Genomic DNA, 70,694 nt, shown 5'->3' on the forward strand with positions numbered 1-70,694 from the left:
ACACGACCTGACACTTCCCCTTGATTCAGTTTCAGAGACTCACAAAGAGGAACTGCTCGGATGTTACCTTCAGACTGAAGCTTAAGTTAACTGGCCTAACCCTGACCTGTACTGACTTGTACTGACCTGTACTGACCTGTACTGACTTGTACTGACCTGTACTGAACTGCACTGACCTGTACTGACTTGTACTGACCTGTACTGACCTGTACTGACCTGTACTGACCTGCACTGACTTGTACTGACCTGTACTGACCTGTACTGACTTGTACTGACCTGTACTGACCTGCACTGACCTGTACTGACCTGCACTGACCTGCACTGATCTATACTGACCTGTACTGACCTGTATTGATCTGTACTGACCTGTACTGACCTGCACTGATCTATACTGACCTGTACTGACCTGCACTGACCTGTACTGACCTGCACTGACCTGCACTGATCTGTACTGACTTGTACTGACCTATACTGACCTGTACTGACCTGCACTGACTTGTACTGACCTGTACTGACCTGTACTGACTTGTACTGACCTATACTGACCTGTACTGACCTGCACTGACCTATACTGACCTGCACTGACCTGTATTGACCTGTACTGACCTGTATTGATCTGCACTGACCTGCACTGACCTGTACTGACCTGCACTGACCTGTACTGACCTGCACTGACCTGTACTGACCTGCACTGACCTATACTGACCTGTACTGACCTGCACTGACCTGTATTGACCTGTACTGACCTGTACTGACCTGTATTGATCTGCACTGACCTGTACTGACCTGCACTGATCTATACTGACCTGTATTGACCTGCACCGATCTGTACTGACTTGTATTGACCTGTACTGATCTGTACTGACCTGTATTGATCTGTACCGATCTGTACTGACCTGTACTACACTATTATTTACTAAACTATCGTCAGAACCATCAGGACCATCAGGACCATTGTCAAGGCATGTTGGAAACATGGTGGGAACATGTTAGTGTACCTGCGTCTGCGTGACAGATTATTTGCTGCTATCACATCGTCAGATTACGAACATCAGCTCTGATGGAGACGGCCGATCTGTTTCTATCTGCATGATGCCATTAACCTGGGGGGGGGGGGGGGGTCGTAAGAATCAGTACCGTGCCAAAAGTGAGAGAGTTAATCCGCGTTAATCTGAGTTAATCTGATAAAAGGGTCAGATTAGTGGAATGAAAATATTTAGACCTGACAACTGTACATGTTCTGACCGACAGGATTAAGACCTCATTGTTCGAGGGGGTGTCTACAGTAGATACAGTGTTAAAGGAAACACCATATGCATCAATCAGAAACATACAGTGTGAACAACAAACAACAATAACTGCCATAAAGTATGAACAATAAATACATGACAGTCAAAGAACACTTCATTTGAATCTGCATAAGTAAAATTTGGCAGTATGGCTCTGTTCTGGGACTCTCCCTGCCAATAGGAAGCCAGTTATACTAATGGACATTAGTTTGCTGACTGAATTTACAGGTTTCATGGTAGAAAGTTGGTATGAAAGGCAAAGAAATACATTTATTCAGTTAAAGCTGCAAGCAGAGATGGTCACAGCCTCAGTCCACACGCGTCGGGTTGTGCTGCGACTGCAGTGTAGTTGCCGGAGGTTGGTTGATATGGCTTGATATACAGTTATGCATTTACACGTTGTGTGACGGAGCTAAATGTTGCCTCCTGTTGAGTTGTACTTTCAAGAATGTGGTATGATTATGTTGAATTTTGGCAAATAAATATGGTCACACCAGCTCATAAAACATGTTACATCCTGTGCAGGTTGGGACATGTATAGTCATATTAGTGGAACTTCCTGTTTCATGGCGATATGGCAACGAGCTGTTGGAGTGAATTTACGATTAGCACGCATTCATGTTGAGGTTGTTTAAGTTGAAGTTGAGTTGATTCATTCTATAGAAGTGGTTTCCTAGAGCTGCTTCAATCAAATTTGTAGGGGGAGCTATCGAGCCATGTGTCCACGCCACGGACACGCCCTCTGACAAAACCCACAAAGAGCACAGCTTTTCATCACCAAGGAGACCAGATTGCGCCAAATCTGAAGTCCATCCGAACAATCTTCAACCGTCCGATGACACATTTCAGTGAAACACACCACAGAGGCTGCACTTTAGCAAAAACATTTGAAACGTAAATTTCTCATACATCTGAATTGTGCAAAGTTTCAGCCAAAATTGTGCATGTTTGCCCCTAAACCTAGACAAATATGTAGTTCACTACTATACTCACAATAATTCCTTGAATTTCTATATGGTCCTTGCAGTGGTTGCTGCTCGAGCCCCAATAAGCCAGCTGATCACGGGGCACTTGTAGCTTTGAGTGTGAGGATGGCTTGATCCTCAGACAAGTAACGTTCATAGGCAGATGATGACCAGAGAACATATACAGTATGTTTGCTATGTTGTGAAATATCTATGTGTATCAACAAGCCTCAGTCCTCAGTGACTCAGAGTCACATCAGAGCTGAGCGCATCATTATCTATCTCAGCTCGTCACTGGCCGCTCACCACTTGTCATCTGATGAGACTTTCTCGGGGACCACTGGCGGTCAACAGAAACCGTCATCTGAAAACATCTGGATGCAAACATTTGTATTACAATGCAAATGTTATAAGACACTGTGACAATAAATCAAGAGGTTCATTTTTGTCTAGTAGCTGGTTCCGCTTCCAGCCCGGACTCTAAATGTTTCGGCAGCAACGATGCCGTTGTTGCCTCGGCTGCAGATTAGGACGCCTCTGGTTAAGGGGCGGGACTTTTCTGACACACTGAGGAACCAGACGAAAGCACCATAGAGCCGCTTAGTCTCTGATTGGATGAAGCAGTTCAGTGGTAATGACTCAGATTCACATCAGCTGAGAATAAAAGAGGCTTCGTCTGATGGACGGAGGTCAAGAGGTCATCGATAACTCTCCGTGTCCAGACGCTCCACAGTCTGAGATAAAAGGAAGTCAACGATGTTCCTGAGACAAAGGTTCGACCTTGAACACTCAGTTCTTGTCATCAGGTTTAGACGTTCATCCGAGCGTTTACTTCCTGACACAACATCCTTGTTTAAAATCAGAGAAAAGAAGAGAGAAGAGAAACATGGAAACATCTGTTTTCTGTTTGTATCATCTGTGATTTCATGTCTGTAAAGTATTTACTCTTCAATTTATTCATTCACTCTTTAACTCTTTCATTCATCCATTATTCATTTAGTGCCAACCTGCATCATGCCCTTTGAAGGTTCTGTGATCAAGTTTTGGTGCCAAATCAAAACAAGATCAGATCGAAGTCCTCTCTTCGCTCAGCCAGGCAGAGGGTCTGTCCCCACCCAGCTGTTCTCACCCCCTGTGAGTCATGTCTCAACGAGTCCTCACGACTCTACAAGCTAAATACCTGGACTCCCAGCATCAGTTAGAACTTTAGAAGCCTCTTGGATGAGAAGTCCAACTCAACCAAGTCCAGTCCACCTGTTAGTAGCACTTGGATACACCAGGACCTGATGACTGAGAATCTCCATATACAGATAAAGATTATTATTATTATCTTTATTCATTCACTCGTTAATATGTTCACTCACTCATTCACTCTTTAACTCTGTCATTCATCCATTCACTCTCCTTCATTCACTCATCTGCTGACTTCTTTCTCAAAAACGTTGAGGTTTCTTTGTTTCTCAGAGATGTAAACCTTTTTCCTGCGGCTCAAGTTTCCTGGACGTTTAGCAGGCGTCTGATCAACCGTCCTGACACCGTCTTTATTCTATAACAAACATTAAACCAACAGAGAGGAAACATTGGTGTAAATCTAAAAAAGGCGAGTTTGTCATGTGGAAACAAAGAGGTGGACGTGTAAAGAGTTTGTTTGTGTCGTCTCAGCTTGAGTCTTCATCTCCGCTTTCAGCCACGGAGCCAGTCGTCCTCTGAGGATAAAGACCTGGCGTGATGTCCACTCGCTGCCAACTCCGCTTAGAGACACCAGGTCCGTTTTCTTCCTCCTGAATCTCAACACAAAGCTGTGATTGAGGCGCGACCCTGTCGGAGCAGGTCCACACGAGGAGGACAGTGTCCTCAGCTGAAAGCTGACTAAAGGTCCCCCTCGGTGTCTGGACACAGGAGCAGGAAGTGTTTGAAGAACCCTCGGTGCGTTTGGTTTCAAGTTGGCTGCAGAGCCGGTTGGCCGGCAGGGAGAAGACGCTTCCAGAGCTGAACCACCGTAACTTGGCAACAAACCTTCAGCTGGATGAAAGCTCAGGAAGTCTCCAGGATGGACGCCAACAGACGGGGCTGACCCCGTCCAGGAAGATAAATAGCATTTATTATCAATGAAGAGAAGTAAATTATTAAATATTAATGACGATCTGAAGCTGCTCCTTCACTGCTCAATAAATAACTCTCACTGATGACATCATCTCTGTTTAAAGACCTCGGGCCAATCACAACCATTCACCTGAAATGGGAGGGGTTTGTCACGGTGACTGACAGAGGAGTGTCCGATGAGAGCTGGCATCTGTTTACGTGTTCTGTTGCTAACCCTACAAGAAGTTTTTAACTGATTGTGAAATGTTATTATTTTAATATTGCTGCCTCTTTGTGACCTCAACTATTCTGAGTGTTTGTGGTCTGGACGGATTACCCACAAAATCAGAACAATGATTTAAGAAGTCAGGCTGAGAAAGTCTTTGTTAAGGTGGAGGTAGAGGAAACAAGCTGGGCTACATGTTAGGCTAAAGGCTAGGCTAATGGCGAACGTGTACGAACCAGCGCTCCTACAAAATCAATGTATTTTACAAACAATATGGATGAGATCAGAATAACGATACATTACCTTCACTATGCATCCGTCAACTTTAAGCCCCTAAATATTGAGTGACTTGGTAGGGTCTCAGGTGGGATGTTCCATTTGTAGGCAAGCGAAGGGGCAAGTATGGATTTCTCGTACCAGTAGAAATGTATCAATGTTAATGTATCAGTTCTAATATAAGATTCTCTTTACTGACGGATGGGTTCATATTGTATCTTTATTTTCATATGAATATGTTGAGTATTTGGATCTTTGAACCCCCCCTTGTCGTGGTTTGGTACGACAGGAATCTCTGTTTGTATTTGGAGGAGAGGAAGTAAACTGATGCGGTTTCATGTTATATCTTTACAGTGAAAACTAAAGAGAGCCGAGGTGTCTCAGTTTTCTTGGTGCTTGTTCTGAACTCATTACTACATGAGTGTTATTTTCACTTCTTCCAAAACAAATGCATATGTCTGACATGAGGATTTTACGACACACGGCAGTGGAGACATCGCTTTTCTCAACAGGGACGCCAAAATCAACCAAAATGTATGTTCCTTGTAGCTGTTTTCTCTCTTGACTATCGCTCTCGCTTTAAAGTGTCGTTTTATTTGTAAAATATTTCAAATATAAACTTTTTGATAAATTCAAACCATTTTTCGTGCTGAACTTGCCGATTTTAGATCTTCATCCTCTCAAAAAGGTCAGAGTTATGGATGGAACAGACTTTTCTCAGTTTCTCATTGTAGATGATTCATTTTATAGAGGGTTCTTGTTGTAGATGGTTCTTATTGTAAAAGGTTCTCGTTGTAGAGGTTTCCTGTTCTAGAAGGTTTTTATTATAAATGGTTCTTTTTATAAAAGGTTCTTGTCATGGAGAACATGGTTTTGTCTGAACCAGAATCTGAAGATAGATTTTTATTAAACTTCTTGATAGTATCTGTTGCTTCTTTTTAATGAATTGAATGATGTGACGGAACTTTTATAGTTTAATTGGATTCCAATCATTTTATAATCCTTTTTTCTCATGTTTGTTTCTTCTGTTGATAAAAGGACAGCGGGAGTTAGTGTGGTGTCATGGCGCCCTCTGGTGGGGATATAACAGCAAATCATGTAAGCTTGATTCCTTAATGATGGAGGCTGACCGTTGAGCTTTTTTCCCACGCCAATTGAAAACTGCTCCAAAATACGTAAATTTACTTTCATATTTTGGTAAGAATTTGAGAATTTTAAAGCCATTTAATTTGCCTGAAAAATAGATAAATAATAATAATCCTTACAATTCAATAGGGCCTCACTGTCTCACTGTCTCCTTCTGTTCGGAGCTCGGGCCCTAATAATAATAATAATAATGTTATCTTTTGTCAAAATGGTGGCGCATGCGCACCTCTAAAATGGGGGCGGGGCTCTCTGGCTCTGCAGGTCGATGTGTCTCGTCCTGCGTCACGACGCCGCTTGTGATTGGTGGAGGGCTCCAGGTTCCACGCAGCCTATTGGCTGCTGCGTGTGTCGTTCACAGGATCCTGACAGATTGAAGACGATCATAATAATCTGGCGGCCATCTTTGCTGAGGTCGTAGAGGGAGAGAGGGAGTGAAGACGGAGAAGAACCGCATCACTAACCGCCCGTGTTTCTGTTGATTCAGGCCGGAATGATCCGTGCGGGTCCCGCTCGTCCTTCTTCCAGAAACCCGCTCCACTGGAGCTGTGAGCTGCGGAGCTAGCCGCGGCTAGCCGGACCAGCTAGCTGTTGGATGACCGAGCAGTGGTCGTCAGAGGCGGACTGAGAGCTCAGCTCTGCCCGCCCCCGGGGGTCACAGCAGCTGAGTGGTTTATGTTGATTTGACATTAAACACGTTATGAACCGTTCAGGTTCAACTCTTTTTAGATTCAGAGTCTGGATCGAGTTTCGCCCCGGTTAGCTGGAGCTTAATCCCGCTGTGGAAACCCCGTGAACTGACTCTACCTTCCACCGTGAAGGGGCCTGATCAGTGCGTTGGATCCCGAAGAGAGGAGCTGAGAGTCGGATGATAGCGGGTGGATTGTCTGGTCGCAGGTCCTCCTCGTCTACCTCAGACTCACGGCTTGTCTCTGCAGCGCTGGCCCGATCACACCTGGGTTCACCTGTTGTCCCGGTGTGACCGGTTCACACCGGGACTGTGTGAGGAGTCCTGCCCGGAACATGCTGCCGGTCCTCGCCGTCAAGCACCAGTCGAAGCAGCTGTAACGTGTCCGTCACGATGGGACCTGAGAGCAAACTGTTCCTCAGCGTTTTCCTCATCTCCTGCTCCTCAGGTGAGTAGCTGCCATCTCACCTGCACGTGTGAACCCGAACACACGTTCCACCGGCTGCTGATCACACGTCAGCAGACGTCACTCTAACCCACTATCAATAATCCATCTTCACTGTATTCTGTGTTTCATCGTTTGTTGTGTATGCTAACTTGTTTACAACGTCTCACAGCTGTGACACGTGTCCTTTCATAGATAATCAGAAGATTCAGTTTCCTGAGGAGAACTCTGATTTAATATGAGTATTGTTATTGTTATGACCATTCTTAATATTCTTATTTTTACTCAGTTACTGTATTTGAGTTGATTTCTCTTCCATCACACAAACCCTACACCTCAGATCGACAGAAGGTTCACACTCTACTTGTTTGCTGCTTTTTATAATGTTGTCCTCCGTTAGCTTAATAAATATGCTTCTGTTAACATTTAACAGTGTTCTTAAGAGCCGGGTTGTGACACAATAAACACCAATCAGAAGTTATTAGAACTTAAGCGGAGCTGACGTTTACTTTGTGTTTGTTTAATATGCTGGAGAGTTTATGAGACTCGTATTTAAACACATTGAAAATATCACAACACACACAAATAAAATCCTAGGTGAAACGCCGGAAAACTAACCTAATACAATCAAAACCTCATGTATATAATAATAACTATCCTGTTTACAGAGCTGGTAACATATATTATACACCAAATGTTTCATATTTATTCAAGATGCATTTCCGGCAACATAGCGAGAGTCCATTTTATTTATTGTTTTGGTTGTGTGTGGTTTGTTTTATTTATTTAGAATTTTTTGGGATATTATCCAGGGCTTCATTCTTACTTTTCCACTAGTAGCATTCGTGCTCCTTACTGATCATTGTCGGCGCACCACTATCTTAACTGTTTACTGATAAATGTTTTGCTCTGACTGAACCTCATCTGTTCAGCCTTCTTGACATCAAACTCCTCCAAGCTAGTTCCCTCCAGACGGATTCTAATCAGGTCCTTCACTGTGTCCACATGCAGGGACCCTCTGACATCACATCTAATCATTTTCTACTATCATATATTATTCTAACCAACTTCTGCACCTTTACTTTAGTTACTTTAATTAAATGCTGATTAGGGCTGGGTATCGATCTGGGCCACTGATTACCCAAATCGATTTGATTCCGATTCACAAGGTCTTGATTTATTTTGATTTCAGATTTGTTTCAATTCAATGTGGATTCAGTTAGGGATATTCTACAATATCAATTTTGCTTGGATATGAAATAAATTCTCAGAACTAAAGCTGTAAACTGAACAAGGAAATCTCTAAGTTGCTGCGATATTAAAAATATTAAGGTAGGCCTTTCATAACAAATTTTGTTGGATGATATATTGTCCCAGAAATTATTGTGATAAATAATATTAGTGTCCTCATTTTGAAACAATCTCATACCACCGAAATACCTATATTTAGATGCCTGATGACCAGGGGTCTCATTTATAAGTCTGGCCACTTCTCACGCAAACGTTGGGATTTATAAAAACAAACTTGACGGGAAAAGGTGCTTATTACTACGCAAACTCTGACTCATGCGTACAAATGTTTTGCAGACGGGAAAGTGGCGACGCAGAAGTGAGGTGTTGAACTGAAGCAGATTATTGATCCAATAAATTATTTACATTAAAACCAACATCCTAGTTTTGCTCGCACGACATATCTGTTCCACACGAGCCTTTTAATAAAAAAATATATAAAGCAACTTACGTTCAGATTCGATTTAACAGCGGAGTTACGGAGCCGAGTCATTAATAATAATAGTGACTAAGATGCATTAATAGGTTTTATTAATAATATCTTATAACACTCAGAATTATCTTTGGTGTACGCCATATCCGGCTTTTGTGCGTACGTACACTTTTAGTATGAATCCTACACACTCTTTTAGAAATGAGACCCCAGGGCAGTGTATCTCCACCTCCTCTCTAGTATCGACAACGACTCCTTTCTCATGGCATTCTAAAAGTTATCAGCTCATAGAGGGAAACCCTGGGAACTCATATCAGATCAGGGAACCAACTTTAGGGATGGATAACGGGAACTGAAAGAGGCCTTCGCTGCATTGCAGCCTGACCTCCAAGCTCAAATCGCCAAAGAACAGATTCAGTTCTGTTTGAATCCACCTAATGCTCGCCTATTGGGTCGGTGCTGGTAAAGAGAGATCCATTCCTGGAAACAAACACTCCAGCTGCCCAATCAAGGACTTAAGAAGTACTCAGGAGTCTGATTGAGATTGAGGGGATTCTCATACCAAAGCCTGCTAAAAGGTCCTCAGAAGGACTATTCTCAAAATGGTCCTCACAAAGATACAGGTACAAGCACAGACATCTTGGTTGTTAACAGTGATGCTCCTCTATCAAACCTGCTTCATTTCAGATAACCTCTAGTGATTGGCTGACAGCTCTGATACGTTCACATGAAGAAGCAGGTGAGTCCAGACTCTGATGGACTGTGTCTCCTCCTCAGGTGCCATTTTGGGTCGCTCAGAGACTCAGAAGTGTGTCCACTACAACTACAGCCCTAATTCTTCCTCCTCATCTTCCTCGGCGTTGGAGGGTCGGGGGAACATCAGCAGAGTGATAACCTGCTCTGGGGAAAAAGATAAGAGGTTGCACTGCTTCGCCACCTGGAAGAACGTCTCTGGAGCTGTGAAGGTGGTGAAGCAGGGCTGCTGGCTGGATGACGTCAACTGTTATAACAGGTAATGTCAGTAGGACAGTTGCACTCAGCCTGCAGACAACAGTCAGTCTAAATGAGCATAATCCTCATTATATGCCACTGAATTATGCTCCATAGGAACGCTGTTTCTGTGATTAGTATTAACCAGGCAACTGCTTGGCAGAACAATGTGATGATCACTTTGCATCAAGGAAAGTCAAGATTTAGCATTTATGCAATTTTGTGTTTTTTGTAATCTATAGGTAATCATTATTTTGTTTTAAAACGATTTTATTGTATCTATATACTATTTTAATTTTGTTCACTTAATTTCAGTATTTATTATTATGACTTTACATAGTTTTGATAGTAAATAATGTTTCTATAATATAAACATTATTCCAAATTCCCTAATAAAAGCAGTGCGCTTCATTTCCGCTGCTCAACTCAACTTTGTTATTCATTGTTCTAAGTTATAAACACAGGGATTTCCTAAGTATCTGTTTCATCTGCAAAGAAAAATCCAGCTCTGCGAGATTGGCTGTTCTCGTCTCACTGACGCTCTGAACACAAACCAACATTATTAATAATATTACATATTTTCCTGATATTAGAACTTTTAGTGATTCTTCACCCATGAGATGTGTATGTGAGGCAGTCTAGCAGGTTTGTTGAAGTCAGTGTTGTTTCTCTAATGCAGCATTGGGATGAAAACAGTCTCACATTTCATTGTTTTCTTCTTCTGCTGACAGGAGCGAGTGTGTGGAAAAGAAAGATGGTCCTGAAGTCTTCTTCTGCTGTTGTGACGGCATTTTGTGTAACGACAAGTTCTTCTATAGCCCCAACATCAGCTGGCCACCCAGTAAGACACACCTGATAAATGTCTATGTGTTTGTGTTTGTTCAGTTTAGTGATTCTTCATGAAGATCACAATGGAATAACAGTAACCTTTATGGAACATGTTTATAAAAGACTCAAAACTTTATTCTCATGCAGTCCACCTGTATTTCATTTTGACACAACTTGTTAGATTGATGCTGCAGTTTGTGATGTACTTTTAAAAATCCGATTTGTTGCGGTGTGTTTCTGTAGCGACGAACAAACCAGTGGAGTCTCCACCTCCATTGCTGTCCACGCTCATGTACTCATTGGTTCCCATCATGGCTGTCACCGCCATTGTCCTCTTTTCCTTTTGGATGTACCGGCACCACAAACTGGCCTACCCACCTGTACTAGTGCCCACACAGGTGAGACACACACAGACACACAGGTGATGTCCAGTCCCTGGTCTCTTTGAATACTGTCACCTCTCTCTGTCTCTCTCTCTCTGTCTGACTGTGTAAACTGTTTGTCTCTCAACCTCCCAGCACGCCTTTCACATAATGATAGAGGTAAGAGGATCAAACTTCGCTTCCTTCCAGCTCCATTCTGGCTTTTATTTTATCATGAGATTATTTTTGCATCATAAGCTTCCACCTGCAACCTGACATGACTTTTATTTAGAAAAAACACTCGCCTGTGATCATCTGCCACTGGTGGGTTTTTTTTCCAATGCTCTGTGTTAGGGTTGGGTGATGTCAACCTAACTGGCATATGTATGTATGCAGTGAAACATTGCGATGGACAATGCCATGGGGTGGAGCATTGTGAAAAAGGGTTAGTAAGAATTTGGAGGCTATTTGTTTGAGATAGGAATAGAAGAGATGAGGAGAGTTCACTGACTTCCTTCTGTAGGGAAGTTTAAATCGTCAGTTTTGCGAAACAAATGGACTAACCCCCTGAGAGGCAGGTGCAAACCATCAGGATTTAAAAACCCGGTGCAAGGAGCTGTTATAGGCTAATACATAGAATAAAGCGGTACTTCACTTTGGTTCTCTCGTGGCCTGGCTGCAGTTGCGCTGCGGAACGGCTGTTGGCTCATCATCATGCTGCCTGTCAGCCCAACCCTGCTCAGTGTTGATGTCGTCGTCATTGTTGTTTTTGTACAGATGGACAGATGTCCCTGTGTCCTCCTGATACCGTCAATCACTTTGTTGGTCTTCTTACAGGACCCCGGACCCTTTCCCCCCTCCCCCATCCTTGGTCAAAAGCCCCTGCAGTTACTTGAGATCAAATCCAGGGGGCGTTTCGGCTGCGTGTGGAAGGCTCAGCTGCTCAGTGAATATGTGGCTGTCAAAATCTTCCAAATACAGGTCAGTACTGTGCTACTGTCTCTTGACCCTGTGGTTTATTTTATCAGCTTGTATGCAGAAGACACTGAACTGTACGTGTCACTGTCACCAGACGACCCCACGGTCTAGATTTGACCTTCAGCTCGTCTCTGACATTGTCACATGATGACGTCCACTTCATCTAAACCCTAACTCTGTAACATCTTCATGACATCATCATCAGAGTCTCGTCATCAGGTCTCACCTCAGCTGAGGTGATTGGCAGAGTGCTAACGCTAGTGCGCTCGTGATCTTCTTTTCTAAGGTTGTTGTGGAAAAAGTGACCATAATACATAGGAATGATTTTAATCTAAGATATTACAATCGTTATCGTAATTTTTAAATCCTTTATTAATTGAGAAAATACAACATTTGTGGATCTCTCTGATTGAGGGGTGACAGAGTGTCTGCCCTTCAATCAGCCTGAAAGGTCACATGATCTCCACCTCCAGGATCAAACTCTGTTACTGATATTTGTCTGCAGAGCAACCTCTGGTTCTAAACTGGATCATAGAAGCTCATGCTCCTTCTCCACTCTGTTCCTCTGAGGAATGTCTGATGACCATTGATGAAGAGGGGGAAGCAGCTGTTAGCTCATGCTAACAACCTGTGTTCAGATGATTGACTGCGCGGTTTCAGGGAGTTGTTTTGACCTTTGACCTCTCTGTGTCCAGGACAAACAGTCATGGCAGAACGAGTTGGAGATCTTCAACATGAACGGGATGAGACATGAAAACCTGCTGCGCTTCATCGGTGCTGAGAGAAGAGGAAGTCACATGGTCACGGAGCTTTGGCTCATCACCGCCTTCCACGATAAGGTAACGCTGACCCCTTCGGGCCAGGAGGGGCAGCACACACTGACCCCTTCAATAGTATGTAATCACCTACATTGTAAGAACTGTTTTTTTCTTCATTTCTAATGAGCACTTTATAGTTAAATACCTAATGTTTACATCAGGAACATGACGTCTCTACAAAGGCCGTCTTTTTTTACACTTTTGCCCAAAATGGACAAACTTAATAATCTTTTCTAGGACTACTGAAGCTACCACAGGTTCTCTTTCATGTTTGGAAGGTGAAGGTTATTCAGCTGCAACATGCAACTTCACCACTAGATGTCACTTAATTCTACACATAATAAACCTTTAATTGTCATTCATCCACATACACTGTACATGGCTGACCCGAAATGGCATTTCTCACAGGCCAATGTGTAAAGTTGTGTGTGGGGGGGGGCACTATGTGGTGGATGCAACAGGGTGTTAATGAGTTGACAGCTTGGGGAAAGACGCTGTTGCAGAACTTTGCGGTTTTTGGTTCTGATACTGCTAAACCTTCTGCCTGATGGCAGTGGGACTAACAGTGGGTGGGAGGGGTCCTTCATGATGGAAGAGGATTTGCATCGTGTTTTGAAAATGTCCTGGATGGTGGGGAGATAGACTCCTATGATCTTCTCAGTTGACCTCGCTATGCGTTTTCACTACGCTTTTTGCCATTGACACACATTGACACACAGAGCGCCACAGGAGGTGATTCCTGCTCTTGGCCATGAAACTACAGAACTCCTCACTCTGAGTATCAGCTACTCTGAGTCAACGCCAGCAATATCGGACATATCCATGCTTATAATAAAAACTCAATGTACAGAACATGCATATTGTACATATTTTATTTTATATATTTTGTAAATCTTATAAGCTTACACTTCTAATTTCTAATCTTGCATGGAGCTATTGAAAAATAAACAATTTCCCCCTGAGATCAATAAAGTATTTCTGATTCTGATCTGATTCAGATCCAGATCAAGATCCAGAGCCTACTAAAAACAAGACAATTTAAAACTTTACCTTTCGAAAGGAATGGTTTTGAGCAATTTCCATGGCTGCTCTATGAAAAAGCGACCAACTCGTGCGGCTGTTTCAACATCAACATTGAGAATTAAAACCCTAAAAAAGCACAACTTGTCTAAAAGGCACACCTTGTGCTGCGCCAGGCAGAAGCAAATCAAACAAGTGAGGAATCAGAAAGGATGATCAAATTTAACACTCATTAAATGAGCTTACAATATAGCAAAAGAGGAGTTGACCTTAACTAAATTCAAATCACTGATAATCCTCATGAAAAAGAACGGGTTAATTGTCAACCCGACCTCCGCCAACAACACATTTTACCCACAGTTCATCAGTGTGACTGCTGACTCATTAATAAATAGACGTCTCAGGATCTCGGATTCCATGTACGTTTCATTTATGATTGATAGAGAAATAGACATTTCTATGAAAGAGTGTGAAATCATCTACTGCTCCTCCTCTTGTTTGAGTTATATTTGAGTTTTTCCACCACTTAAAAACCAGCTCTTTAAGTTTTTTATCATCACAATTTTTAGTTTAGTGCTCTGTTATTAAAATAAAAAAGTTTCTATGCCTTTACTCCTGTATTACAATAATATGCAATTAGATATGGCTTTACCCATGTCAATCTCTCTGAAGATGAAATATTTGTGGCACCTAAAATATGTTGTGGTGCACTTAAATGAAAAAGTTAGGCGCCCTAGTGCAAGGGTGATCATTCAGGTAGCTCTAGTTGGTGTTACCGGAACCCAGGTAGAGGAGGGTCGCACGGACATAACTCAGATGAGTGAGACAAACTTCACCAGTACACAAACAAGCACTGTTAGCCGGAGGGGCCGCTGTGTCCTTGGGCTCCTGATAAACAGGACGCACAAAACACGTGCTACAGAAGATAAATCTACTTTTAAGAATAAAGTTTTTTTTTTAAATTTGTGTTTTTTTATTTAAATTAATTTATAATGTGTATTTTACTGTAATTAATGCAACATTTCATAATTTGTAAATATCTTTCTGTAACTTTCTGTATGTGACGGTTTGTCTGTAACTGTGTGTCTTTAACTGTGTGTGTGTCTGTAACTCACTGTCTGTAGCTCTCTGTCTGTATCTCTCCGTCTAGTAATTTTACTTATTAAAGTAACATTTAATATTTTTCTCAATGAATGAAAATGTTCTGATGATGTGACGTTCACCAGTCGGTCACATGACATGTTCCACGTTCTGTTCTCAGGGTTCTCTAACCGACTACCTGAAGGCAAACGTTCTCTCCTGGTCTGAGCTGTGTGTCATCGCTCAGTCCATGTCCAGAGGTCTCGCCTACCTGCACCAAGACATACCTGGACACAAGGATGGACACAAGTCCGCCATCGCACACAGGTGCATACACTTACATACGACACTCTGGTACACACACTTAAATACGACACTCTGGTACACACACTTAAATACGACACACACAGTGTCACACACTTGCATACAGCACAAAGGTACTCTGGTACACACAAATACACTCGGTTGTAGAGAGAGTTGTGTCAGACGAGATGTTTCACGATGTGTGTGTTTTCAGGGACTTCAAGAGTAAGAACGTTCTGCTGAAGTCCGACCTGAGCGCCTGCATCGCGGACTTCGGCCTTGCTCTCAGGTTTGAGGCGGGGAAGTCTCCGGGAGACACCCACGGACAGGTGAGTTCACCTGAGAGAATGCCCCCCCACTAACCAGCTGCTGTTTATCATTTCATAAAAGAAGCCAATCAAACCCAGAGGGTCTCGTCTGACCAGGAGACAATGACTGTTATCAAACAGGAAGTCAACACATGTAAACTTATAGGACTGAACCAAAGATATCAATCAATCACTCAATCAAGTTTTATTTGTATCGCCTCATATTCATAAATTATAATCAGAGTAAAATGAGTAAAATGAAATAAACAGGAAAAAGTTAGAAGCTTCAGAAAGTCAGAGGTGACATCATCTTCTGTCTCAGGACGAGGCAAAATAACAAGATTTCCAAAATTGACAGTTGTCAGTGATGTTGTTTATCTACGTCATCTGGTTAAAATCATTATCCACCATGGTGACCTACGATTTGCCCTCAGCCTCGATCCTGCAGTGATGAAGCACAAGGTGAAGCAGGGAATTCATTTTATGTATTGACGAGACATTAATGTAATGAGCAGGAAGGGAAGTGTGTCATGTGTCCTCTGACATTCTAGACATACAGCAGCAGAAGAATTGTTTAGTTAAGTGCTATACAAACAAGTTATTCTATTATTATTATTCTTAAGAATAATAATAATAAACTTAAAAAATATAGCACCGTTCAAAACACAGTTACAATTAGCTTAAAAGTTATAAATAATGAATTGATGGCAAAAAAAAATGAATGAATGCAACTTGTAGATCGTATCGCATCTGAGCTCAACTACAAAAGTAAAAACAAGATCAGATAAAACATCAGCTGAAAGCTCAGTTCAAAATGTGTCTAGATGATTTTTCGACAGATTGGAGGCGCTGTGATCAAGAAGGTCCTCACGCTGTGGACTTGGACGTGAACTGATGAACTAACCCGCTCCTTAACTGCAGATCTTCTTTATCAGTCAGAAGGTTTGAATCACTTTTCATTTTGTATTTCAGGTTGGGACCAGGAGGTACATGGCCCCTGAGGTCCTGGAGGGGGCGATCAACTTCCAGAGAGATGCCTTCCTCAGGATCGACATGTACGCTGTGGGCCTGGTGCTGTGGGAGCTCGCTGCTCGCTGCAAGGCTGCTGACGGTAACACTCAACCCTCACATACAGGCTGCTGGACAGCCTTTCAGATCCAGGGGCCTGCACTATGGAGCAGGATGTGTTGCTATCGGGTAACTCCAGGGTTAATTCCCTTCTTATCGCAGTAAATCATCAGGGTAACTTCTGATGAAGAGCTAATCTGCTCCGGAGCAGGTTACATTGCTTATCATTACATTACGTTACATTTCATCTAGCTAACGCTTTTATCCAAAGTGACTTACAATAAGTTCATCAACCATGAAGGTACAAACCCAGAATAAGAAGAATCAAGAAAGTTAAATTTTCTTCCGAAAAGCCAAACTACCAAGTGCTATAAGAAGGTGCAACATATAAGTGCAACTTGACTTAGACCATCTTCTTAACCAAGGTGTGGTCTGAAGAGATGTGTCTTTACTCTTTAGTCTGCGGTGGAAGATTTGTAGACTTTCTGCCGTCCTGATGTCAATGGGGAGCTCGTTCCACCGTTTAGGAGCCAGGACAGGAAAGAGATTTAGTTGAGTGGCAGCTGTCCGTCGCAGTGAGGGAGCAGCTGATTGGCCAGGCTGGGGTGTAAGGTTTGACAATGTCCTGGATGTAGGCTCTGGAGCCACGTTAACCTTGCACGCACACACCGGAAAAAACAGGCCTCACCCAAGGGTGCGTGTCACGCCGGGTTTACACCGGACGCCGAAGCACCGCAAGGCGCATTTCTCAGCGCCGGTCAGCCCTTAATTCTGCTTTCTCTGTTTGCTGTTGTTTGTAGCCCGCTCAATATACTGGTTCGGGGGTCAATGATGATGGTCTTCATTGCCCCCCCCCCCCACCCCTCTCTTTATCTCTGTTTATCTGCTTGTGTGGCTGTAGTGGATTGGCAGAGGTGGACTTAAATTATGTGGAAAATTAAAACTCCAGAACAACAGAAGGGGAATACAAAGTATGGGATGCATATTTGATCATTTATATTATATAAAATATGTCATTAATATTGTTTCAAATAGGGTTAGGGTTAGATACCCTAAATTGTCCAGTGGGTTTCCTGGTGCAATACGCTTGCAGCGAGCGAAAAAAATTGACTCGAAGCCGAAACCATTGGTGCAGGGCGCGAGGCGCCCTTGGCGCGGCTTATTGCAGCCCATGTGAACCGCACAAAGGTTTAACAGGGGGGGGTATAGGAGGCGCCTGGTTCTACTTGGCGCTGCGCTTTGGGGTCCGGTGTAAACCCGGCGTCAGCATCGCTACTTCCTCTAGTATCGCCACTTCAGGTTGCAAACTTTTAAGCTTAAAACATATGGTAAATTACAAGTCAAGGGGGCTTCCCAGGACCGAGGGTTGGTGGTTCACCAGTACTACAAAAGGAGGTTAGGTCTAACCCCTAACCCTTGACTTGTTGAACTCCACAGGTTTGAGTCTGTGATGATCGGCACTAACACTCGTCCTTTAGGTCTCAGTGAGACACTGTGTTCCTGCAGAGTCACAACATGCTGAAGTGATTCATGATTCAAATCTAGAGTTGTGTTTGTGGGCAGATGGAAAAGAGAGAGAGGGAATCGAGGGGCGGGATCCACAGGAGGCATCTCCAGTGGATCCTGTTCTAAATGGAACAGATTCAAGTTTATTACGAAACATTCTCGTCTCAGTGAATTCTGTGTCTTTGACAACTTAAGCAACAAGTTGAAAAACTAGTTGGAGTCAGACTGTGGATATGAAGCTGTATAATATCAGATCTATCATAGATACACTTACTGTGAATGAGCCTAATAAACCTGATCAGGTTCATATTTGTATTACCAGAAACTTCATCAGCTACTTTAACACCTTTGTCTGGTCCATTTATAAAAAGCATCTTCTCCTCGGTATCAAAGAACAAGAAACTGAAAATTAAACTGAAGTTTGAGAAACAGAAGTTAAAGAGATGTCAGAATAAATCCAAACATTCTTCTTTGTCATGCTGATGTTTTCATTTCTTTTGTTCACGGCTTGAAAGTAATAACTAATAAACAGTTCAACTAAACGTTGACTGACAGATTGTGACAGAAACTTTCTTTTTTTTTACGTGTTTTTCAAATTATTTTATATTACTGATCAGAACGTAAAACAAAAACTTTGGATGAAACAACTCGTTTGTGACTTTCTTTGAGAAACAGCTAAACATCACTGGAGGAGAAGTTACCATGGTGACTCTCACTTCAATAAGACAGAATTATTAGAGCTAACCAGGATTTTTGTTTTCCTTGTGTTCTGAACTCTGACGGTCCCCCCTGTCTCTGGTCCAGGTCCGGTGAATGAGTACATGCTGCCGTTTGAGGAGGAGGTGGGTCAACATCCGACTCTGGAGGACATGCAGGATGTTGTCGTCCATAATAAGCTAAGACCGACACTCAGAGAGTGCTGGAAGAACCATGCTGTGAGTCTCTCTCTCTCTCTCCCTCCCTCTCCCTCTCTCTCTCTCTCTCTCTCTTTCTCTCTCTCTCTCTCTCTCTCTCTCTCTCTGATGATCAAACTGATGATTGATACTTTTCTTAATAAGTTAAATCTTTCTTCGGAGCTGCCTCCTTCACTGCACTGTTTGTGCACTGACACATTCACAAACCAAACAGTGTGATCAGACATGTGTGAACTCAGACAACAGAATCTGTAAACTAAGTCGATGGCCTGATTTATTCGCCGCACTGCGTAAATGATAGACACAGACGGGAAATTACTGACAGAGCTGCTAAATATAGAAAAAAACCTACTATTGTCCATCCAAACATGTTTGAAAAAGACCAATTGATGACCGTCAGTGGACTTTGTGAAGCTGTGCATGGCTTGGCACTGATTGAGTTCACGTGTCTCGGTAGTACCGACGTAATTTGGTCGGTACCTAACCCTACAAGGCATCATACCGCGGGTTAGACCGTACCCCTGAACTAACGCTAATAAACCTAACCCTTAACCCTAACCCCACTTCATAGTACGGGCCCATGGTGTTGTGTTGTTGTTGTGGTTTTGAAAGCTATTGTGCTGTTGAGAGATGTTGTTGTTGACAGATTTTGTTGTTCTTGTCCTGCAGGGCCTGGTGTTGTTGTGTGAGACCATCGAGGAATGCTGGGACCTTGAGGCTGAGGCCCGACTGTCGGCCGGCTGCGTGGAGGAGCGAATCGTTCAGATGCAACGACAGACGAATGTCACGATGCCCGAGGACATTGTCACGGTTGTCACCATGGTTACCAACGTGGACTACTTGCCAAAAGAGTCAAGCCTATGACGAGACACGGGCCTATCAGGATGAAGCAGGGACTCCTGCTAAGGTGACTGCCGGGTGCTCAGGGGACCTCCAGGTGCTCAGTTGATTTGTTGGACGCTCAGGTGACCTCTGGCGACCTCTGGCTGCAGGTGAGTGTCAGACTGATGAGCAGCTCTTGAACCTGGAGAACAACATGGTGGAGAGTCTCTGTCATCACTTCCTGTGACCTTTTTTGACGATCCAAACACTTTTATTTCAGAATAAAAGGGCGACTTAAGTTTGTCTAATGTGATGATGATGTCAACAACAAATGTCTTCTGAATGTCTGTTTCACTGATTTTTGTGTTTGTATGTATGTGAATATATATATATACTTCAATTTACAGATTAAGTTTATTTTGAGAATTATGATTATTATTATTATATACAGATATAGGGATGTCACAATACAAAATATTTATTAATCAATACACATACCATGATACGATTCTCTATGCCATATTTGATACCAGGGCAAAAAACAGAACATCTCACTTACTTCAACACGCACTCTTTAATCAATAACATTTGAACACACAAAAAACAACAGTGGCTATATGTAGTCTTCATGAATATATTATGATTGTATATTATGATATACAAACATATACAGATTGCTTTATACCTGTATACAGACTATTATGATATACAAATGATTATTATGATATACATGTATACATATATTGTTATTATATATGTATATACAGATAATTGTTTTTATTATACAGTAGAAATAACTCTCGTTAGATCATCAGCTGATTTAAATTCAAATAAAAAAAAAGTAAGTTTATTTCTACATACTGAAAATGACCTGATTTTATCCTTCATTTATGTTAGTGTTGTGTGACATCAAAGATCAGCTTGCTTATTTGTTTTCTTCTGGATGCTGATTGGATCAGAGCCTCGACTGCTACAAATCAAATGACATCAAAAACAAGTGAAGTGAAAACTGTCGTCACGTCAACATTGAAAACCAAACGTTTGCTAAACGTCTCAGGGAGGTGGTCAGCTGACCTGACTCAGGCTTCTCCTGCTTTCACACCTGTTTCCTCTGATGAACTGTGATATAAGCCCCGCCCTCTTGTTTTGTTTTTTCCTCTGACAGGACGTGCCACGGATTTTAGCATGAGTCTGTTTTTATTGACACTAATCAAAAACTCCTTTTATAATGTTAATATTGTTGTAAATATGTTGTTAACATGTTTATTTTATACAATGACAATCGTACAAATGAAAAACCGTCGGTGTATCGGTTTCAGTCATTTATGTTGAAAGTTCTAAACTCTTATTTCGTTTGTTTGTTTGTCATTGTTGGTGCTCACCACTCTCATGACATCATCACAACACACTCTGAAATGTGAGCTTCAGCTCTTTCTTTTTGATTTGAGCTCATCATTGGATGTGAAAGTTACGTGATTGGACAGAGGAGACTAATTCAGATTATTAGATCAGATGAATAATCCATTGAATAATTTACAGCTCCAGTTCTTCTGGTAAAATGAAATTAAATAACTGATTAGTGACTAATTAACTAAGAATTACTTGATCATCTAAAAACATTTTCTTTTTCCATTTTAATGATGTTGTATGAGGCTGTATTTTATATCACCGTGGTAACAGCTGTCAGAATGAGGCTGTATTTGATATCACCGTGGTAACAGCTGTCAGAATGAGGCTGTATTTGATATCACCATGGGAACAGCTTTGTAATTTTCTGTGGAGAATGTTTAATTAAAATTCATCTCACACACACACACACACACGTATATAAGTTTTAATACTTGTTTTAAAACTTTATTTGATTCTGTTGCTTGACAAAGTGCGCGCGCACCTTCACTTCTCGCGTGTTGTTGTTTTTTTTGTGTGCCGCGGTGGCTGACGGGATTGCTCCACCGCTGGTGTGGACATGTCCGCCATGTTTTCCGCGGCTCAGGGAGCGGAGCAGCTCAGAGAACCGGCCTCCATGTCCCGTTGACGCCGCCGGTGACCGGAGCCCCGGACATCGATGAGCTCTCCCGCAGCGGACTCACGGATTCACGCCGGTATCGTTGCGGGTTTGTGGCGGGAACTCACGGCTCCTTGGGATCGTCGCTGATTTGGCGCAAACAATGAGTAAACTCTCGTTCCGGGCGCGAGCGCTGGACGCCGTTAAACCGCTGCCGGTTTACCGCTACCGGGACTTACCGGACCTGAGCGACTGCGTGTCCATCAACCGGGCGGTGCCGCAGATGCCCACCGGCATGGAGAAGGAGGAAGAGCTGGTAGGACATCTTTATCCACCCGTTCCTGTTAGCATTAGCACATAGCCCCGTGCCATGGCGCCATTCACGACCTGTGTACGTACACTTCTGTCCGTACGCTGCGTACGTACAGTGGGCCACACACATTTATGTACGCTTCTTACGTATGCATTACGTACAATGTAAGATATTAGCGTAGCGCCAATCAGACCCGGCCGCCTTGTGCGGAGAGGAAGTCAATGTTTTTACGATAGTCCTATGGCAACGGGCGACGCAGCTACATTAGCGTTTGTCTGTTAACAGAAATACTAGAGACAATGTATCCAGTGTGTCAGTAGAGTGTCAGTAGTGTATGAGTAGAGTGTCAGTAGTGTATGAGTAGAGTGTCAGTAGCGTATGAGTAGAGTGTCAGTAGTGATGTATCAGAGTGTCAGTAGTGTATGAGTAGAGTGTCAGTAGTGTATGAGTAGAGTGTCAGTAGATTATCAGTATAGTTTCAGTAGAGTGTCAGTAGTGATGTGTCAGAAGAGTGTCCGACTGTCCGTTGAGTGTCAGTAGTGATGTGTCAGTAGAGTGTCAGTAGAGTGTCAGTAGATTATCAGTATAGTTTCAGTAGAGTGTCAGTAGTGATGTGTCAGAAGAGTCTCCGACTGGACGTAGAGTGTCAGTAGTGTTTCAGTAGTGTATCAGTATAGTTACAGTAGTGTGTCCGACTGGACGTAGAGTGTCAGTAGTGGTGTATCAGTAGAGTGTCAGTAGAATGTCAGTAGAATGTCAGTAGTGTTTCAGTAGAGTGTCAGAAGTGTTTCAGTAGTGTATCAGTAGAGTTACAGTAGTGTGTCAGTGGTGTATCAGTAGAGTTACAGCAGTGTGTCCGACCGGACGTAGAGTGTCAGTAGTGGTGTATCATAGAGTGTCAGTAGACTCTCAGCAGTGTTTCAGTAGAGTGTTAGTAGAGTTGCAGTAGATTGTCAGTAGATTGTCAGTAGATTGTCAGTAGTGTGTCAGTAGATTGTCAGTAGTGTTTCAGTAGAGTGTCAGTAGTGTTTCAGTAGAGTGTCAGAAGTGTTTCAGTAGAGTGTCAGAAGTGTTTCAGTAGAGTGTCAGAAGTGTTTCAGTAGAGTGTCAGAAGTGTTTCAGTAGAGTGTCAGAAGTGTTTCAGTAGAGTGTCAGAAGTGTTTCAGTAGAGTGTCAGAAGTGTTTCAGTAGATTGTCAGTAGATTGTCAGTAGTGTTTCAGTAGATTGTCAGTAGTGTTTCAGTAGAGTGTCAGTAGTGTTTCAGTAGAGTGTCAGTAGTGTTTCAGTAGAGTGTCAGAAGTGTTTCAGTAGAGTGTCAGAAGTGTTTCAGTAGAGTGTCAGAAGTGTTTCAGTAGAGTGTCAGAAGTGTTTCAGTAGAGTGTCAGAAGTGTTTCAGTAGATTGTCAGTAGATTGTCAGTAGTGTTTCAGTAGAGTGTCAGTAGTGTTTCAGTAGAATGTCAGTAGTGTTTCAGTAGAGTGTCAGTAGTGTTTCAGTAGAATGTCAGTAGTGTTTCAGTAGAATGTCAGTAGTGTTTCAGTAGAGTGTCAGTAGTGTTTCAGTAGAGTGTCAGAAGTGTTTCAGTAGAGTGTCAGTAGAGTGTTAGTAGTGTGTCAGTAGTGTTTCAGTAGAGTGTCAGTAGTGTTTCAGTAGAGTGTCAGAAGTGTTTCAGTAGAGTTTCAGTAGAGTTTCAGTAGAGTGTCAGTAGTGTGTCAGTAGTGTTTCAGTAGAGTGTCAGAAGTGTTTCAGTAGAGTGTCAGAAGTGTTTCAGTAGAGTGTCAGAAGTGTTTCAGTAGAGTGTCAGAAGTGTTTCAGTAGAGTGTCAGTAGATTGTCAGTAGTGTTTCAGTAGAGTGTCAGTAGTGTTTCAGTAGAGTGTCAGTAGTGTTTCAGTAGAATGTCAGAAGTGTTTCAGTAGAATGTCAGTAGTGTTTCAGTAGAGTGTCAGTAGTGTTTCAGTAGAGTGTCAGAAGTGTTTCAGTAGAGTGTTAGTAGTGTGTCAGTAGTGTTTCAGTAGAGTGTCAGTAGTGTTTCAGTAGAGTGTCAGTAGTGTTTCAGTAGAATGTCAGAAGTGTTTCAGTAGAGTTTCAGAAGTGTTTCAGTAGAGTGTCAGAAGTGTTTCAGTAGAGTGTCAGAAGTGTTTCAGTAGAGTGTCAGTAGAGTGTTAGTAGTGTGTCAGTAGTGTTTCAGTAGAGTGTTAGTAGTGTGTCAGTGGTGGCTGTCTTCAGTCTAAAGCTGAAGTGCTGGATCAGGTCTGTGACTGACGGGACAGCAGCTCGAATCACAGACCTCGCCGAAGCATCTTTGGGCCAGATGCTTACCCCCCCCCCCCCCCCCCCCCGGATTGCGTCAGATTTAATAAGAATCGTTTGCTTCTGTCTGCTTGGCCCAGCTGAACAATCCTACTTCGAGCTGATGTTAGGACCACCTACCTCATTAGCATACATTAAATACATAAACAGCCTTTTTCATCACCGATGTGTCAGTTCATTGATTTATTTATTGATTTATTTTTACTGGTGTCCTCTTTGGTCCCTCGTACTTTCTAACTCTTCTGCCTGAAGCAACAAACTCTGTGAACATTTGATGTTAAACAAAAACCTGAGTAGAACTGGTTCCACAGGAGCCAGCAGCAGAACCTCAGCGTAGTTTAAGATCCAGCAGTCACCAAGAGAAGAAGATCCGTGTGTTCACATGACATGTTGCCTGTGTTTCAGGAGCACCACCTCCAGAGGGCGATCTCTGCTCAGCAGGTGTTCAGGGAGAAGAAGGAGAACATGGTGATTCCTGTTCCTGAAGCTGAAAGTAACAACACGTACTATGATCGACTGTACAGAGGAGACGTCAAAGCTCCTAAACAGCTGATCCACATCCAGCGTAAGAACCATGTGTCAGTGTGTGTGTAGTAACAGTGTATGTGTATTCAGGATTTTTGGAGTAACACAGTGTGTATTGGGGCTGGGCGATATAACTTCAGATCAATATTAGGATTATTTCAAACTTTAGCTCCTCGTGGGATCATGAATCCGGATCGTCCAGGTCACCTTCACCCTGAAGTCCTGGCTGTCCAGCATCTGTGCAAAATGTTGGACTTTTTTCAGGTGTTTAAATATGTTTGTTCAAAGCAAACACAATTCCTGAAGCCCATGTGTCCTGATTAGTGTTGGTGTTTATTGTGAGCGCAGGTCAGTGGGGGGGGCGTAGCAGAAACCCACAGTGTGTGAATGCATGCTTTGGGGAAAGTATTAACAGAATGAACTGAAATGAGAAATGTTAAGTGAGTTAAAGGTTATAAATGCCCTAGTGTGAATATGTGTGTGTCGTAACGTTGTATTTGTGTAACGCTGTGTGTGTGTTACAGCTCTGTCTCTGGACCTGGAGGAACCTGACTATGACCTGGACTCTGAAGACGAGACGCTGATGAACCGACTGAACAGAAAGATGGAGATCAGACCTCTGCAGTTTGAAACTATGGTGGACCGACTGGAGAAGGCCAGTACTCACCAGGTAACACACAGACACACACAGACACTCACCAGGGCCCGTGACAGTAACTCAGGCTTAACAACCCTTGTTCAGTGACTCAATGTTAAATTTGTATTATTATTATATAGACTTATTGTAAGTCATAAGACTTATGTATGATTGACATGTAAGTTAATAAGTTAAAACAGTGAGGCTCATATCTCACTGAAGGTGAATTTAAAAATACTGCGTGTGTGAGGCTGTTGTGTTACTTTGTGTGTATGATGCTGTTGTGTTACTGTGTGTGTGATGCTGTTGTGATAGTCTGTGTGTGTGTGATGCTGTTGTGTTACTTTGTGTGTATGATGCTGTTGTGTTACTTTGTGTGTATGATGCAATTGTGTTACTCTGTGTGTGTGATGCTGTTGTCTTACTCTGTGTGTAGCTCTCTGTGTGTGTGTGATGCTGTTGTGTTACTCTGTGTGTGTGATGCTGTTGTGCTAGTCTGTGTGTGTGTGTGATGCTGTTGTGCTAGTCTGTGTGTGTGTGTGATGCTGTTGTGTTACTCTGTGTATGTGATGCTGTTGTGTTACTGTGTGTGTGATGCTGTTGTGCTAGTCTGTGTGTGTGTGTGATGCTGTTGTGTTACTCTGTGTATGTGATGCTGTTTTGTTACTCTGTGTGTGATGCTGTTGTGTTACTCTGTGTGTGTGTAATGCGGTTGTGTTACTCTGTGTGTGTGATGCTGTTGTGTTACTGTGTGTGTGATGCTGTTGTGTTACTCTGTGTGTATGATGCTGTTGTGTTACCCTGTGTGTATGATGATGTTGTGTTACCCTGTGTGTATGATGATGTTGTGTTACTCTGTGTGTATGATGATGTTGTGTTACTCTGTATGTGTGATGCTGTTGTGTTACTATGTGTGTGATGCTGTTGTGCTAGTCTGTGTGTGTGTGATGCTGTTGTGCTAGTCTGTGTGTGTATGATGCTGTTGTGTTACCCTGTGTGTATGATGATGTTGTGTTACCCTGTGTGTATGATGATGTTGTGTTACTCTGTATGTGACACACAATCCAAAGGCTTGTGCTGCAGGACACGCCCCCTTTAGGCTCAAGCTCTAAACCAGCTTCGTAGAACGTTTTTCATGAAGCTCAGGAAAAGTTCCAGGAATTGTCCAGAGCAACTGACATTTGTGTTATCGGCGGAGGGGGAGAGCGGTCGTCCTCCAACCGGAAGGTCGACGGCTTGATCCCAGTCTTCCCCAACCGCATGCCGATGTGTCTTTGGGCAAGATAATAAAGTGCTTCCCATAGATGCAGTGTATGAATGTGTGTGTGAGTGTGGAGGCGAGTTTGACTCTTGTTGAGTGAAGAACAGGATGTTGCACGTTGTTAACATCTATGAGACGAATAAAGTGTAACTGGTTGTCTTGAAGACGTCACAGTGTTGATTCTCTTGTTCTGATGTGATTCTGTTCCAGCTGGTGTCTCTGTCGGAGGCCAAGCTGCTGCTGAACGAGGATGACTACCTGCTGAAGTCTGTGTACGATTACTGGCTGAGGAAGAGGAGGAGCTGTCTGGGCCCGTCACTGACTCCTCACATCAAACAGGAGAAAAGAGACGGATCCACCAACAACGACGCCTACGTGGCGTTCAGACGCAGGACTGAGAAGATGCAGACCAGGAAGGTGAGTCCACACCTTTATCTTCAGATTTGATTTGAAAAGGTTTCTGACAACGTTTTTTGTTTCCTTAGAATCGTAAGAATGATGAGGCGTCGTACGAGAAGATGCTGAGACTGAGGAGAGAATTCAGTCGCACCGTGTCCATCCTGGAGATGATCAAGAGGAGAGAAAAGTCCAAGAGAGAGCTGCTGCACCTCACCCTGGAGGTGATGGAGAGGAGGTGAGAACGGGCTCACATAAGTGGCGACAAATGAAACACCACAGTCGAGGTCACTGATACCAGTTGAATGACGCCTGTCAGAACGCTGATTAGTGATGTCACGAGAACCAAAACAACAAACAACAACACTGATCAGAAATGATTAGGACACGCACAGGACGGAAGTTTACTTTGTGTTTGTTTGATTCTCTAGAGCCAGGACATCAGGGTTAAAGTGACTGATCCGACCTCATGATTAATAACTGAATACATGTGGTCGTCTGTTAGAGCGGGTTAGGTTTAGGTTTAGGTTTAGGGTTAGGGTTAGGTTTAGGTTTAGGGTTAGGGTTAGGTTTGGGTTAGGGTTAGGGTTAGGTTTAGGGTTAGGGTTAGGGTTAGCAACGGGAACACACACAGACGGACGTTCCTCTCACTGCAGTTTAACCAGGAGCATGAATATAACTCGTCAGGTTCCTGAGTCGGGCTGAGCCGCACAGCTCACTGCAGTCACTCTAATCGGTTCACATGGGTTAGGGCTAGCTTCATAAGTGAGTGAGGATTCCAAGTCAATGAGTGATCGTGTAAAATAATCGGGATCAGGGTATAAGACACATATTTAAACGCGAGGACACTTGTTGACCTGCGGCGGTCGTGGTATCGGTACCGACTGCTACATGTCGGGACAGAGGGTGATGAGGGTGTTTGCTGTGTTCAGGTATCAAATGGGAGACTTCAATGGAGACATCCTCCGAGAGATTTCACTCCCTCTGGTGGAGAAACCAGTGTACAGCACTCCAGTGACTCTGACTAATGGGAACAGACACAAAACTGAGGCCAAGATAAAGGTAGTGAGTCTACACACATGTGTGTCAGTCATTGTCATATTAACACATTTAAAAGCTGAAGAGATGAGTTCCTCTGTTGGTGTTTCAGGTGCAGAAGAAGCAGGAGTCTCTCAGAGAAGAGTTTCACATTGACCTGCTCAGACCAAAGAAGAAGAATGTCAGACGGGACAGATTCTGTCCTCCGCAGAGACGTCTCACTCGACCTCCCGGTCCCTACACTGTCAACCAGGCCGACATCAAACAGTACGACTTCCACAGCTCAGGAGAAGACGACGCTCCACCGCCTCCACTAGTCAGTGTCACGTCCGTCTACATGTTCCATCTCAGTCCTGTTGTGATGTCAAATCTGTTATATTAAATCTGATTGGTTCTCCTCAGTCGCCTCCGTCCTCGCCTGATGAAGAGAATAATCCTGATGGACATTTTGTCTTCAGGAGGAAAGCAGGATGTCAATATCTTCTTGTGAGATTCTTCTCTTGAGTTTCTTTCTCCTGATGTTTTTTAATGTTTGTAAATAATGTTTACAAATGGACCTTTGTCCCCTGATTCAATTGTTTCCCGTGTTTGTTTCTAAAGCCTCATACGGAGCAGATGGGCGGAGACGATCATCCAGAGCTCCTCCCTCTGTGCGTATGTCACTCCCTGACGGAACTGTCACTGCCTCCTCATTGGACGGGACTAGGCCGTCGCAGGATTGGACGAGGTGGCAGGTAAATACTGATCCACCAATAAACTGCAGACACGTCACCTCCACCTTTTTTGTATTTGTTGACCCCTGATATTCAGTTTGAGTTTCCGATATCTATATTTATTAATTTTAGTTGAAAGCTGTCGCATTAAGTCTGAAAATGTAGTTAAGTATGAACCAGGTGAAAACACCTGAAGACAAAATATCAACTTAAATTATTAGATTTATTCTAAAGGTCTAGATATGAATCATTTTCATTATATTTTTGATATTATTTTGGATTTATCGTCCTACAAAGATATATTTAAGATGTGATTATTGATAAATAACAGACCTGTTCTCTGGCGCCACCTACAGCTGGTTACACTGTTCAATCTTATCTTCATCCATTGTGATCAGGATCGTTCTGGACCGAGCCTCGTCACTTTTAACCCCGGTCCTGAAACAGCTGGAATCCAGAACGAGTCTCCACAGAGACCTAGTACCACCGGACAGGAAACCTCCCCTGAGCATAGAAACTGCCCCCCCCTCGCTGACTGAAGTCCTAAACAACATTCAGAACCTGCGGCGGTTCTGCTTCAGACCCAGACCCTGTCACGACCAGAGGGAAGGAGTCCCACTGGACGACAACAGACTCTCCTGTCGCCTGACATCTGCCCGTGGATCAGGTCTCAGTTCATCTACTAACACACAAGTTCACTGGAGCTTCATGTATTCATCATGTTTTCATCATTGATTACATGATCCACCAGAACATCGATCCCTAGAGTTCATCACTCCATCAGTCTCCTCGTGAAGCCACATCTAAATTGACAAGATCCAGATTTCCATTTGGATCAAATCATACACTTATAAATATGAGTCTGATTATTTTCATCATGAGTCATAGTTTAAAACTGACCTTAGAAACTTTGTCCATCTGGAATCAGTGTCATAATGGTTCTGTCTGCACTTTAAATTCTTTATTGAAATGTTAACATGTTGTTTCTCTGTGCGCCAGCAGGAGGCATCACAGAGGAGCAGTACCACAGTCATCAACAGCAGCTGGTCCAGATGCAGAAACAACAGCTGGAGCAAAACAACACTGCTTCATACAGACACACTGCACACAACACAACACAGGTGACTCAGCATTAGCATTAGCTTCATAACAAACCAGGGTTAGCTTCATCATTTAGCATTGTTAGCATTTAGCTTCATAATATGTTGTCATTAGCCTCATAATCAATGTTTTTGACCTTTTAATCTAATTTACAGCTGGTGTTTGATCTGTTTTTGTCTCTGGTTTCTAGGCGACTCGATCATGTGACTCCAGCTCAAAGACTCTGGATTCTGCCAGCGCTCATTTTGCAGCGTCAGCAGTGATCAGTGCTCCGCCCCCTCACATCAGCACTGAGATCAGACCCTACAGGACCGTTGTGAATGGAGTCCACCCTTTAGGTGAGCGCCCCCTCCTGTCAGAGCGGAGGCATCACTCAGATCCATCTGAAATAAATCATCATGAGACAACAATCAGGACCCGAACCCTTGATGAACAAGTGACTTTCAGATATAGTTATGAAAATGTATTTAAGTTTTGATACAGAAACATGTTGAAAAATATGTATTTATTGTTTCAGGTCCTTCCAGGCCTCCGTACTCGTCCTCCTCGTCTCTCAGCCGGTCGGGGCTTCCAGCTCGAGGGTCATTTTCTTCTTCCTCCTCCTCTTCCTCCTCTTCCTCCTCCTCCCATCAGTCCCTTCCCAACCCGAGGAGCCAGGTTGGGGCCGTCTCTCCTGCACCCCCACACACTGCTCGACCCTCTGCCTTAAAACTTGCCACAGTCGCCGCCAGCCTGGACAGAGTTCCCAAAGTGTCCACTGGCAGGTACGCGCACACTCACACACACACACACACACACACACACACACACACACACACACAAAGGGTGACGATAAACAACTTATAACTGTTATAAAAACTAATAATCCTCAGAGACTCAAACGAATCGGAGAGACGTCTGAACGGTTTGTCGGAGACGACGCTGCCCATGGAGGTCACATGACATCATATCCCATCAGCCCCAACTGCACCCTGTGTCTGACCAGTGAATGTGACCTGCAGTGACCTCTATAAGATGATGACATCATCATCTCTGAGTCCAATCAGAACATTTTACTGTTGATATTATAATTATTGTTATTGATGTAACTGTTGTACAGTTTGTAAATTGTCTCATGTAAAATAGTTTGTTTCAATTTACTTTCTCATGTGACTCCAGAATCATTTCTGATTGGTCCAAAAAAAGTCCTGTATCTTCCCTCTGATTGGTCCATGATGAGTCTGTATCTTCGCTCTGATTGGTTATTTATTTCTCACATTTCTTGTTTCTTTTTAAAAAGTTTTTTTTTAAGATGAGACATTGATTTGTTTTCACAGATTGAAGCAATGTTTGTTTATATTTTTTCATGTGGCTCCTTGGCCTTTAAATCACTGACACTCATTCAAATAAAAATATGCATCTCGTAAAATAAAAGCGAATCTTCTGCCTTAACAAAGTTCTTTACTGTGAAATGCTGGTGAGGTCACAGACGAGCCTGAACTGATATTTTACTTGTTTATTCTTCAGACGTCGTCTGACTAACACAAACAGACGGATGAAGTTTTTAACGATAATGAAGTAATAATGTTCACTCATCACTTCATCCTTTCATTCACTTGCGCACACACACAGGAAGGAAACCGTGATGCTGTCTTTGTGAGGCTTTGGGGAATCAAGCGTTCCTGAGTAACAACATTTTCTGTTGTACAATCCGTGCACGAATGAGCTCATTGTAGAAGGACAGTCTTCCACCAAACTTTGATCTGTTCTTAATGAGTTGAATATCAAGACTTATTATAATCATTGTTATTATTTTTCATTATTATCAGTTAAGAAAACATTGTTATTATAAATAATGACACAGGTTTTTTGCATCAAAGTACCCAAACTCATCCTGGCGTCAGAGAACAGGTCCGGCATGAATCAGCCTCAACTGCCACTTGAGGCTAAGGTTGTTCCCCTCACACAACCGAGGCTGATTCTGAGTCTGTACAAAGTGAGCAGCAGCTTTTCATGTTGAAATCAGGAAACAAACCGTTTCTCAAAATGGAAAAACGAGCCGTTAACCGATTTTCTTTGGTGGACTTATAAATGGAAATAAGGAATTGTGTGGAAACCTTATTTCTCATTATCGTGTAAAAAATGTTTGAGCGTTTGATCCGGAAGTAGTAAGCAGTTTGCTGCCCACCTGGAAATCAAGGACAGGAGCTCCAGTTGCTCAGCCAGGTGAGTCTTAACTCCGCCACATCATCCAATCACAGAGCTGCAGCATATGTGGAGGAGCCAATCGAAATCGGAGAGAGGGTATCGAGAGGCGGGATCCACAGGAGGCATCTCCAGTGGATCCTGTTCTAAATGAAACACATTTAATCAAGTTTATTACGAAACATTCTCGTCTCAGTGAATTCTGTGTCTTTGACAACTTAAGCAACAAGTTGAAAAACTAGTTGGAGTCAGACTGTGGATATGAAGCTGTATAATATCAGATCTATCATAGATACACTTACTGTGAATGAGCCTAATAAACCTGATCAGGTTCATATTTTTATTACCAGAAACTTCATCAGCTACTTTAACACCTTTGTCTGGTCCATTTATAAAAGGCATCTTCTCCTCGGTATCAAAGAACAAGAAACTGAAAATTAAACAGAAGTTTGAGAAACAGAAGTTAAAGAGATGTCAGAATAAATCCAAACATTCTTCTTTGTCATGCTGATGTTTTCATTTCCTTTGTTCACGGCTTGAAAGTAATAACTAATAAACAGTTCAACTAAACGTTGACTGACAGATTGTGACAGAAACTTTCATTTTTTTTATGTGTTATTCAAATTATTTTATATTACTGATCAGAACGTAAAACAAAAACTTTGGATGGAACAACTCGTTTGTGACTTTCTTTGAGAAACAGCTAAACATCACTGGAGGAGCTTATTAGAGCTAACCAGGATTTGAATTTAGCATATTTGATGAAATACTAACTGCATCAGTTATTGAAAACGATATCGCTTGTATCTACAGATAGATTTCATCTGGGTTTAATGTTTTTATTTCACGTGTGATGAAAACATGAGAATCACATGAGAGAAGATTGAAAACATCAAAAGCTTTGATTCACGTTCTAATAATAGGAAGGTGTCAGTCGTTGATAGTAAGTGTGATCAACAACTGAACATAATTATTGATCAAAGATGTCGTTACACATTTTCACAGATTGACTCCATGTCCCAGAGTTCCTCGCGGCTCGGTGCTCCAATGTGATGGGAGTGTTCAGCGGAGCCTCTGTGATGATCTGACCGAGCTCAGAGCGTCTCTGTCGGTCAATTTCGGGTGATTATCCCTGGTTTGTGTTGACTGGACCAAGACCAGACCCAGACCCAGGACCAGGACCAGACCCAGACCCAGGACCAGGACCAGGACCAGGATCAGGATCTTGATCAGGATCAGGATCAGCACCAGGACAAGGACCAGGGTGTGTTGACGGTGATGGCGGATGCGGGGCAGTGCGGGCTGTGCGGGGTGAAGGTGATGTGTCGCTTCAGGCCGCTGAACCAAGCGGAGCGAAGCCGCGGAGACAAATTCATCCCCAAATTCAACGGCGATGAGACGGTGGTTGTGTCGGTGAGTTTCCGTTATTTTCCGTTACTGACTATTACTGTCTGTTGTTGTCTGTTATTTTCCGCGATCGGCCTTTATTGTCCGTCACTGTCTGTTACTCTCAATTACCGTCTGTTACTGCCTGTAACTGTCTGTTACCGTTCGTTATGTCTGTTACCATCTGTTACTGTCTGTAACTGTCCGTTATTTTCCGTTACTGTTTGTTAATGTTCGTTATTGTCTGTTGGTTCTGTTACTGTCCGCTACTGTCTGTTGCTGTCTGTTGTTGTCTGTTATTGTCCGTTACTGTCTGTTACCGTTCGTTATGTCTGTTACTGTCTGTTACCATCTGTTACCATCTGCTACTGTCTGTTACCGTCTGTTGTTGTCTTTTATTGTACGTTACTGCCTATTACTGTCTGTTATTGTCTGTTACTGTCTGTTACTGGCTATTGCTGTCTGTTATTGTCTGTTACTGTCTGTTATTGTCCGTTACTGACTATTACTGTCTGTTGTTGTCTGTTACTGTCTTTTATAGTCCGTTTCTGACTATTACTGTCTGTTGTTGTCTGTTACTGTAAAATATAGACAGGTGAACGTCTTTGGACAGATGTTCCTCACCACATCTGTCCATGTGTTCTCATCTTATTCTGTGATCTGATTAGTTCATGTTTCCAGTTCAGTGGGGATGTGTTTGTTTTTCACACCCTCAGAGACGATGTGGGTGGTGACAGTCAAATATGCATCAGAGGCTTTTATTTGAACAGGTTGTTTTGTTTGTTGTTTCTGTGTTTCAGGGGAAACCGTACGTGTTTGACCGAGTCTTCGCTCCGAACACGGAACAAGTTCAGGTGTACGACACGTGTGCCAAGCAGATCGTCCGAGGTCAGGCACCTGTCTGTCTGTCTGTCTGTCTGTCTGTCTGTCTGACTGTCTGTCTGACTGTCTGACTGTCTGACTGTCTGTCTGTCTGTCTGTCTCTGATCAGTACAGTCACAGCTTGTTTTTATACAAATATTTTGTATCTGGATTAAACGTAATTGTGTTTTGTTATATGTATTGTGTGTTGTTATTATATATTGTTGTGTGGCAGATGTGTTGGGCGGATACAATGGGACGATCTTTGCGTACGGTCAGACGGCGTCAGGAAAGACTCACACTATGGAGGTGAGCTTTTCAATCACATGTTTTAGCAACTTGTGTCTGTTTAAGTTTAAACAACATATATGTTTTAATTGTGTTTGAATGATCTTTCAATATGTTTTTAATTATGTTAAAAATTACCATGTTTCAAGAATGTTTGAAATTATATTAGGGTTAGGAAATGTATCACTATGGTAATCATGTTTTATTCATGTTTTATTCATGTTTTAATCATGTTGTATTAATGTTTTATTAATGTTGTAACTGGGTTTCTAATGTTCTAATCACGTTGTCAGATTGTTTGATAAACTTCACTTTTTTTCAGGGGAACCTTCACGACCCTCCTCTGATGGGAATCATTCCTCGGATCTCTCGAGACATTTTTGATCACATCTACTCGATGGACGAAAACCTGGAGTTTCACATCAAGGTGATGATGTCACCGAAATGATTTGTCCACATTAAGTATCTGCGATCAAAATACTTGAAATGGTTTTATAGAAGGAAGACGTCAATATGATAATAATCATGTTCACATCTTTAAATATAAATATCTGCATCTCATAATAAAATGGTCCAGCCGTATAAAAGGATTCGAAATTTTTCAAAAAATCCATTTTTCAAAGATTGCAAAACATTAAATCAGTCATAAATCAAAAAATAATCAATTAATCCATAAATTAATTTCAATGAATATGTGATTGTAGTTTAGGTTTAATGTCTTAATAAAACTGTCTCTCTGCAGGTATCTTATTTTGAAATCTACCTGGATAAAATCCGAGACCTGTTGGATGGTAAGGATTCAGCAGCATTTAGCATAAGGATGATTAATTCTATTATTATTATTATTATTAATTCATTGATCAATGAATCAATAATCAATGAATGTTATTGATCAGATATGATTCAGTAAAATTAACCTGCTGAGTCATGATTTCATGTTTCAGTGTCAAAGACAAACTTGTCCGTTCACGAGGACAAGAACAGGGTTCCCTTCGTAAAGGTATCTGATCTAGAGTACTACAACATACTGTGTATTACTACAAGTTATTCTGAATGTTCTGCTGCATACTATTACACATACTAATACATACACTACCACATGTCCTACTTCATGTACAACAAAATTCACTTCAACATTTACTACAACATGTACTGCAAAATATGTTACATATACAACCACAAGTACAACTACACGTATAACTACATCTTCTGCCGATACATGTACTATAACATGTGCTGCAATATGTACTGTAACACATACTACTAGATGTACGACAACATGTTTGACAACGTCTTTACTGACTACATGAATACTGCAGTAATAGTGTTCTCTGTGTAGGGTTGTACAGAACGTTTTGTTTCTAGTCCTGATGAAGTGATGGACGTTATCGACGAGGGAAAAGCAAACAGACACGTCGCAGTGACCAGTGAGTCCACTACTATTACTACTACTGAATTTACTACTTCTACAACTACTACCACTATGTTGTGCAATAATGCATTAAACCTGATACCATTAAATGGTTTGCCTTTCAGCATTCAATCAATTTGGTTATCAAAATAAAATATTGAATATTCATATTGAAAATATGAATATTATATAATAACTTTAATTGATTAAAGTTGTCTGGGGCACCACCCTTCAAAGGAAGGGAAAAGATAGCCAATTTATTGATTAAGTCTCATGAAAGTACTAACTAGACATTTGGAACAATTCAATTAATAACTATAACCAAAATGACCATATAAATAGTTAGCAAAGTTGAATGATATAGAGTTCTTGACAGTGTAGAGGTTGGCAAAATTCACATTTATGCAACATTAATGTAAACGACACATAACAAAAAACATTTATTATGAAGATAATGAAGTGAATGAGGTGTACTTGCTATATACAGTTAGGTCCATAAATATTTGGACATTGACAACATTTTCATCATTTTGGCTCTGTACACCACCACATTGGATTTTAAATGAAACAATCAAGATGAGCTTTAAGTGCAGACTTTCAGCTTTAATTTGAGGGTATTTACATCCAAATCAGGTGAACGGTGTAGGAATTACAACACATTTATATGTGGCACCCCCTTTTTAAGGGACCAAAAGTAATTGGACAATTGGCTGCTCAGCTGTTCCATGGCCAGGTGTGTGTTATTCCCTCGGTATTTCATTGACAAGGAGCAGATAAAAGGTCTAGAGTTCATTTCAAGTGAAGTATTTGTGTTTGGAATCTGTTGCTGTCAACTCTAATTATGAAGTCCAAAGAGCTGTCACTATCAGTGAAGCAAGCCATCATTAGGCTGAAAAATCTAAACAAACCTATCAGAGAGATATCAGAAACTTTAGGTGTGGCCAAATCAACTGTTTGGTACATTCTTAAAAAGAAAGAACGCGCTGGTGAGCTCAGCAAAACCAAAAGACCCGGAAGACCACGGAAAAGATCTGTGGTGGATGACAGAAGAATTATTTCCCTGGTGAAGAAAAACCCCTTCACAACAGTTGGCCAGATCAAGAACTCTCTCCAGGAGGGGGGGGGGGGGTGTCTGTGTCAAAGTCAACTATCAGGAGAAGACTTCACCAGAGTAAATACAGAGGGTTCACCACAAGATGTAAACCAACGAAAAGCCTCAAAAACAGGAAGACCAGATTAGAGTTTACCAAAAAACATCTAAAAGAGCCTGTACAGTTCTGGAACAACATCCTATGGACAGATGAGACAAAAATCAACTTGTACCAGAATGATGGGAAGAGAAGAGTATGGAGAAGGGAAGGAACTGCTCATGATCCAAAGCATACCATCTCATCAGTGAAGCAGGGTGGAGGTAGTGTTATGGCGTGGGCATGTATGGCTGCCAATGGAACTGGTTCCCTTGTATTTATTGATGATGTGACTGCTGACAAAAGTAGTAAGATGAATTCTGAAGTGTTTCGGGAAATATTATCTGCTCATATTCAGCCAAATGCTTCAGAACTCATTGGACGTCGCTTCACAGTGCAGATGGACAATGACCCGAAGCATACTGCGAAAGCAACCAAAGAGTTTTTAAGGCAAAGAAGTGGAATGTTCTGCCATGCCCAAGTCAATCTCCTGACCTGAATCCAATTGAGCATGCATTTCACTTGCTGAAGACAAAACTGAAGGGAAAACGCCCCAAGAACAAGCAGGAACTGAAGACAGTTGCATTAGAGGCCTGGCAGGTCTGTGGCAGGTCTGGTGATGTCTATGGGTTCCAGACTTCAGGCTGTCATTGACTGCAAAGGATTTGCAACCAAATATTAAAAGTGACAATTACATTTATGATTATGTTAGTTTGTCCAATTACTTTTGGTCCCTTAAAAAGGGAGGGCCACATATAAAATGTGTTCCTACACCGTTCACCTGATTCGGATGTGTGTGGGAGAGCCCCGTGGCAAGCACCACTGCCACACTGGAGCCCGACTAGGGGCTCGACACAGCCAGAAACGCGGACCAGCAAGCGCAGTGGGAGCTGGTGCGTATGATGGAGGACGTGGTGGCCGCGTACCGGGAGGAGGGAGCGGCATACAGATGGGAGCTGGAGGTGCTCCTGAGGCAGGTGGAGAGGGGGGCGATGCTGGCGGAGCGTCAGCTGGCCCAGGCAGAACCTGCTCCTTCTCCAGCCTGACACATCGCACTAAAGGAGGAGTTGAGCGCGGCCCCAATTCCACGTGCCTGCACTGCTCCGGAGAGGCCATCGGCCGGCGTGCCGCCGATCCTGCGCCCCTGCGCAGCGCTGAGGCTGGTGGAGAACGCAGCTCCTCCGGTTCCTGTCTCCACCCCCCCTGTTCCGGCACCCAGGTGGGCAGTGAAGCCGACGGGCCATGCTTCTGCACCGACGCCTGCGCTGATTGATCCTCTGTGGTGCTGGTGAGAGGGCTCTCCCAGCCCCCTCACCTGCACACATAGATACACAGCTCAGTTAAGTTAGGGAACCTGAATGTTCACAGTGTAAAGTTAAACTCCAGAGATCAACGTGTCCTTCAGAAGAACCAGTGGTTGTGAACCAGTTTCTCTGATTTGGTGCAAATCAAAGTAACAACAGGTGAAATGGAGGCAGAAGCAGGACGAGCCCCAAACAGGGAATGTTCTTAACGTGGTGTCCACAGACAGCTGCTCTCTGCTCCTCCTCCCCCACTCCTTCTACTTCTGGGTTGTGCTCCTTGTCACTACTGTTGCTGCTCCTTTGTGTGAGGAGGAAAAGGTGGAGACACCAGGAGACCGTTACACCAGGAGAGCTGGACAGTAGAAGAGCATCAAATCAGCAGGACCAGTATCTGCTCCTTTGTGGAGGAACAGGAGGAGCACTGCTCTACAAAATGACCTCCATCCAGCTACTGGTGTGTTTTTGACCAAACTGTCAGAAACTGACTCCATGAGGAAGCATGATGGCCGACGTCCTCTAGTGGGACCTGAGCTCACTGCTCTGGTACAGCAGGTTCACCCACTGGAGCCTCGTTCTCTTCACAGATGTGAGCTAGTTCACACTGAGCACTCAGACAGGTGTGAACGAGTCTGGAGAAGCTGTGGTGAACGTGAGGCTGCTGTAACATCATCTATGACCAGTTTGGTGTAGGGTCAGTGATGGTCTTCAGACAGACCTACAGACCTTCATGTCACAGCCAACTGCTCCCTGACTCCTGTTAGGTACAAGGATGAAATCCTCTGAGTGATTGTCAGATCTTACTCTGGTGCAGTATACCCTGGGTTTCTCCTGGTGCAGTTGGCCCTGGGTTCCTTCTGTTGATTGATGCCATCGACTGAACCTCATGTTCCTCTGACCTAAATCCAGTTGAGCACCTATTGGACATCATGTATCGGGGCATCCGACGCCACAATGAGCTGAATCCTCCTGATGCTGCAGAAATTTATAGAATAAAGAAACTAAAGCTCTTTCTGAACTTGGAGCGTGTGAATCTTTTCAAATAAAGCACCAAATCAAAACGAAAACCCCCCAAAAACCAGCATACTGAGTCTCCTTCAATGTGTTTACGTGTTTTTCCTCTGAGGACAATGACTGATTTAACGTGGGTTTCCTCTTGCAGACATGAACGAGCACAGCTCTCGAAGTCACAGTATTTTTCAGATCAATATAAAGCAGGAGAATGTGGAGACGGAGACGAAACTGTCCGGAAAACTTTACCTGGTCGACCTGGCAGGCAGTGAGAAGGTGTCTGTTTCCTGTCTATCTCTATTTAAGTGTCTTCTCTCGTTTCTCTCTCACCTGTCTTGTTTTTGACCTGTCTGTCCTTCTGTTGTTCAGGTGAGTAAGACAGGGGCAGAGGGCGCCGTGTTGGACGAAGCAAAAAACATCAACAAGTCTCTGTCGGCTCTCGGGAACGTCATCGCTGCTTTGAGTGAAGGGACGGTTAGTGACATGTGACTTCCTGTCTCACTGATCCAGTGTCCTAGTGTTACACAACTTTACTTCCTGTGCTCAGTAATATACTTATTTGATGATCTTTTTGTATGAAGATATTTGTTTGTGTCTTTATGGTGTGTAGAAAACTCACGTCCCGTACAGAGACAGTAAGATGACTCGAATTCTTCAGGACTCTTTGGGAGGAAACTGTCGAACGACCATCATCATCTGCTGCTCGCCGTCCATTTACAACGAGACCGAGACCAAGTCCACGCTCATGTTTGGACAGAGGTACTGAACAGGAAGCCCTGAGATACAGTACTTGCCAAAGTAAAAGTCATAATCAAATGAATTCTATATCAAAGCTGCAGTTGTCCTAGGATCACTGATGACATTATCGCTGTCATTGATTATTTTTACTTTATTTTCTTGATCCTGAGAAACAAATAATTGTCTCGGCACAAACTCCGGAAATTTCGGACTTAAGAAGAACAAAGTGGATTCTCACCAGCATCTGTAGAGACATTCACATACTTTTTAATGTGTGTCCATTCATCAGTCCAGCCATTAGTCCGTCAATCAGTCTGTCGATGGTCCGTCCATCAGACTGTCCATCGGACCGCTAAACAGTCCATCCATCAGTCAAACCATCAGTCCATCTATTACACTGTCTATCAGTCCATCCATCAGTCCATCCATTATTTCGTCTAACAGTCCGTCCATCAGTCTGTTGATTTGTCCACCCATCAGTCTGTCCATTAGTCCGTCAATCAGTCTGTCGTACAATCCGTCCCATCAGTGCACATGTAGAAAAGACAGAGAGGTGGGCTCTCTCTGTCTCTGGTCCCAGAGCCATCCGGCCAAATGTTAGCTATGCAGATTCAAATAAAGATTTCTTTGACCAGATTGGTCCTGACTGAATCTAAATTATGGTCAAAGGTCACAGTGTCCTTACAAACATGCTTCTGCTGTAATGCAAGAATCATACAATACTTTCATGAAATAATTATAAAGCAACACACTTAATGACTTATTAAAGGACTTCAAACTTGTCATGACAAATGATGAGTCTGCACAGATATGGATGTATAATTAAATTTGATTGGTGGCTGTCATTGTTATAGAACTGCGAGGTTGAAAAATCTAATTCTAGGTCTTCAGATGAATAATGTGGAATAAAAGGTCAGAAGTCAGAGATACAGCACAAGTATTATTTATACTTCAGTACAGTAGTTTAGTTCTTCTGTACCAAAAGTACTTTACCTAGATTCCTGAAGTTCTAAACGAGATCAGTTCGCCTGTATGTTGCAAAGAAAATACATTAATCAACAGTTTTCCTTCGACACGAGCAGCGACTTGACTCGCACAGGATGTCCCAGGTAGAACCACATCCTGTATTTCTGTTTCAGAGCTAAAACCATAAAGAACACTGTGTCTGTGAACCTGGAGCTGACGGCAGAGGAGTGGAAGAAAAAGTACGAGAAGGAGAAAGAGAAGAACAGGAGTCTGAACGTTGTCATTCAGAAACTGGAGAATGAGCTGAAACGATGGAGAAAAGGTGAACAAAAAAATCCAGTGTTCAAATTTTAAAACCATCATTGTTTCAGGAAGGTGGGTCACTAAAAAGCCATAGAGGTCATAATGTCTGATCTACTGAACAGCATGACTTTCATAGTACTGGGGTAGGGTTAGGGTACCTACCCCAGTTAGGGGGTACCTACCCCACCAACCCCCATACAAGCCACTAGCCAGTCAGATTTACCTTTAGCCTCAGCCGACCCTTAAGTCCGTCCAAAACCACTTGATGACGATGAGGTGCACAACTCAAAATCAGTCCTCAACATCTGCTACTGGCTGCTAACAGCTGCTGACATCTCCTGGTAGATTGTAACTTCATTTGTTTTCACTTTCATTATTTATAAAAAGTTTGAATAAAATTAAGATCATAATAATTGTATACATATACACATGTATACATAGTATCTTACATAGATCTTAACTCAACAAGAGTCAAACAGAAACTTAGAGATCAACGATGAAGCTCAGTCCCATGTGAGGATCCTCTCCCAGGACACACACATGCTGATGGAACTAAACACAACAACACAACAACACAACAACACATCAACACAACAACACAACAACAGGATTCACTACATGAGAAGAACCAGTTTGTAACTTCATGGAAAAGTGGCAGTAATAGGTCAGTCAGAAAACTGACGTGTCAAACGTTTATTGCATCAAAACATACTTTTTGACGTTCCGACTTCGTCACTCCCCCAGATATAGGAGTGATGAGCAAATATTTATAACCCCCATCGGAGCATACAGCTGGATGCTGGGGTGGTGGAGGCAGCAATACTGATGCATTCGTGGGGAATGAGATGTAACTTGATGGGAGCAGTGAGGTGGAGAGTGAAACATATGACATGAATGGTGCAGCACAGCTAAATCTAAAGCTTGTGATTGGTTGATGAAAAAAGTTAAATGTCTGTCCAGGTGAGTGTGTCCCTGTGGACGAGCAGCTGAGCAACAGGAAGAGGAAGAGCAGCACCGACACCACACAGGTGATGGACAGCGCGGCCATGCCCAGCGACCCTCTATCTGAAGAGGAGAAGATTCAATATGAGGCGCTCATCACTGACCTTTACAAGCAGCTGGACGACAAAGTGAGTCTCACCTGAACCTGCTCAGGTTACTTTAGTTAGTTATGGTAATTATCTTTAATTTGAGTAATGGCTAGTCAGAGTACCAGTATGTTATTGATATGGTGACTCATGTTTCAGGATGATGAGATCAATCAACAGAGTCAGTTGTCAGAGAAACTTAAACAGCAGCTGATCGATCAGGATGAGGTATGTGTTACTGTCCCATATGTCCATGAATTAATAACTGATAACCATCATTTATAACCACCCATTGATAACCATTATTGATCCCTTCACTCGTGTAGCTGTTGGCGTTGAGCCGTCAGGACTATGAGCGTCTGCAGGGGGAGCTGTCGCGGCTGCAGAGAGACAATGATTCCGCCAAAGAGGAAGTGAAGGAGGTGCTTCAGGCTTTAGAGGAGCTCGCCGTCAACTACGACCACAAGAGTCAGGAGGTGGAGGACAAGAACCGCCTAAACAAACAGCTGAATGAGGAGCTTGCACACAAAACTGTGAGGTTAACCCCTTTTTGACTATCTGTTAGCATGTTATAACTGATACCACCACCAGATGCTGCTCAAGTAAAGCATTTGCAAATCTATCACTCTTGACAATTAATTCTATGAATTGAGTAAAAGTGGGATGTGTTCTGACTCTGAATAGGGTTCGTCGTCTTTATTCGTTTAAGCTGTTTTGTAGCAATCAGCGATTCTAATTCTCTGGTATTTGTAGGTGACTCTTGAGACGGTTCAGAAGGAGTTCTCATCTCTGCAGGATCTCAGCTCGCATCACAAGAAGAGATCTGCTGAGATCCTCAATCTGCTGCTCAGAGACCTGGGAGACATCGGCAGCATCCTTGGAACAAGCGACCTCAAAGCTGTAAGACTCATTTCAGTCATTGTCCTCTACCGCTAACACTAGATATGTCTGAAAACGAAACATCTTTGTCTCCTACAAAGGATTATTACCTAATTATTATAACTGTATATTCATTATTCTATCATTGACTCAATTGGTGTAGAGCATTTAAAAAATTTGAAAAGATTACAATGAAAGTAGTGTGTTAAAGTCAAACTCATTGTGTCGTTAATAAACTCGTCTCTCTTCAGATGACGGAGACAAGTGGAGCAATGGAGGACGAGTTCACCACTGCTCGTCTCTACATCAGTAAGATGAAGTCTGAGGTGAAGTCTCTAGTGACCCACAGCAAACAGCTGGAGCTCGACCTGAAGGAAAACACCTGCAGGAGGTTGGCGAGTGAAACGGAGCTCAGCCGCCTCCAGCTGCTCGTCTCACAGGTGAGAGGAGAGGACGTTTTTCTTCCTGTCTGACAGTCAGTAAGAGCTCAGCGCCACTATTGTTATAATACACTTTAGGGTCTGTATTTATCAACTTAAAATCACGACATTCTAAATAAGGTTATTATAATACCATCAATATCTTTATTAGATTTTCATTTTAGGTATGTCACGTTTCTGTGTTTCAGCTCCAGGCGAAGGCGTCGTCTCTGACTGACGACCTTCATAAGGTGGAGCAGAAGAAGCGGCAGCTGGAAGAAAGTCAGGATGCTCTGATGGAGGAGTTCGCCAAGCTCCAGGCTCAAGGTCAGAAGTCACCAGGTTACATGCTAGCACTGCTCTCTGATTGGCTAGCAGCTGTCTGGCAGCATCAAAGTCAGTTCAGAGAAGATGACAGACTGTTTTGTGTGTGTGTTGTGTTTGGGTGTGTGTGTGTACAGATAAAATGCACGAGGTAACAGTGATGGACAAAGAGAGCAGACTGAAGGACGCTGTTGAGATGAAGGTAAAATCATTAAAGCTGTATTTATTATTATCAATTCTAACATAACAAACATAATACAAACATAATGAAAGTTATAAAATATTTAATCCAAGAAACAAAATAAAATCAGTGGATGTTAAAGGAGAACTTTGGGAAATGAAGTGCACTGTGTTCTGCAGACAACTTTAGAAGAACAGATGGAGAACCACAGAGAAGTTCATCAGAAACAACAGAGTCGACTCCGAGACGAGATTGAACAGAAACACCGAGACGCTGAGCAAGTCAAAGAGTATGTTATTGATTATTAAACATTACAATTGATCTCTTTTTAGTCACCTGACCTTTTCTGATTAGTATTATTTTATCATCATATTATTGTTGTACAGTGTTAATTTTAACTTCTGCTTGTGTTTATCTTTAGTTTGTCTTTTCTCAGATGTTGCCATGTTTTAGTTTCCTGAGTTTTGTTCCTTTTATTTAATTAAAGTTGTAATGGTCGTGTTTCTCATTTGTGTCTCCAGGTTTAAGGTCAAACTCTTCATTCAGTTACATAATGTGAGTAAATGTTCAGTATAAAGTGAATGTGTGTTTTTCAGTGTGAATCAGGCTCTTCAGCTGGAGATGAGGAAGATTCAATCAGACTTTGACAAACTGAAAACCGAGGATGAGAAAAAAGACCAGAAACTTCAAAAACTTCTGTAAGTTTGTCCGTCTGTGTGCGTCGTAGTCTAAAATCAATGCGTGTAGGTGTGTGTGTGTTTGTGTTTAAAACACTTAACATTTCATATTTCCTTCTTTCATTGTCATTTTCTGAGCTCTTTTCATCACCATATTGTCATTGAAATTCATCTTGAGATTTGAAATTATGAAATTCTCAGACTGGAGTTGCTTTTGAGTTTTTAAAATAATAAGCTGTGCAGAGTTTATAAAACAAGCACGGGTGCTTAAAATGGAACAACTGGCTGCAAGTTCACAAAAGCCAGAACTTATACAAAAGAGGCGTTTCATAACACATAATATGAAAAAAAGTAGACATGAAAGACATGAGATCATCATCTGTGTCTTATCCGCTGTGTCCGTCCGTTTGCGGTACCAGTCGGAAGAAAAATATCACCAAATAAGGGTTCCATCTTGTTTATCAAGGTCATAGCAGTGAGACACCTAGTCAGGGGGATTTCCACAACCTTAGACACTGGTCAGAGGAATTTACCATAACCATATCAACAACAACAACTGGATAATCAGGTCCACCTTCTATTCAGCAGAAGAATACATATATATCTTCTATTATTTTGATCTTAGTTAAGCCAGATGACTCCTTTATTTCAGATTCTGTGGTCACAATTTCTCTTCAGGTTTTTAAACTTGGTCTCTGTGTGATTCAGGCTCTTGAATGAGAAAAGAGAACAAGTCAAAGACGATCTGAAGGGTCTGGAGGAAACAGTGGTACGTGGATTTAGTTTTAACGTTCATCTTCTGAATGTACAGTGACAGATCAGCTGAGTTATGTTTTATCCAACAGGCCAAAGAGCTGCAGACACTGAATCACCTTCGTAAACTGTTCATCCAGGATGTCGGTAGCCGAGTCGGGAATGTAAGAAAACCAGTGTTGTTCTGTTTGAATTTTGTTATCTCCGAATTCAGTTAATTTGATCAGATCTGGCTGTTTACAGACAAAAAGTCAGTAAAGATTAAACTTCACAGAATCTCTGAAATATTAAATAATTAGAACCAGTCTTCATATTTGAAACAAGTGGGTCTGTGTCAGTTGTAAACCTATGCAGAGAATTTACATTACATTATATTTAGCAGACGCTTTAATCCGAAGTGACTAACGATAAGTGCATCAACCATGAAGGAACAATAAGAATCATGTAAGAACATTTGCTTAAAAAAAGCGTGCTAAATGTAAGTGCAACTTGGGTTAGGGTTAGGGTTAGGCTAACACAGAGTTGTCAAAGTTAATAGTCAGGTTGTTGGTGGGAGGAGCCTTTCCTTGGAAGGAAAGGTAGTTTGGTCTTATCAAGGGTTAGGGTCCGACAGACAGAGATTCCTGCTGCTACCTGTGTTTCAGAAGAAGAGACAGGATTAGTTGGGTGTCATCAGCGTAGATGTGGTAGGAAAAGCCATGTGAGTGAATGACAGAGCCCAGAGAGTTGGTGCACAGAGAGAAGAGGAGGGGACCCAGGACGGAACCTTGAGGGACCCCAGTAGTGAGAGGACAAGGTTCAGACACAGATCCTTTCCAAGTTTCCCAGTAAGTCTGGTCGTTGAGGTTGGATGAGAGTAGGGAGAGAGCAGAGCCTGAGACACCCAGGTCCTGAAGGGAGGAAACTAGGATCTGGTGGTTCACTGTGTTCAATGCAGCAGAGAGGTCTTGAAGGATGAGGACAGAGGACAGAGGAGAGAGAGGCTGCTCTAGCAGTGTGAAGCTGCTCAGAGACAAGAAGGACAGTCTCAGTTGAATGCCCTTGAAACCAGACTGGTGAAGGTCAAGAAGGTGCTTTGGAGAGAATGTCTGACAACATTTAAGAGACTGCGCTTTATTAGTGTCTGGTGTCTGTTAAGAGTTCAGATACAAGACTTGTTTTAATCAAGACCAACAATGAGCAAAATATTTAATTCTTAATAATTTCAAGAAACTACTTGAACAAATGCCATTAACTGACTTGATACTCAAAGACTTGGAGCAGTACATGAAGCTGTGTGATATGTTGTATGATGAAGAACCCAAACTCTATAACTAAAATAATTTAACAAAAGAGGGATGAACGACACAACTGTAAGGGTAGGCCTGAGCTAACATTACCCTAAAAATATTTATCTACGACTATGATAAGCCTCAGGTATTACTGACACTTACTCTTTGTAGAATACAATAGAAGCATGGAGTTTTAATTAGCTGCAGATATTTTGGTATTATATTAGAGCTAAAACATTTGACATATTTTTGTGATTAACCTCGTCGGTTCGATGTGGGGAAATGTTTAAAGATGAAAGCATCACTTAGTTTCTCTGTGACTGAGACTTCAAGATGTTCAGTGATTAACGTGATCATCGGCGCTGATGTTTACTTATTATATTTTGAACAGAGTTTAGAGAACGATAGCGATGACGCTGGTGGCAGTTTGGCTCAGAGACAGAGGATCGTCTTCTTAGAAAATAACCTGGAGCAGCTCAGTAAAGTTCACAAACAGGTGAGTGACTCAACCTCTGGACAATGTTGTGTTATAGGGTTAGTTTTGGTTAACTAGGGTTAGTGACAGTTATGGTTATGTTTATTTATCTAACGAATTTTACAGAAAACTGAATAAATTTCTATATTTCTACAGTCCTTTTCCTTCAAACACAGAAATAACACAAACTCTGTTATTTCTTATGTTATGATATTTTTTTGTCTTGATGACCATTCGAAGGTCTTTACAGTTTTACGATTCACCCAATTCACACACTCATTCATACAGTGCATCTATGTGCAGCACTAAAGGACTGGGATCGAACTGACGGTTTTCTGGTTAGTGGACGACCCACTCTATCTCTTGAGTCGCAGCTGCCTCTGTCTGATCCTAACCCTTTGAGTCACAAAGCTTCAAAAAGTTGAACTTTTGCTCTGCAGCTGGTGCGGGACAACGCAGACCTTCGCTGTGAGCTGCCCAAGCAGGAAAAACGCCTGCGGGCCACAGCAGAGCGAGTGAAATCTTTAGAATCTTCCCTGAAGGAAACCAAGCAGTCAGCTGTGAGAGACCGGAAACGATACCAACAGGAAGTGGACCGCATCAAAGAAGCTGTCTGCTCTAAGAATGTCTCCAGAAGAGGGCACTCTGCTCAGATAGGTGAGGAAACAGCTCCTATGATCCAAAGTCAATAGACTGAGTCAGATCTTCTGACAGGTACGTCCTCAGGGGTGCGCTACAGGGCATCATTCAAATCTGAGGAGCAGAAATAGGATCGGGACAATCAGATTTTTATTTATTGATTTTTTATGTAGTTTTAGTAAACGATGAACAGTTGATTCACCAGTGACCTTTCTCCCTGTAGCTAAGCCAATCAGAGCCGGACATCAGCAGCCGTCGTCCTCTGCATCCACAAGACTGACCATCAGAGGAGGGGGGGCGCCATCGAATCGACGCCATCTCTCCCCCCGACAACAACACAACCACAGCTACAACACAACAAGTGCAACATCAACCCCATAAGAGCCACGGCAGGTTAGATACAGGTGAGTCACTGAGGTGATGGCAATCTGGAAATACAAGAGGCTGGAAACACCAAAGTTATCTACGTGTATTTTAATAGGGGCTTTCTGCAGAAAGGATCAACACAGAGAGTCACAAGGATCTGGGAACTATCTGTCCCCCAAATAAATATTTATTTCACAGGATGAAGGTACTTAAAGGATCAAATTATTAAAGTATCTGAGGTTCTCCCAGTACATCAGTATCAGCAAGTGAAGCAGACAGTCTGTGGTTCTGTGAGCGCTTTACGGGTCAGTTCGGTTCTGTTCGGCACCAGCAGGTTCATCCTCTGAGGAGAATGTAGATCTTTCAGAAACTCAGAGGAGCTCAGAGGATCTTGTGGGTCTCTGAAGACCCTGGTCCTCCTCAGATACTCAATCCACACCAGCTCCACAGATACTTTAAGAGCATGATGTCATGGTTCAAAGGAAGGGATTGGTCAGGGGGCGGAGCTTCATACTGTTTGATCTCTTATCTCCAACTGAACTTGGAGCAGGTCAGCTGCTCAGCGTAAGTTACCATGGTGATTTACCACGACAACAAGTACCAAGCTTCATAGGACTGAAGACTGAAATTAACCTGAAATATTTTTGTTTTTACTAGGCAGAGTTTTTTGCGCCCCCTTCTATATGTGGTACTGCCCAAAATATTGTATTTAATTACTTTAACAGTAATTTAAGATTATTCCTAATAATATACGTGATAGTCACATGGGTTTATGTTTCATTAGAGAGATCAGTAAATGACAGCAGCACTCAGGTGGAACGTTTGGCACGTGAGCAGTTTCACCCCGTCCTGTCTCTTTGGGGGTAACGTCCGCCCACATGCCAGATGCAGTCTGGATCATAGATATATATATATATAAATAAAGGCTTTATGGTCTGGATGAGGAACTGAATGCTCCGTGTCTTTATTGCTGCTGCATTCTTCCTGTATTCTACAGGTTAGTAGCGGGTGAGAGTCACCTACGTTAGCTCCTAAAGCTTCGCTTGATCACCACGGGTGTCATTGAGACGTGTTGATGTTGTTTTGATTGTCTTCTTAGACTGGTAAAACTTAGAAACTCCTCTGGGCAGTGAGGCGGGGGGACTCGCGCACTAGGTGGGCGGGGCTAAATTCGCCTGTATTGGTGTTTATTTTACCTGCGTGTCGTCTTGCAGGCGGGTCGCGATAGTATATTGTTTACTTTACAGTGTGTAGTTCAGCTCCGACACACACAGACTCTGTAATTCATATATTGTTATTGTGCCTTATAAAGACCAGTTATGAGCTAATGTTCAATATGTCTATATTGTTAATGTTTATATTTCTTTGAGTGATAATGTATATTAAGATGTTTGAAGTAAAGAGACACCATAATAATTGAATGTATGTTTTATGCACTTTAAAATGCAGTTACACTCAGAGAAATGCTTGTACTTGAAATTGTGTTTAATTTGAATAAGATGGATGAGGCTCCCTGTCGTTACTGCTGCTGCATTCATGCTGTATTCTACAGATATACTTTGTTGCTGTGGTATCAATTTTGGGACCCATAACATATATCTCCTACCAATATTTTGACATTAAAAAATTAATCTAACATTAGGGTAAAATGAGGCAAAAATGGAGGTACGTACCTCCTTGGTGTTGTGAGAACATGCTAGCACATTGAGGCTTTTGGTTAGAGTGTGTGTGTCCAAGCAACTTCGACGAAGAAAGAAATAATTTTATAATAAGTTTTTCTGGCGGGGAGGGGGCGCCAGGAGTGAAGCTTGCCTAGAGCGCCAAATGTGCTAGGGCCGGCCCTGACCACAACAACACAATACTGTAACAATACAACATCACAACCAAAGCAAAAACATCACAACCAAAGCAACATCACAACAATACAACATCACAACCACAGCTACAACACAATGAGAAAACTTTATCGACAACCCATCACAACCATAGTAAGAATATGCAACCTAACCCTAACTATCTATTGGTCTTTAAGTGTGTTGCTTCCCTATTTGGCATTAATAGGCATCTGGAACACTTTAATTATTATTAATCAAATTATTTAATTAATCACACATGCTGGTATGAGCCTTATTTATATATATATATTAGTGGTGCACCGATGTATCGGCCATACATCGGTAGCGGCCGATATTCGTCTCGTTTATTGCCATCGGCGCATCTTTAATAAAGTTGACTTTCACCGATGGCAATGGACACAGAACTTTTGCTCTTCTTCTTTAGTCAACACGAACATGTCCCACTCCTGGTTCCTTCTCCGACACTCCGCACATCAACAACCGTCTTCGACACTTCCTTCCTCATTCACCACTGACCCCCAACAAACCAGCAAATGGGAACCTGTCATCCCACACAACCCCACCCCATTGGTCTAGAACTGTCACATGCCCCACCCCAACCTGTTCACTGACCCTCAGGACATCTCAATACTCCTTTAACACGGTGTGTTAACTGAACATATGTCATAACAAAACATAAGCATAAACCCAGTCCTCAAAACAGGTCAATCTGAGGAGGGCTGTTTTAGACAGGGTAAAAAGGTGCTGTTTTAAATGATCCTTGTGGTATTTTGACCAAAATATGTTACAGACATTTCATTAAGACCCCAAGGAACCATATCAACTGTGGTAAAATGGGCACAATATGTCTCCGTTAAATAAAGTTTAGTTAAACTAAAGATTGTTTCATAAATCTGATTGAATTTTTGCTCATTAAAAGATAAGCGTGATAAAGGGCTGAAATATTTTAAAATAGTGCTATTTAAATAATAATCTAATTATTTTCCTGGCACAAAAGGGTGAATGAATAATAACAAAAACAAACTAAACAACACCTTCAAATCACCACAACCACAGCAACAACACGATAATGAGAAGAGTAATATGTATAATGTATAACTGATATTTTTGTTTACTGTCTTCGCAGGAAGTAGAAAACGACAGGATCACTTTTCTTCGGATTTTCTGTCTTATTCTGACCACTTTGCCTTTAGTGGAACCTGGTTACCACCTTAACAACCATTCCACCTTAACTGCCAACAAGTGCTTTTCTCATTTCTATTTATATGAATTAAATGATTATTAAATGTGTTAAATTATGATTATAATAAGTTAAGTTATTATATAATGAGTTAAATTATGATTTCACTCGTTTTTTTACTATTTAAATTAGTTGAAATACTTTAAATTAGTTAAGTGATGATATCACGAGTTACATGATGTTATTATTATTTTAATGAGGTAAAGGGAGTTAAATTGCTATTTTATTGATGAAAATGATTATTTAAATTGATTATTTTGATTAGTTGAAAAATTATTGTAATGATATAAATGATGATTCGAATGAGTTACGTGGCATCTACTGCAATTCTGTCCGTCCTGGGAGAGAGATCCTCACATTAGGCTCTCTGAGGTTTCTACGTTCTTTTACACTGTTAAAAGTTTTTATTTGTATTTCGCTCTTGTTGAGGCTTTAGAACTGAGGATGACACACCTTGTTAAAGCCCTATGAGTCAAGCTGTGATTTGTGAATATGGGCTTTACAAATAAAAGTGGATTGATTGATAAGTAATGATATTATTAATGTTCATTGAGTTTTTCTATTTGTGGTTAAGAAGACACATGTGTGAACGCAGATTGATGTTGGGTTCTCTTATGTTCATCTTTAATGTTGATGTGTTAAGATGAAAAAAAACAAACTTAAAAAATCAATGAAAAATTAAATGCAGGGAGATAGAATAATGAGACATTGAGTCAGAGTTTATTAATTTAGTTTCAAATGATTCATATTCAACTTTAAACTTAGTTTTGTCTCCTTGGACTTTTTTTGTTATCTTCTTTCGGAATGATGGAGACAGTAATGTCAGTCTGACGTGAACAATCCAAGATGTAACACAAATTAAAATTGTTAAGTAAAACAGTTTCAATTCGATTTTTTCAAGTGGTAGAAAAATTTAATTTCTGTTGTGACAAGTAAAAAGAATGAAACAGTTTTAATTTAATCTGTACATCCTGCTTTTTGGGGCAGTATTGATCAGCTCAGTGTTTTTGTGTAATATTTGTCCGGTGTAAAACATGGTGAACCTGCTGCTGTGTGTGTTGTTGGATGTTTCATGAGAATCAGTGTTTAGAGGTGTTGTGTATCTGTGTGTGTTATTAATATATAGTACAGTTGTATTTCATCCAATTTGTTGCCTGAATCCTAAAATGATGTTTGTGTATTTGAACATACTAGTGAGATGATGAAACACAGTTCACGTCAAATCAATCAAAAAACACTTATACTGACCGACTTAATGTATCATCAGTATTATTCAGCACAATTTAACTCTAATGGTTCCTCCAGGTTTTTTTAAGAATATTCATGGGGATGAAATATTGATGATGAACATTTTAATGTAATCATTGTGTAATAAACTTGTTTTGTCAAATCCTCATTATCACTTCTATTTTTTGTGTCAGTAAAATATTGACAGATTTTTAATTATAAACATCGTAAATGTGGTTAGATTAGGGGAAGTGAGCCGTCTTCTACAAAATTATATAATAATTAATTTATGAAATGAATATTTATAAAATAAATCAACAAGAACTAAATCAGAAATTGTGGTGTAGTGGCAGAGATGGTGCCCTTGATACCAGGAGCCCTGGTTCGAATCCCCCCGAGGCCGCTGGTGTTGACGTTGTGATCGGGGGGTCCAGGGATGCTCTGTAGGCGGATATCGTGGTGTGGTTGTGGAAGGCCGGCTGTGCGGTTTGAGTGTAGGTGAAGTTTTGTTTGATAATTGTGTGTAATCCGGTAATTCTGTGTGAAAAAGTGGAGATGAAGGGTACTATGATGGGCTTATGGTCGGGGGCCTTGGGTAGTTGGATATTGCTGGCCTCGGAGTGTTCCCTGTTGGAATTATGATAAGGGTTATGGTTGGGATTGGGAGAACTGGGGTTAGGTTTAGGTGTGGGGAAAATTTGGTTAGGGTTAGGGTTAGGGTTAGGCTTAGAAAGGCTGATGTTAGGGTTAGGGTTAGGGTTAGGGTTAGGGTTAGGATTAGGGATGAAAGCACATTGGAGAAGGAGATATTCTTGAATAACTTTTTTTCTGAAGGTCGTAGAGACTTGGAAAGTGGTTTCTATTGAACTAATGTGGGTCCTGCGGATCGATTGGTGCCATCCCCGAGCTCCTCCGACCTTCGGAAGGGGTCGAAGTAGCAAATGGCCGAAAACCCGAGGAGATATTCTTGAATAACTTTTTTTGTGAAGGTCGTAGAGAGTGGGAGAGGGCATTTGTTTCTGGCAAGTGGGGTATTGCGCATCGATTGGTACCATTTTCGAGCTTCTACAACCTTCGGAAGGGGTCGAACGCCCAAATCCCCAAAAGTGGGCGGGGCTAGTTCGGAATTTCTGATTTCTGGTGGAATTTCTGTGGATCTTACCTGCATTCTTACCTTTCAGGTTGAATGAAGAGGGGCCTGATGTGTGTCCAGACCACTGCCTCCTTGGCCCCCCATGATTGGGCCCCCAGAAGAGATGATTGGGCCCCCAGAAGAGCTCCTGTGCCCCATACACCGCACGGCCCAAGGAGATGCTTCACTGTCATTCTTCCAAGCGACTGATTTTGGATTTCTCCAAGATTTGTCTAATGAGCTGTTTGATCTGTGGGGCACTTGTCTTGTGTGTGAGTTCACCTTGGTCATGGTTTTTCCTGAATTTAGGGTTTTGAATTTGATGTGATCAAATGGTATTTCTGAGGAGAATTCTCTGTTGGGATGGTGAATATCCTGTAATTTTGAGTTTTGGTGTCTTCTATGCCGAGATATTTGAGAGAAACGGGATTGTAATTAGGCAGCCTCATTAGCATAGCCTGCTGAGGAGATATTCTTGAATAACTTTTGTTGTGAAGGTCGTAGAGACTTGGAAAGGGCGTCTGTCTCTACCAAACGGGGTACTGCGGACTGATTGGTACCATCCCCGAGCTTCTAGGACCTTGGGAAGGGGTCGAACGAGCGAATCTGAAAAGTGGGCGGGGTTAGGTTTAGGCAAGGGGTGGTGTGGTTAGGGTAAGGGTCTAAGGAACCTGACTAGGCATAGAAGGGTTAGGGTTAGGGTTAGGGTTAGGGTTAGGGATGAAAGCACATTGGAGAAGGGTTAGGGTTAGGGTTAGGGTTAGGGTTAGGGATGAAAGCACATTGGAGAAGGAGATATTCTTGAATAACTTTTTTTCTGAAGGTCGTAGAGACTTGGAAAGTGGTTTCTATTGAACTAATGTGGGTCCTGCGGATCGATTGGTGCCATCCCCGAGCTCCTCCGACCTTCGGAAGGGGTCGAAGTAGCAAATGGCCGAAAACCCGAGGAGATATTCTTGAATAACTTTTTTTGTGAAGGTCGTAGAGAGTGGGAGAGGGCATTTGTTTCTGGCAAGTGGGGTATTGCGCATCGATTGGTACCATTTTCGAGCTTCTACAACCTTCGGAAGGGGTCGAACGCCCAAATCCCCAAAAGTGGGCGGGGCTAGTTCGGAATTTCTGATTTCTGGTGGAATTTCTGTGGATCTTACCTGCATTCTTACCTTTCAGGTTGAATGAAGAGGGGCCTGATGTGTGTCCAGACCACTGCCTCCTTGGCCCCCCATGATTGGGCCCCCAGAAGAGATGATTGGGTTAGGTTTTTGAAGTTATCTCGATGACTCCCCCCGCTTCATCCAACGACTGGGCGGTTTGGAATAGGGAGCCAAAGGCAATGCACTGGCCGACGCACGTCATCAATACTCTCCTTTCTTCACATATCCCCTTTACCGAATTGGTTAGGGTTAGGGTTAGGGTTAGGGATGAAAGCACATTGGAGAAGGAGATATTCTTGAATAACTTTTTTTCTGAAGGTCGTAGAGACTTGGAAAGTGGTTTCTATTGAACTAATGTGGGTCCTGCGGATCGATTGGTGCCATCCCCGAGCTCCTCCGACCTTCGGAAGGGGTCGAAGTAGCAAATGGCCGAAAACCCGAGGAGATATTCTTGAATAACTTTTTTTGTGAAGGTCGTAGAGAGTGGGAGAGGGCATTTGTTTCTGGCAAGTGGGGTATTGCGCATCGATTGGTACCATTTTCGAGCTTCTACGACCTTCGGAAGGGGTCGAACGCCCAAATCCCCAAAAGTGGGCGGGGCTAGTTGGGAATTTCTGATTTCTGGTGGAATTTCTGTGGATCTTACCTGCATTCTTACCTTTCAGGCTGAATGAAGAGGGGCCTGATGTGTGTCCAGACCACTGGCTCCTTGGCCCCCCATGATTGGGCCCCCAGAAGAGATGATTGGGCCCCCAGAAGAGCTCCTGTGCCCCATACACCGCACGGCCCAAGGAGATGCTTCACTCTCATTCTTCCAAGCGACTGATTTTGGATTTCTCCAAGATTTGTCTAATGAGCTGTTTGATCTGTGGGGCACTTGTCTTGTGTGTGAGTTCACCTTGGTCATGGTTTTTCCTGAATTTAGGGTTTTGGATTTGATGTGATAAAATGACATTTCTGAGGAGAATTCTCTGTTGGGATGGTGAATATCCTGTAATTTTGAGTTTTGGTGTCTTCTATGCCGAGATATTTGAGAGAAACGGGATTGTAATTAGGCCGCCTCATTAGCATAGCCTGCTGAGGAGATATTCTTGAATAACTTTTGTTGTGAAGGTCGTAGAGACTTGGAAAGGGCGTCTGTCTCTACCAAACGGGGTACTGCGGATCGATTGGTACCATCCCCGAGCTTCTAGGACCTTGGGAAGGGGTCGAACGAGCGAATCTGAAAAGTGGGCGGGGTTAGGTTTAGGCAAGGGGTGGTGTGGTTAGGGTAAGGGTCTAAGGAACCTGACTAGGCATAGAATCGAAGTCCAGAACCTCTGAATAAGAAAGTCGCTAAAACAGCTAGGGTTAGGGTAAGGATTAGGGATGGGTTAGGGTTAGGGTTAGGGTTAGGGTTAGGGTTAGGGTTAGGGTTAGGGTTAGGGTTAGGGTTAGGGATGAAAGCACATTGGAGAAGGAGATATTCTTGAATAACTTTTTTTCTGAAGGTCGTAGAGACTTGGAAAGTGGTTTCTATTGAACTAATGTGGGTCCTGCGGATCGATTGGTGCCATCCCCGAGCTCCTCCGACCTTCGGAAGGGGTCGAAGTAGCAAATGGCCGAAAACCCGAGGAGATATTCTTGAATAACTTTTTTTGTGAAGGTCGTAGAGAGTGGGAGAGGGCATTTGTTTCTGGCAAGTGGGGTATTGCGCATCGATTGGTACCATTTTCGAGCTTCTACAACCTTCGGAAGGGGTCGAACGCCCAAATCCCCAAAAGTGGGCGGGGCTAGTTCGGAATTTCTGATTTCTGGTGGAATTTCTGTGGATCTTACCTGCATTCTTACCTTTCAGGTTGAATGAAGAGGGGCCTGATGTGTGTCCAGACCACTGCCTCCTTGGCCCCCCATGATTGGGCCCCCAGAAGAGATGATTGGGCCCCCAGAAGAGCTCCTGTGCCCCATACACCGCACGGCCCAAGGAGATGCTTCACTGTCATTCTTCCAAGCGACTGATTTTGGATTTCTCCAAGATTTGTCTAATGAGCTGTTTGATCTGTGGGGCACTTGTCTTGTGTGTGAGTTCACCTTGGTCATGGTTTTTCCTGAATTTAGGGTTTTGAATTTGATGTGATCAAATGGTATTTCTGAGGAGAATTCTCTGTTGGGATGGTGAATATCCTGTAATTTTGAGTTTTGGTGTCTTCTATGCCGAGATATTTGAGAGAAACGGGATTGTAATTAGGCAGCCTCATTAGCATAGCCTGCTGAGGAGATATTCTTGAATAACTTTTGTTGTGAAGGTCGTAGAGACTTGGAAAGGGCGTCTGTCTCTACCAAACGGGGTACTGCGGACTGATTGGTACCATCCCCGAGCTTCTAGGACCTTGGGAAGGGGTCGAACGAGCGAATCTGAAAAGTGGGCGGGGTTAGGTTTAGGCAAGGGGTGGTGTGGTTAGGGTAAGGGTCTAAGGAACCTGACTAGGCATAGAAGGGTTAGGGTTAGGGTTAGGGTTAGGGTTAGGGATGAAAGCACATTGGAGAAGGGTTAGGGTTAGGGTTAGGGTTAGGGTTAGGGATGAAAGCACATTGGAGAAGGAGATATTCTTGAATAACTTTTTTTCTGAAGGTCGTAGAGACTTGGAAAGTGGTTTCTATTGAACTAATGTGGGTCCTGCGGATCGATTGGTGCCATCCCCGAGCTCCTCCGACCTTCGGAAGGGGTCGAAGTAGCAAATGGCCGAAAACCCGAGGAGATATTCTTGAATAACTTTTTTTGTGAAGGTCGTAGAGAGTGGGAGAGGGCATTTGTTTCTGGCAAGTGGGGTATTGCGCATCGATTGGTACCATTTTCGAGCTTCTACAACCTTCGGAAGGGGTCGAACGCCCAAATCCCCAAAAGTGGGCGGGGCTAGTTCGGAATTTCTGATTTCTGGTGGAATTTCTGTGGATCTTACCTGCATTCTTACCTTTCAGGTTGAATGAAGAGGGGCCTGATGTGTGTCCAGACCACTGCCTCCTTGGCCCCCCATGATTGGGCCCCCAGAAGAGATGATTGGGTTAGGTTTTTGAAGTTATCTCGATGACTCCCCCCGCTTCATCCAACGACTGGGCGGTTTGGAATAGGGAGCCAAAGGCAATGCACTGGCCGACGCACGTCATCAATACTCTCCTTTCTTCACATATCCCCTTTACCGAATTGGTTAGGGTTAGGGTTAGGGTTAGGGATGAAAGCACATTGGAGAAGGAGATATTCTTGAATAACTTTTTTTCTGAAGGTCGTAGAGACTTGGAAAGTGGTTTCTATTGAACTAATGTGGGTCCTGCGGATCGATTGGTGCCATCCCCGAGCTCCTCCGACCTTCGGAAGGGGTCGAAGTAGCAAATGGCCGAAAACCCGAGGAGATATTCTTGAATAACTTTTTTTGTGAAGGTCGTAGAGAGTGGGAGAGGGCATTTGTTTCTGGCAAGTGGGGTATTGCGCATCGATTGGTACCATTTTCGAGCTTCTACGACCTTCGGAAGGGGTCGAACGCCCAAATCCCCAAAAGTGGGCGGGGCTAGTTGGGAATTTCTGATTTCTGGTGGAATTTCTGTGGATCTTACCTGCATTCTTACCTTTCAGGCTGAATGAAGAGGGGCCTGATGTGTGTCCAGACCACTGGCTCCTTGGCCCCCCATGATTGGGCCCCCAGAAGAGATGATTGGGCCCCCAGAAGAGCTCCTGTGCCCCATACACCGCACGGCCCAAGGAGATGCTTCACTCTCATTCTTCCAAGCGACTGATTTTGGATTTCTCCAAGATTTGTCTAATGAGCTGTTTGATCTGTGGGGCACTTGTCTTGTGTGTGAGTTCACCTTGGTCATGGTTTTTCCTGAATTTAGGGTTTTGGATTTGATGTGATAAAATGACATTTCTGAGGAGAATTCTCTGTTGGGATGGTGAATATCCTGTAATTTTGAGTTTTGGTGTCTTCTATGCCGAGATATTTGAGAGAAACGGGATTGTAATTAGGCCGCCTCATTAGCATAGCCTGCTGAGGAGATATTCTTGAATAACTTTTGTTGTGAAGGTCGTAGAGACTTGGAAAGGGCGTCTGTCTCTACCAAACGGGGTACTGCGGATCGATTGGTACCATCCCCGAGCTTCTAGGACCTTGGGAAGGGGTCGAACGAGCGAATCTGAAAAGTGGGCGGGGTTAGGTTTAGGCAAGGGGTGGTGTGGTTAGGGTAAGGGTCTAAGGAACCTGACTAGGCATAGAATCGAAGTCCAGAACCTCTGAATAAGAAAGTCGCTAAAACAGCTAGGGTTAGGGTAAGGATTAGGGATGGGTTAGGGTTAGGGTTAGGGTTAGGGTTAGGGTTAGGGTTAGGGTTAGGATTAGGGATGAAAGCACATTGGAGAAGGAGATATTCTTGAATAACTTTTTTTCTGAAGGTCGTAGAGACTTGGAAAGTGGTTTCTATTGAACTAATGTGGGTCCTGCGGATCGATTGGTGCCATCCCCGAGCTCCTCCGACCTTCGGAAGGGGTCGAAGTAGCAAATGGCCGAAAACCCGAGGAGATATTCTTGAATAACTTTTTTTGTGAAGGTCGTAGAGAGTGGGAGAGGGCATTTGTTTCTGGCAAGTGGGGTATTGCGCATCGATTGGTACCATTTTCGAGCTTCTACAACCTTCGGAAGGGGTCGAACGCCCAAATCCCCAAAAGTGGGCGGGGCTAGTTCGGAATTTCTGATTTCTGGTGGAATTTCTGTGGATCTTACCTGCATTCTTACCTTTCAGGTTGAATGAAGAGGGGCCTGATGTGTGTCCAGACCACTGCCTCCTTGGCCCCCCATGATTGGGCCCCCAGAAGAGATGATTGGGCCCCCAGAAGAGCTCCTGTGCCCCATACACCGCACGGCCCAAGGAGATGCTTCACTGTCATTCTTCCAAGCGACTGATTTTGGATTTCTCCAAGATTTGTCTAATGAGCTGTTTGATCTGTGGGGCACTTGTCTTGTGTGTGAGTTCACCTTGGTCATGGTTTTTCCTGAATTTAGGGTTTTGAATTTGATGTGATCAAATGGTATTTCTGAGGAGAATTCTCTGTTGGGATGGTGAATATCCTGTAATTTTGAGTTTTGGTGTCTTCTATGCCGAGATATTTGAGAGAAACGGGATTGTAATTAGGCAGCCTCATTAGCATAGCCTGCTGAGGAGATATTCTTGAATAACTTTTGTTGTGAAGGTCGTAGAGACTTGGAAAGGGCGTCTGTCTCTACCAAACGGGGTACTGCGGACTGATTGGTACCATCCCCGAGCTTCTAGGACCTTGGGAAGGGGTCGAACGAGCGAATCTGAAAAGTGGGCGGGGTTAGGTTTAGGCAAGGGGTGGTGTGGTTAGGGTAAGGGTCTAAGGAACCTGACTAGGCATAGAAGGGTTAGGGTTAGGGTTAGGGTTAGGGTTAGGGATGAAAGCACATTGGAGAAGGGTTAGGGTTAGGGTTAGGGTTAGGGTTAGGGATGAAAGCACATTGGAGAAGGAGATATTCTTGAATAACTTTTTTTCTGAAGGTCGTAGAGACTTGGAAAGTGGTTTCTATTGAACTAATGTGGGTCCTGCGGATCGATTGGTGCCATCCCCGAGCTCCTCCGACCTTCGGAAGGGGTCGAAGTAGCAAATGGCCGAAAACCCGAGGAGATATTCTTGAATAACTTTTTTTGTGAAGGTCGTAGAGAGTGGGAGAGGGCATTTGTTTCTGGCAAGTGGGGTATTGCGCATCGATTGGTACCATTTTCGAGCTTCTACAACCTTCGGAAGGGGTCGAACGCCCAAATCCCCAAAAGTGGGCGGGGCTAGTTCGGAATTTCTGATTTCTGGTGGAATTTCTGTGGATCTTACCTGCATTCTTACCTTTCAGGTTGAATGAAGAGGGGCCTGATGTGTGTCCAGACCACTGCCTCCTTGGCCCCCCATGATTGGGCCCCCAGAAGAGATGATTGGGTTAGGTTTTTGAAGTTATCTCGATGACTCCCCCCGCTTCATCCAACGACTGGGCGGTTTGGAATAGGGAGCCAAAGGCAATGCACTGGCCGACGCACGTCATCAATACTCTCCTTTCTTCACATATCCCCTTTACCGAATTGGTTAGGGTTAGGGTTAGGGTTAGGGATGAAAGCACATTGGAGAAGGAGATATTCTTGAATAACTTTTTTTCTGAAGGTCGTAGAGACTTGGAAAGTGGTTTCTATTGAACTAATGTGGGTCCTGCGGATCGATTGGTGCCATCCCCGAGCTCCTCCGACCTTCGGAAGGGGTCGAAGTAGCAAATGGCCGAAAACCCGAGGAGATATTCTTGAATAACTTTTTTTGTGAAGGTCGTAGAGAGTGGGAGAGGGCATTTGTTTCTGGCAAGTGGGGTATTGCGCATCGATTGGTACCATTTTCGAGCTTCTACGACCTTCGGAAGGGGTCGAACGCCCAAATCCCCAAAAGTGGGCGGGGCTAGTTGGGAATTTCTGATTTCTGGTGGAATTTCTGTGGATCTTACCTGCATTCTTACCTTTCAGGCTGAATGAAGAGGGGCCTGATGTGTGTCCAGACCACTGGCTCCTTGGCCCCCCATGATTGGGCCCCCAGAAGAGATGATTGGGCCCCCAGAAGAGCTCCTGTGCCCCATACACCGCACGGCCCAAGGAGATGCTTCACTCTCATTCTTCCAAGCGACTGATTTTGGATTTCTCCAAGATTTGTCTAATGAGCTGTTTGATCTGTGGGGCACTTGTCTTGTGTGTGAGTTCACCTTGGTCATGGTTTTTCCTGAATTTAGGGTTTTGGATTTGATGTGATAAAATGACATTTCTGAGGAGAATTCTCTGTTGGGATGGTGAATATCCTGTAATTTTGAGTTTTGGTGTCTTCTATGCCGAGATATTTGAGAGAAACGGGATTGTAATTAGGCCGCCTCATTAGCATAGCCTGCTGAGGAGATATTCTTGAATAACTTTTGTTGTGAAGGTCGTAGAGACTTGGAAAGGGCGTCTGTCTCTACCAAACGGGGTACTGCGGATCGATTGGTACCATCCCCGAGCTTCTAGGACCTTGGGAAGGGGTCGAACGAGCGAATCTGAAAAGTGGGCGGGGTTAGGTTTAGGCAAGGGGTGGTGTGGTTAGGGTAAGGGTCTAAGGAACCTGACTAGGCATAGAATCGAAGTCCAGAACCTCTGAATAAGAAAGTCGCTAAAACAGCTAGGGTTAGGGTAAGGATTAGGGATGGGTTAGGGTTAGGGTTAGGGTTAGGGTTAGGGTTAGGGTTAGGGTTAGGGTTAGGATTAGGGATGAAAGCACATTGGAGAAGGAGATATTCTTGAATAACTTTTTTTCTGAAGGTCGTAGAGACTTGGAAAGTGGTTTCTATTGAACTAATGTGGGTCCTGCGGATCGATTGGTGCCATCCCCGAGCTCCTCCGACCTTCGGAAGGGGTCGAAGTAGCAAATGGCCGAAAACCCGAGGAGATATTCTTGAATAACTTTTTTTGTGAAGGTCGTAGAGAGTGGGAGAGGGCATTTGTTTCTGGCAAGTGGGGTATTGCGCATCGATTGGTACCATTTTCGAGCTTCTACAACCTTCGGAAGGGGTCGAACGCCCAAATCCCCAAAAGTGGGCGGGGCTAGTTCGGAATTTCTGATTTCTGGTGGAATTTCTGTGGATCTTACCTGCATTCTTACCTTTCAGGTTGAATGAAGAGGGGCCTGATGTGTGTCCAGACCACTGCCTCCTTGGCCCCCCATGATTGGGCCCCCAGAAGAGATGATTGGGCCCCCAGAAGAGCTCCTGTGCCCCATACACCGCACGGCCCAAGGAGATGCTTCACTGTCATTCTTCCAAGCGACTGATTTTGGATTTCTCCAAGATTTGTCTAATGAGCTGTTTGATCTGTGGGGCACTTGTCTTGTGTGTGAGTTCACCTTGGTCATGGTTTTTCCTGAATTTAGGGTTTTGAATTTGATGTGATCAAATGGTATTTCTGAGGAGAATTCTCTGTTGGGATGGTGAATATCCTGTAATTTTGAGTTTTGGTGTCTTCTATGCCGAGATATTTGAGAGAAACGGGATTGTAATTAGGCAGCCTCATTAGCATAGCCTGCTGAGGAGATATTCTTGAATAACTTTTGTTGTGAAGGTCGTAGAGACTTGGAAAGGGCGTCTGTCTCTACCAAACGGGGTACTGCGGACTGATTGGTACCATCCCCGAGCTTCTAGGACCTTGGGAAGGGGTCGAACGAGCGAATCTGAAAAGTGGGCGGGGTTAGGTTTAGGCAAGGGGTGGTGTGGTTAGGGTAAGGGTCTAAGGAACCTGACTAGGCATAGAAGGGTTAGGGTTAGGGTTAGGGTTAGGGTTAGGGATGAAAGCACATTGGAGAAGGGTTAGGGTTAGGGTTAGGGTTAGGGTTAGGGATGAAAGCACATTGGAGAAGGAGATATTCTTGAATAACTTTTTTTCTGAAGGTCGTAGAGACTTGGAAAGTGGTTTCTATTGAACTAATGTGGGTCCTGCGGATCGATTGGTGCCATCCCCGAGCTCCTCCGACCTTCGGAAGGGGTCGAAGTAGCAAATGGCCGAAAACCCGAGGAGATATTCTTGAATAACTTTTTTTGTGAAGGTCGTAGAGAGTGGGAGAGGGCATTTGTTTCTGGCAAGTGGGGTATTGCGCATCGATTGGTACCATTTTCGAGCTTCTACAACCTTCGGAAGGGGTCGAACGCCCAAATCCCCAAAAGTGGGCGGGGCTAGTTCGGAATTTCTGATTTCTGGTGGAATTTCTGTGGATCTTACCTGCATTCTTACCTTTCAGGTTGAATGAAGAGGGGCCTGATGTGTGTCCAGACCACTGCCTCCTTGGCCCCCCATGATTGGGCCCCCAGAAGAGATGATTGGGTTAGGTTTTTGAAGTTATCTCGATGACTCCCCCCGCTTCATCCAACGACTGGGCGGTTTGGAATAGGGAGCCAAAGGCAATGCACTGGCCGACGCACGTCATCAATACTCTCCTTTCTTCACATATCCCCTTTACCGAATTGGTTAGGGTTAGGGTTAGGGTTAGGGATGAAAGCACATTGGAGAAGGAGATATTCTTGAATAACTTTTTTTCTGAAGGTCGTAGAGACTTGGAAAGTGGTTTCTATTGAACTAATGTGGGTCCTGCGGATCGATTGGTGCCATCCCCGAGCTCCTCCGACCTTCGGAAGGGGTCGAAGTAGCAAATGGCCGAAAACCCGAGGAGATATTCTTGAATAACTTTTTTTGTGAAGGTCGTAGAGAGTGGGAGAGGGCATTTGTTTCTGGCAAGTGGGGTATTGCGCATCGATTGGTACCATTTTCGAGCTTCTACGACCTTCGGAAGGGGTCGAACGCCCAAATCCCCAAAAGTGGGCGGGGCTAGTTGGGAATTTCTGATTTCTGGTGGAATTTCTGTGGATCTTACCTGCATTCTTACCTTTCAGGCTGAATGAAGAGGGGCCTGATGTGTGTCCAGACCACTGGCTCCTTGGCCCCCCATGATTGGGCCCCCAGAAGAGATGATTGGGCCCCCAGAAGAGCTCCTGTGCCCCATACACCGCACGGCCCAAGGAGATGCTTCACTCTCATTCTTCCAAGCGACTGATTTTGGATTTCTCCAAGATTTGTCTAATGAGCTGTTTGATCTGTGGGGCACTTGTCTTGTGTGTGAGTTCACCTTGGTCATGGTTTTTCCTGAATTTAGGGTTTTGGATTTGATGTGATAAAATGACATTTCTGAGGAGAATTCTCTGTTGGGATGGTGAATATCCTGTAATTTTGAGTTTTGGTGTCTTCTATGCCGAGATATTTGAGAGAAACGGGATTGTAATTAGGCCGCCTCATTAGCATAGCCTGCTGAGGAGATATTCTTGAATAACTTTTGTTGTGAAGGTCGTAGAGACTTGGAAAGGGCGTCTGTCTCTACCAAACGGGGTACTGCGGATCGATTGGTACCATCCCCGAGCTTCTAGGACCTTGGGAAGGGGTCGAACGAGCGAATCTGAAAAGTGGGCGGGGTTAGGTTTAGGCAAGGGGTGGTGTGGTTAGGGTAAGGGTCTAAGGAACCTGACTAGGCATAGAATCGAAGTCCAGAACCTCTGAATAAGAAAGTCGCTAAAACAGCTAGGGTTAGGGTAAGGATTAGGGATGGGTTAGGGTTAGGGTTAGGGTTAGGGTTAGGGTTAGGGTTAGGGTTAGGGTTAGGGATGAAAGCACATTGGAGAAGGAGATATTCTTGAATAACTTTTTTTCTGAAGGTCGTAGAGACTTGGAAAGTGGTTTCTATTGAACTAATGTGGGTCCTGCGGATCGATTGGTGCCATCCCCGAGCTCCTCCGACCTTCGGAAGGGGTCGAAGTAGCAAATGGCCGAAAACCCGAGGAGATATTCTTGAATAACTTTTTTTGTGAAGGTCGTAGAGAGTGGGAGAGGGCATTTGTTTCTGGCAAGTGGGGTATTGCGCATCGATTGGTACCATTTTCGAGCTTCTACAACCTTCGGAAGGGGTCGAACGCCCAAATCCCCAAAAGTGGGCGGGGCTAGTTCGGAATTTCTGATTTCTGGTGGAATTTCTGTGGATCTTACCTGCATTCTTACCTTTCAGGTTGAATGAAGAGGGGCCTGATGTGTGTCCAGACCACTGCCTCCTTGGCCCCCCATGATTGGGCCCCCAGAAGAGATGATTGGGCCCCCAGAAGAGCTCCTGTGCCCCATACACCGCACGGCCCAAGGAGATGCTTCACTGTCATTCTTCCAAGCGACTGATTTTGGATTTCTCCAAGATTTGTCTAATGAGCTGTTTGATCTGTGGGGCACTTGTCTTGTGTGTGAGTTCACCTTGGTCATGGTTTTTCCTGAATTTAGGGTTTTGAATTTGATGTGATCAAATGGTATTTCTGAGGAGAATTCTCTGTTGGGATGGTGAATATCCTGTAATTTTGAGTTTTGGTGTCTTCTATGCCGAGATATTTGAGAGAAACGGGATTGTAATTAGGCAGCCTCATTAGCATAGCCTGCTGAGGAGATATTCTTGAATAACTTTTGTTGTGAAGGTCGTAGAGACTTGGAAAGGGCGTCTGTCTCTACCAAACGGGGTACTGCGGACTGATTGGTACCATCCCCGAGCTTCTAGGACCTTGGGAAGGGGTCGAACGAGCGAATCTGAAAAGTGGGCGGGGTTAGGTTTAGGCAAGGGGTGGTGTGGTTAGGGTAAGGGTCTAAGGAACCTGACTAGGCATAGAAGGGTTAGGGTTAGGGTTAGGGTTAGGGTTAGGGATGAAAGCACATTGGAGAAGGGTTAGGGTTAGGGTTAGGGTTAGGGTTAGGGATGAAAGCACATTGGAGAAGGAGATATTCTTGAATAACTTTTTTTCTGAAGGTCGTAGAGACTTGGAAAGTGGTTTCTATTGAACTAATGTGGGTCCTGCGGATCGATTGGTGCCATCCCCGAGCTCCTCCGACCTTCGGAAGGGGTCGAAGTAGCAAATGGCCGAAAACCCGAGGAGATATTCTTGAATAACTTTTTTTGTGAAGGTCGTAGAGAGTGGGAGAGGGCATTTGTTTCTGGCAAGTGGGGTATTGCGCATCGATTGGTACCATTTTCGAGCTTCTACAACCTTCGGAAGGGGTCGAACGCCCAAATCCCCAAAAGTGGGCGGGGCTAGTTCGGAATTTCTGATTTCTGGTGGAATTTCTGTGGATCTTACCTGCATTCTTACCTTTCAGGTTGAATGAAGAGGGGCCTGATGTGTGTCCAGACCACTGCCTCCTTGGCCCCCCATGATTGGGCCCCCAGAAGAGATGATTGGGTTAGGTTTTTGAAGTTATCTCGATGACTCCCCCCGCTTCATCCAACGACTGGGCGGTTTGGAATAGGGAGCCAAAGGCAATGCACTGGCCGACGCACGTCATCAATACTCTCCTTTCTTCACATATCCCCTTTACCGAATTGGTTAGGGTTAGGGTTAGGGTTAGGGATGAAAGCACATTGGAGAAGGAGATATTCTTGAATAACTTTTTTTCTGAAGGTCGTAGAGACTTGGAAAGTGGTTTCTATTGAACTAATGTGGGTCCTGCGGATCGATTGGTGCCATCCCCGAGCTCCTCCGACCTTCGGAAGGGGTCGAAGTAGCAAATGGCCGAAAACCCGAGGAGATATTCTTGAATAACTTTTTTTGTGAAGGTCGTAGAGAGTGGGAGAGGGCATTTGTTTCTGGCAAGTGGGGTATTGCGCATCGATTGGTACCATTTTCGAGCTTCTACGACCTTCGGAAGGGGTCGAACGCCCAAATCCCCAAAAGTGGGCGGGGCTAGTTGGGAATTTCTGATTTCTGGTGGAATTTCTGTGGATCTTACCTGCATTCTTACCTTTCAGGCTGAATGAAGAGGGGCCTGATGTGTGTCCAGACCACTGGCTCCTTGGCCCCCCATGATTGGGCCCCCAGAAGAGATGATTGGGCCCCCAGAAGAGCTCCTGTGCCCCATACACCGCACGGCCCAAGGAGATGCTTCACTCTCATTCTTCCAAGCGACTGATTTTGGATTTCTCCAAGATTTGTCTAATGAGCTGTTTGATCTGTGGGGCACTTGTCTTGTGTGTGAGTTCACCTTGGTCATGGTTTTTCCTGAATTTAGGGTTTTGGATTTGATGTGATAAAATGACATTTCTGAGGAGAATTCTCTGTTGGGATGGTGAATATCCTGTAATTTTGAGTTTTGGTGTCTTCTATGCCGAGATATTTGAGAGAAACGGGATTGTAATTAGGCCGCCTCATTAGCATAGCCTGCTGAGGAGATATTCTTGAATAACTTTTGTTGTGAAGGTCGTAGAGACTTGGAAAGGGCGTCTGTCTCTACCAAACGGGGTACTGCGGATCGATTGGTACCATCCCCGAGCTTCTAGGACCTTGGGAAGGGGTCGAACGAGCGAATCTGAAAAGTGGGCGGGGTTAGGTTTAGGCAAGGGGTGGTGTGGTTAGGGTAAGGGTCTAAGGAACCTGACTAGGCATAGAATCGAAGTCCAGAACCTCTGAATAAGAAAGTCGCTAAAACAGCTAGGGTTAGGGTAAGGATTAGGGATGGGTTAGGGTTAGGGTTAGGGTTAGGGTTAGGGTTAGGGTTAGGGTTAGGGTTAGGGTTAGGGTTAGGGATGAAAGCACATTGGAGAAGGAGATATTCTTGAATAACTTTTTTTCTGAAGGTCGTAGAGACTTGGAAAGTGGTTTCTATTGAACTAATGTGGGTCCTGCGGATCGATTGGTGCCATCCCCGAGCTCCTCCGACCTTCGGAAGGGGTCGAAGTAGCAAATGGCCGAAAACCCGAGGAGATATTCTTGAATAACTTTTTTTGTGAAGGTCGTAGAGAGTGGGAGAGGGCATTTGTTTCTGGCAAGTGGGGTATTGCGCATCGATTGGTACCATTTTCGAGCTTCTACGACCTTCGGAAGGGGTCGAACGCCCAAATCCCCAAAAGTGGGCGGGGCTAGTTGGGAATTTCTGATTTCTGGTGGAATTTCTGTGGATCTTACCTGCATTCTTACCTTTCAGGCTGAATGAAGAGGGGCCTGATGTGTGTCCAGACCACTGGCTCCTTGGCCCCCCATGATTGGGCCCCCAGAAGAGATGATTGGGCCCCCAGAAGAGCTCCTGTGCCCCATACACCGCACGGCCCAAGGAGATGCTTCACTCTCATTCTTCCAAGCGACTGATTTTGGATTTCTCCAAGATTTGTCTAATGAGCTGTTTGATCTGTGGGGCACTTGTCTTGTGTGTGAGTTCACCTTGGTCATGGTTTTTCCTGAATTTAGGGTTTTGGATTTGATGTGATAAAATGACATTTCTGAGGAGAATTCTCTGTTGGGATGGTGAATATCCTGTAATTTTGAGTTTTGGTGTCTTCTATGCCGAGATATTTGAGAGAAACGGGATTGTAATTAGGCCGCCTCATTAGCATAGCCTGCTGAGGAGATATTCTTGAATAACTTTTGTTGTGAAGGTCGTAGAGACTTGGAAAGGGCGTCTGTCTCTACCAAACGGGGTACTGCGGATCGATTGGTACCATCCCCGAGCTTCTAGGACCTTGGGAAGGGGTCGAACGAGCGAATCTGAAAAGTGGGCGGGGTTAGGTTTAGGCAAGGGGTGGTGTGGTTAGGGTTAGGGTTAGGGTTAGGGTTAGGGTTAGGGTTAGGGTTAGGGTTAGGGTTAGGGTTAGGGTTAGGGTTAGGGTTAGGATTAGGGATGAAAGCACATTGGAGAAGGAGATATTCTTGAATAACTTTTTTTCTGAAGGTCGTAGAGACTTGGAAAGTGGTTTCTATTGAACTAATGTGGGTCCTGCGGATCGATTGGTGCCATCCCCGAGCTCCTCCGACCTTCGGAAGGGGTCGAAGTAGCAAATGGCCGAAAACCCGAGGAGATATTCTTGAATAACTTTTTTTGTGAAGGTCGTAGAGAGTGGGAGAGGGCATTTGTTTCTGGCAAGTGGGGTATTGCGCATCGATTGGTACCATTTTCGAGCTTCTACAACCTTCGGAAGGGGTCGAACGCCCAAATCCCCAAAAGTGGGCGGGGCTAGTTCGGAATTTCTGATTTCTGGTGGAATTTCTGTGGATCTTACCTGCATTCTTACCTTTCAGGTTGAATGAAGAGGGGCCTGATGTGTGTCCAGACCACTGCCTCCTTGGCCCCCCATGATTGGGCCCCCAGAAGAGATGATTGGGCCCCCAGAAGAGCTCCTGTGCCCCATACACCGCACGGCCCAAGGAGATGCTTCACTGTCATTCTTCCAAGCGACTGATTTTGGATTTCTCCAAGATTTGTCTAATGAGCTGTTTGATCTGTGGGGCACTTGTCTTGTGTGTGAGTTCACCTTGGTCATGGTTTTTCCTGAATTTAGGGTTTTGAATTTGATGTGATCAAATGGTATTTCTGAGGAGAATTCTCTGTTGGGATGGTGAATATCCTGTAATTTTGAGTTTTGGTGTCTTCTATGCCGAGATATTTGAGAGAAACGGGATTGTAATTAGGCAGCCTCATTAGCATAGCCTGCTGAGGAGATATTCTTGAATAACTTTTGTTGTGAAGGTCGTAGAGACTTGGAAAGGGCGTCTGTCTCTACCAAACGGGGTACTGCGGACTGATTGGTACCATCCCCGAGCTTCTAGGACCTTGGGAAGGGGTCGAACGAGCGAATCTGAAAAGTGGGCGGGGTTAGGT

The 70,694-nt window shown here is 43.5% G+C and overlaps 3 protein-coding genes across 6 annotated transcripts; all 3 read left to right on the top strand.

Annotated features, from left to right (window-relative positions):
- Nucleotides 1-6,352: 6,352 nt before the first annotated feature.
- On the top strand, nt 6,353-20,690 carry LOC128455749 (activin receptor type-2A). Of its 3 annotated transcripts, none has more exons than XM_053439582.1 (12): nt 6,353-7,117; nt 9,525-9,849; nt 10,559-10,668; nt 10,899-11,053; nt 11,174-11,197; nt 11,855-11,998; nt 12,691-12,834; nt 15,095-15,240; nt 15,431-15,545; nt 16,497-16,635; nt 18,903-19,033; nt 19,682-20,690. In XM_053439582.1, exons 2-12 carry the CDS (start codon nt 9,593-9,595, stop codon nt 19,874-19,876), a joined length of 1,560 nt encoding a protein of 519 aa, XP_053295557.1. In that variant the 5' UTR covers nt 6,353-7,117; nt 9,525-9,592; the 3' UTR covers nt 19,877-20,690. The 3 variants fall into 3 exon arrangements, with proteins under 3 accessions (XP_053295557.1, XP_053295554.1, XP_053295555.1); XM_053439579.1 differs by having other exon boundaries at nt 9,615-9,849; XM_053439580.1 differs by lacking the exon at nt 11,174-11,197 and having other exon boundaries at nt 9,615-9,849.
- A 1,101-nt stretch (nt 20,691-21,791) lies between these two features.
- On the top strand, nt 21,792-31,552 carry epc2 (enhancer of polycomb homolog 2 (Drosophila)). Of its 2 annotated transcripts, none has more exons than XM_053439577.1 (14): nt 21,792-22,155; nt 24,869-25,028; nt 25,513-25,658; nt 27,097-27,303; nt 27,372-27,520; nt 28,215-28,344; nt 28,433-28,636; nt 28,723-28,806; nt 28,921-29,054; nt 29,432-29,700; nt 30,033-30,154; nt 30,325-30,472; nt 30,652-30,898; nt 31,007-31,552. In XM_053439577.1, the coding sequence occupies exons 1-14, from the start codon at nt 22,003-22,005 to the stop codon at nt 31,074-31,076; spliced, it is 2,223 nt and encodes a 740-aa protein (XP_053295552.1). In that variant the 5' UTR covers nt 21,792-22,002; the 3' UTR covers nt 31,077-31,552. The 2 variants fall into 2 exon arrangements, with proteins under 2 accessions (XP_053295552.1, XP_053295553.1); XM_053439578.1 differs by having other exon boundaries at nt 21,793-22,155; nt 30,036-30,154.
- Nucleotides 31,553-33,379: 1,827 nt separating this feature from the next.
- LOC128456380 (kinesin heavy chain) lies at nt 33,380-53,304 on the top strand. The gene is made up of 26 exons (XM_053440529.1): nt 33,380-33,731; nt 34,505-34,592; nt 34,801-34,874; nt 35,176-35,280; nt 35,596-35,644; nt 35,798-35,853; nt 36,193-36,280; nt 39,915-40,039; nt 40,133-40,237; nt 40,374-40,522; nt 41,641-41,789; nt 42,731-42,900; nt 43,018-43,086; nt 43,185-43,391; nt 43,612-43,758; nt 43,989-44,177; nt 44,366-44,483; nt 44,618-44,682; nt 44,841-44,950; nt 45,258-45,359; nt 46,047-46,107; nt 46,184-46,255; nt 47,754-47,858; nt 48,278-48,494; nt 48,700-48,880; nt 51,825-53,304. Exons 1-25 carry the CDS (start codon nt 33,597-33,599, stop codon nt 48,855-48,857), a joined length of 2,913 nt encoding a protein of 970 aa, XP_053296504.1. The 5' UTR covers nt 33,380-33,596; the 3' UTR covers nt 48,858-48,880; nt 51,825-53,304.
- The last annotated feature ends 17,390 nt before the right edge of the window (nt 53,305-70,694 follow it).

Source organism: Pleuronectes platessa, chromosome 14 (assembly GCF_947347685.1).
Source record: "Pleuronectes platessa chromosome 14, fPlePla1.1, whole genome shotgun sequence".
NCBI classification, from domain to species: Eukaryota; Metazoa; Chordata; class Actinopteri; order Pleuronectiformes; family Pleuronectidae; genus Pleuronectes; species Pleuronectes platessa.

Excerpts from the sequence above, each read along its gene's own strand:
- epc2 (XM_053439577.1), top strand. The coding sequence starts at position 22,003 with ATGAGTAAACTCTCGTTCCGGGCGCGAGCGCTGGACGCCGTTAAACCG. Across the intron at positions 22,156-24,868 it reads TGGAGAAGGAGGAAGAGCTG|GAGCACCACCTCCAGAGGGC; the intron begins GTAGGACATCTT and ends CCTGTGTTTCAG. Across the intron at positions 25,659-27,096 it reads AGAAGGCCAGTACTCACCAG|CTGGTGTCTCTGTCGGAGGC; the intron begins GTAACACACAGA and ends ATTCTGTTCCAG.
- LOC128455749 (XM_053439579.1), top strand. The coding sequence starts at position 7,063 with ATGGGACCTGAGAGCAAACTGTTCCTCAGCGTTTTCCTCATCTCCTGC. Across the intron at positions 10,669-10,898 it reads CAACATCAGCTGGCCACCCA|CGACGAACAAACCAGTGGAG; the intron begins GTAAGACACACC and ends GTGTTTCTGTAG. Across the intron at positions 16,636-18,902 it reads TCGCTGCAAGGCTGCTGACG|GTCCGGTGAATGAGTACATG; the intron begins GTAACACTCAAC and ends TCTCTGGTCCAG.
- LOC128456380 (XM_053440529.1), top strand. The coding sequence starts at position 33,597 with ATGGCGGATGCGGGGCAGTGCGGGCTGTGCGGGGTGAAGGTGATGTGT. Across the intron at positions 40,040-40,132 it reads ACCTGGCAGGCAGTGAGAAG|GTGAGTAAGACAGGGGCAGA; the intron begins GTGTCTGTTTCC and ends TCTGTTGTTCAG. Across the intron at positions 42,901-43,017 it reads ACAAGCAGCTGGACGACAAA|GATGATGAGATCAATCAACA; the intron begins GTGAGTCTCACC and ends CTCATGTTTCAG.